General features: G+C 40.3%; 1 protein-coding gene across 1 annotated transcript; it reads left to right on the top strand.

Moving 5' to 3' along the window:
• Positions 1 to 29,347: 29,347 nt before the first annotated feature.
• LOC126281782 (myogenesis-regulating glycosidase-like) lies at positions 29,348 to 44,978 on the top strand. The gene is made up of 3 exons (XM_049980988.1): positions 29,348 to 29,471; positions 36,185 to 37,125; positions 44,535 to 44,978. Exons 1-3 carry the CDS (start codon positions 29,348 to 29,350, stop codon positions 44,976 to 44,978), a joined length of 1,509 nt encoding a protein of 502 aa, XP_049836945.1.
• The last annotated feature ends 27,111 nt before the right edge of the window (positions 44,979 to 72,089 follow it).

Raw genomic sequence — 72,089 nt, 5'->3', positions numbered from 1 at the left:
GAGCAGTGCTACACAGCGTTATGAATAATGAATTTAGGGTAACTGCAAATACTGAACCGTGGTTGGTGTGTGAGAAACGTACAGAATGATACGTTACAATGGCGAAGATGATATCAGTTAACAATTGACCGCCAAGCAGTTTAAGTGTGATGATCAGAACAAGGCAATTATAGAGACAAACATTATACATGCTCTCGTAGGAGGTATACCAAGTGGCTCAGTGGCCGATGCATGTGCGGTGGTAACTAGGCCTGCTATCTCTACGCGTTCATACAGGGTGTCCTATTTATCTGGAGACAATGAAATGCCACGAAAACTACACATCGGATTCACAAAATTTAAAATTGAAATTGGTTCGTCTTGAAGGAGGGCATACAATGATACACAATTCTACCCCCCAACCACACCCCACCCAACGTTTGTGCGTGGGGGAGGGGACGAGAGGGAGGAAAATTCTGAAACTTAGCTGGGAACCCAAATTTTTTATTGTAAGACAAAAAAACGCTAGTTTTGTCTGAAAAGTTTTTTTCGTTTTGCGACAGATGGCGCTGTAATCGGAAAAATCAGAATGGTTGGAAAATCGAATGTTTCCAATTGCTTTCCAAGGACACTTGAATTAACCCCCTCACCTGCACGGTGAGAGGGTAGGAGGGCAATTATTTCAGAACTTTTAACGGGGAACCCCATTTTCAACGTTGTGTTCCTCCGACAAAACGGAAAGGGTACTGCTCGACGAACCACTGTCAACGTCTAGCGAATGACGACGTATCATAGCAGGCACTGCAATACAATCAGAAGCAGAACTGAAAGCATCTCTAAACATTTCGTTACCCCAGTAGTTTTTATTGCCTGCACATCTACCTTTCATTTGCCGGCTGTTGTGGCCGAGCGGTTCTAGGCGCTTCAGTCTGGAACCGCGCGACCGCCACGGTCGCAGGTTCGAATCCTGCCTTGGGGACGGATGTGTGTGGTATCCTTAGGTTATTTAGGTTTAAGTAGTTCTAAGTTCTAGGGGACTGATGACATCATTTGTTAAGTCCCATAGTGGGCAGAGCTATTTGAACCATTTTTTTTAGTGTGAAATCAAAGGGAACAATCTTTTGGTCCTTATTTTATTTAATGCACTTTCACTTCAATAAAATATCTAAATTCTTTGTACGAGGAACTACCACTAGTAATTCTGGATGTTGCCTTGGACAATCGTCAAAGTATGTCGCATTACTCAATTCAAGCAAGGGAAGTATTACGCTATGTTTACAATGCTCGGTGGATTGGTAGAGATGCCCCTGTGAACTGACCTGCTAGGTTGCGTGATTTGATTTCGCAGGATCGCTTTCTGTGGAGTTATTTAAAAGATAAAGTTCATCAAGAAGTTCCAACAGAACGTGGAAACATGGCAGGACCCCTAAGAAACATTTGTACTCAAATTCCCGCAGGTATGTTTCTTTTCTGTGCATAGTCACTTGTTGACTGTACTGAAGTTGAAGGACAAACTTTTGAGCACTGTGTCAACACTCCGCTATATGAGAAGTAAAGGGACTCGTATTAACAAAGCACTCCAAAGTGAACAGAATACTATTAAGTCGATGTGGTCGTTCATGGGTAACGTTAATCGTAGAGTTTGACTGTAACGAATCAATGAACCTTTTTCTGATCGCACTGCACTGCCTGTTACGATAAGTCGTAGTTCGCTACACCTACCCTTTTCGTTTCGTCGAAAGAATGCAACACTGAGAATGAGAATTGCCATTAAGAGCTATGAAATAATTGCCTGTCCTACCCTCGCAGCGTGTCCTTGGATAGCATTTGAAACACACGATTTTCTACCCTTTCAGATTTTTCCGATGGAAGTGCCATTTGTCGCGAAACGAAAAAAAATCTTTCAGATAAAACATTTATTTTTGTGCGGAGAATTTTCAGTAAAAGTACGTGAGTTACCATTTAAGATTTCTAAGCCCTCCCTCACACATAAACACACACACGATGTAGGAGGTCGAGTTTGGTATCATGGGATATCCGCCTCCGAGACGAAAAAATTTTGATCATATTTTTTTTTAGATACGATGTATTGTTTCCGAGGTACAGTAAAAGCCCGACATACCGCGGTCCGATATATCGCGGAATCGCATATAACGTAGTATAATGTATGTCCCCCAAAATAAAATATCATTTATGAATTATTTTTGCACTCTCAGCTATTTCATGAACTTTTAGTAATCTTACTAGAGTCTGCGTGTAGCCTTTCAGCACTACAACTTACTGCTGCAACTTCCATGCCCTCTAAACAATAACTAAATTAATGAAACTCAAGCTTTGGTTTGTCCAATGATCAGTTTTATTGTTGGACAGAAGTTCTGAATACAGATCTTACGGCCGGCTGGTGTGGCCAAGCGGTTCTAGGCGCTTCAGTCTGGGACCGCGCAACCGCAACGGTCGCAGGTTCGAATCCTGCCTCGGGCATGGATGTGTGCGATGTCCTTAGGTTAGTTAGGTTTAAGTAGTTCTAAGTTCTAGGGGACTGATGACCAAGTCCCATAGTGCTCAGAGCCATTTAAACCATTTGAACCAGATCTTACGATTAACATTCTGACGCTGTCAAGAAAGTGGTTATGCAACATTGCATGGGATTAATCGAAATGAACACAAACATAATGTGGGTCATTGATTATTCATTTATTGTCTCTATTTCTGTGTGCTTACTACGATGTCACTCAAACGAAAAGCGTTTTCTGTGAGTGATAAGAAGGAAATTATTAATCGTGTGAGGAGTGCTGAAACTATATTAAGTTTATTTCGTGAGTGTGGTGTACGTGAAGGAACAATCAGAGGATACGCAAAAGAAGAGAATGTACTTAGAAGTTTTAGAAACGCAGTTTAAAGTGATGTGGGAATGGACAGAAAAAGGACTAAACTAGGCAAAGACAATGAAGTCGACGAATACCGTTACAGGTTGTTTTTTATAAAGAGACGTGACTGTGTGTCACTTACCGAGCCAATTATTGCATCCCAAGCTGAAAAATTAACTTTGATTCACATTGCAACAGAGATTTTAGATGATACTCAAGATGGAAATGTCACTGTGGAATTCGCCAAAGGACCACTGACGGGGAAGAAAGATCTTGTGATAGTGAGTCTGCTTCACAGTTTTCTGAAATTTTACACAAAATAATCGTATATGAAAATTTAAATGGTGATCAAGTGTATAATTACGATGAATCGGCGTTTTATTATCGACTGCTTCCAACCAGAACTATTGATACAAAAACATCAGGAAATTAGACAGAATAACCGTCCCGTCTGCTACAAATATATCGAGCAACTATAATCTGAATCCTCTTTGTAAACGCAAAAATAAAAGTTCGAGATGTTTCAAACTCTTAAACAAGTCATCTCCACAGTTCACTTACATGGATTTAAAGAATGCTTGGATGGCATCTGACATTTTCACTAGTTGGCTTCAATCTAGATTGTTCCGTCCACGAGAAAGCATCTACGGTCACTTAAACTGAGAGAAGTGGCTCTGCTTATCCTTGACCTCTGTCCAGTTCATCCACCTGCTGATGTGTTGCAGTCAGGATATGGAAAATTAAAAACTTCGTTTTTGTCAAAGAAAACATGACGGCATTATCTCAGCCGTTGGATGAGGCATCATATGAGCATTTAAGACTCACTATCGCCGTGAACTGCTCACTTCAACAGTTAATTCAGATGAGAAAATGGAAATGTTCTTGATGTATGTAAATCTTAAGAGTGTATTAATGCAATAGGCCTCGTGGGGCAAAGCATAGGTACGACTACTATTAGAAACTGCTTTAGCAAGTGTTCCATCGTATAAAACGCAAGAGCCGGCCGCGGTGGTCTCGCGGTTCTAGGCGCGCAGTCAGGAACCGTGCGACTGCTACGGTCGCAGGTTCGAATCCTGCCTCGGGCATGGATGTGTGTGATATCCTTAGGTTAGTTAGGTTTAAGTAGTTCTAAGTTCTAGGGGACTGATGACCACAGTAGTTAAGTCCCATAGTTCTCAGAGCCATTTGAACCATTTTTGAAGAAAGTATAGATGATGTTCCCAGTACACGAGAAATATGGGATACTATAAATAAACTGACAACGCGAACCAAACAAAACTTAGTTATTACACCTGATAAGCATGAAACAACACTGACTAAAGACACGAGCCGCCAAAAAAATACAATAGAAGACAACGGTGAACCATAGGAAATACTGCCAAGGGATAAAATTTAAGTTAATTAAATTTAAAACTGCACCGGCTTGTTACACGTCTGCACAAGGTAGTCAGTTAATGAAATAGAGTAATTGAGTCATAACTACTGACTCGTCACAACGTGATTAATTACAAAGATCATTGCTGAAGTGTGTGCAAGTCTTCAGCAAAAAGTATGGTATAATAAACACCTATCAATATCGTATGAACGTCCGCCTATAGCTACAACGCATATTCAATTCCACAGTCAAAGACAACAACAGTTAGCAACAAAATATAATAGATGTTTCAGTTGTAGGGAACTTTATTACAGATGGTAAACAGTCTCCCTTTGTACAACACGAAGCTTACTCCGCTCATATGATTAGCAATTTAATTGAAAGCACTTAATGGATACTAGTACATTCGCTGGCCTGAGTATGCAGGGAGGGATGTTGCTCTGAGAGAAACGTTAAGTCTCTGTTACCTGCATTCGCACAACAGGCATGATTACGTGAGTTACTTTATGACAGGAGATGACGTCACATGCAGCCATAACCAAGTAGAAGGCTATATTATTTTAAGAACACACCCCGTATAATCGCTTGTACACAAGAGAAATTGGAGCTATCAAGATTTGAGGAAATATTTTCATAAGCACTGAGTCTAAAATCTTTTATGTGTGAACCTTTTTTTGGATGTAATTTTGAAGGTAATTTCTAAATAGTTAAGTCATGACATTTGCAGAAAATTTCCTTTACAAGGCCAAGCGAGGGCCGTCCGGAGTGGCCGAGCGGTTCTAGGCACTACAGTCTGGAATCGAGCGACCGATACGGTCGCAGCTTCGAATACTGCTTCGGGCATGGATGTGTGTGGTGTCCTTAGGTTAGTTAGGTTTAATTAGTTCTAAGTTCTAGGCGACTGATGACCTCAGAAGTTAAGTCGCATAGTGCTCAGAGCCATTTGAACCGTTCTGAGCCAAGCGAGGTGACACTGTGGTTAGCACACTGGACTCGCATTAGGCAGGACGACTGTTCGTACTCGCGTCCGGCCATCCTGGTGTAGGTTTCTATTGTTTCCCTAAATCGCTTCAGACAAATGTTCCTTCCCCACCCTTCCTTAATCCGAGCTTGGGCTGCATCTCTAAGGACCTCGTTGGCGACTGGACGTTAAACACTAATCTCTTCCTCCTCCTCCTCCTTCACAGGAAGGACACTATTACAGGAATAAAAATAATATGTAAATACTTGAGGCAAAAGGAGGCATGAAGTAACAGATATTTATTTAGTTAAAACCAACCCAAGCATGCTAACTTCAAACTAGCAGAGAAACTTTGTACCGGGAACAAAGATGCCCTGATTATAAAAATATTTACTGATTTGTATATAAGTACGTACTTGGTAGAGATAAATGTAGTATAATTACATATTGGTCATTACTTCAAACATAAGGTAAAGAGAAAGGTGTAGTGGACCCAGTAATTGGTATATCTGCATAACATTATCAGAGCCACTCACGTCAAAATTTTGTACATACTACTATAAGAACTTAAGAAAGCTTTGAGTGAGTACTGCTCTTAGATTTCTCGCTACCATATGAGAATAACTTCTGCTCAGCTTCGGGCGATTGTTTAGTACGTTTCTGGCGATTGTTTAGTACGTTTCTGTTACTTTTTGTATTTTGTCCTATGTTAAGGTAACAGTCTATACAGAAATTGAATTTAACCTGTGATAGACTGCGTTGTCCTGTCCTGAGTACACATGACATTGTTTCGAATTAGGATTTGCTGAGAAGGCTATGTTCACTGGAGGAACTTCAGATGAGATTGTAAATATAGAAATTAATCGGAAGAAAAATGGTTATTTGAAGGGATGCACGTAATCAACTTGTCAATATGTTGTCTAGAAACATCATAATAGAAAACCTTAGAATCTGTGATTGTCGGTGCCTTTATTCGGCCTGCTTTCATTATTGCTTTAAGTTTTGTTGTAATTTTATAACAAAATGTAGCAAGATGGCTCAAATAACGCGTGGTAAGTTGTTAATAAAATTTTATTTTGACGTAACACTAGTGGAAATGTGAAACGGAAACAAAATCATGGTAAACTTAAGTACTGTCCACAAAAATGGTTCTGAGCACTATGGGACTTAACTTCTGAGGTCATCAGTCCCCCTAGAACTTAGAACTACTTAAACCTAACTAACCTAAGGACATCATACACATCCATGCGCTAGTCAGGATTCGAACCTGCTACCGTAGCGGTCACACGGCTCCAGACTCTAGCGCCTAGAACCGCACGGCCACTCCAGCGGCTACTCTAAAACCAACTGTGAAAATGTGTATAACTAACAAAATATATGATCAACATTTATATTTTCTAGTGCTAGAGAATCAATGTGACATAATTTTAAAAATAATCCTGAACGTCAATCACAGACAGAAGTACGTATGTTTTAGTCACGAATCACTAAACGAACACACATGATTATTAATTACTTCCTTAGCAGTTTAATGTACACTCCGTTCTGTTTATCATTAGGTAAACACCTTACATATATTTCTGCGTCATGCCAAACTACCACCCTAGCAGTCCGCCTGCTTAGCTGCGTGGTTACGTGCTTACCTCCTACGCAGCGCACGTAGGTTCGATTCCTGGCCGGGTTGGAAATTTTCTCCTCTTGTAGACTGGCTGTTGTGCTGTACTAATTATCGTTTCGTCATCACCGGCATGCAACTCGGCCAATGTGGCGCCGACTGAAATAAGACTCGCACTGGCCGAACTTCCCGGGGTGGTGCCTCCCGGCCAGCAGTGCCACACGACCATTTCACTTTTATCACCCTAATAGAATTTTTATGGCTACTCGTAGATAAATAAACGTTGTTCTGGCTGGGGGCGATACAGAATATCCTTTACACATACGTGGAGTATTTACGTTCGTCAGTTTCTTAAGCAAATGAGAGAAGTAAGCCTTCTTCATCTTCACCCTTTCTGCAGCTGGCATCCATTAACGTAAGACAAAAATATTTTTGCACTTACGTTAGTTGCTAATAATCATTCCACCATCACAGAAAATTAGTCTTAGAATATTATATCCACATATTCCGTTATAGCGATTATTCGTGTGCCAGTAATTTCTGTATCAGATTTAATTTTCCACTTTGAAACATAACTTCGGTAATAGGGAGACTACACGCCTTATGCGTACATTTACACTAATCATTACCTAATCTTAGAACCTGCACTGTTATCTGCTTTTATAGAAGATTTATTACTGTACACGACGATATATTTAGTCGCATTGTGCTATAATTTTGTGCGGTCGTCGACTTACTGCTGTCCAGCAGCGTATTCTGAGCATGCATGTACTAGTAAATCTTCAAACAGAACAGGTGAAACGCATAACCACAGAACCAGCTGTGAAGGGAGTAGGGTACAAACAAATATCTCTTTTTTTTAAAAGCTTTCATGAGCCGTTTTCACTAACCAAGTATTTCTGACAATTTGCTCCATAGCAAGGAAACTAACAATTACTTTTAACGTTTTGACTTATACAGACTACTGGACAAATTACAAGCTGTCTAGCTAAAACTATACAGATCACAAATGTTAATTTGCAGCTGACGACAAAGCACAAATTACGTTTATTGTACCACTCAACTTACGAAAATACACAGTACATCACTGATCATACACGAGTTTCAACACAATCAACACACAAAGCCCTTTTAAATTTTATGTGCAGTTCTTGGATTCATGTTTCCGAGAAGCATTATTTTAAACACTAGATTTGATTGGGCACAATGTAAATACCATACGTCCGTACTGCAAGCCTGGTTATATACCTAAATGTGAGTAAATTGACGTGCCATTAGTTGAGATTTTGTACTTAACTGATTTCCTGACGCGCTTTATACTTGTGTGGCGAGGATGAACAATGCGTCAGTATATAAAAATGACGTAAAATATGGAGCACAACAAAGCGGTTATTCCGTTTACAGCAACGAAAAATTTCATCAGTATGTCGAAGTATCACCATAAACAACAGGCGCTAAGTTTAATACGTTCCACACCAAATAATGCAGTGGGGAGTTTGTTTGGTTGTTTTATTTGTGTTCCGGAGTTTTTATTCTGTTTAGACATGGAAAAAAAACAATTTTGCATACAATAAATAATTGTAGATAGAAAACACGTAAATGCATATTTACCGAATTGAAAACTCAAGCAGTTCACTTTTTTCCCCAACAAATTTGTCACAAATAGAATTATAAGTAAGCTAGAAATAGTTATGTCATCAGTTCACATTGCTTATTAAATATAACACACTGACGCGAAAAATTGCAACATCAAGAAGAATTTCTGCGACATGAACGTAGGTAGATAGGTGTGATTCTACATCTGAAAGACGACGTGTATTCCTGTTTCACCCGAGCCGCGTAAGACTTGCGTTAGTAGCGCCAAAATGAGGATGCAAATGAGATTTGCTTTAAGTGCATGCTGTAACTGTCGTGAGCGTTAGTTACCGTCATGCCCTCTTTGCACGCTGTGTGGTTGTTTAGTGGATACAAGAGAGAGGAAAAGATGCGGTTTATGAACAGATAATCCAGACATTAATTTGTTTTACATCAAATATTAAATAGAAAAGTTAATAGATAACTTTGTTGCTGTAATTGCAGTGTGAGTTGCTAACACTAGCTTTGGATATTGAAGTATATACAGATACAAAATATTTATAAATCCGTCACTCATCAATACTGTGTCTATTTAATATATATCAAGTTCTGGCTACCATAAAAGTCTGTAAATTATTCAACTAGAAAACATAGAAAATAGGGCTCCGTGCATGTATTTTCGAACATAAGTACACTCGCCGCAGAAACTCCGGTGAATTGATGTCATTGGCAGCGGCAGAATCGTTCGTGGCAGTGTTATCCTGCAGCGGTGGCGACTGCAGGTAACTTGGCGGCAGAACTGGCAGCGCACATATTTCTAAGTGCCGACGGACGGATAGAGGCCGATACCACATATACATTTGAGAATGGAAGTAATGAGTTGATGTTATTGAAGAATGCCTTTAAGGCGACCAAGACTCCATTATCAACACCTCACTGAGTTTGAAGAGGTCATATAATAGGGGTACGAGATGCTGAATGTTCCTCCTGTGACACTGCAGACAGACTTGCCACGCATGTAGCAACTGCACATGACTGCTCGCAGCTGTGGTCACGAGAATATACGGACAATCGAAGACTGCGCACCGGCCACCTGCCAATACCGAGAACAATGACCGTCGCGTTCGGTACATGAGTCTGGCGCATCGCACCTCCGTGGTTATTCCACGAACCCCGACTGCAAAAACGTACGTCAGGCTCGTGATTAGACCTGTGGTGCTGCCGTTCATGAACAGCGTTCTATGGGCAGGACAGAACAACGCTGTGCCACATACCGCTCTTAAAACCCAACATGCTGTACAGACTGTCGACATGTTGCCTTGATCTCCTCGATCACCAGATCTGTCAACAATCAAGCATATACTAGATATCATCGGACGACACCTCAAATGTCACCCACAAACAGCACTAAACATCCCTGTATTGACCGAACAAGTGCAACAGGCATGGAACTTCATCCGGACATGCACGTTTGCAAACTTGCTCTTAATATTCTGATGGTTACAAAGGCTATATTAAAGCACCAGCACTTCAAATTTGGTATGGCTTATCTCGCGCCCACATTAATCTTTAATCTTGCAATATTAATCACATAAAAACGTCAGCTCGACTATCGTATCAGTGAAATTTTATTACTTTAAATTAATTATTATTTTGTGTTCCAATTTTTTTTACTGTGTAGTAAATGTTAAAGATAAATGGAAATACAAGTCCTGTGAAGTCTACAGAATTTTCTCAATGCTGTTGTGAAAATTGACACTCACTTACCAAGGAAAATGTCATCAGAAACCAAAAGAGAAGTCTCTGGTTGAGGGAGATATCAAAATATTCGGAAATTCCGATCTTTGACTGCCACATTTGGAACAGGAGAACAAGATTTGGTTTACATCAGCTTCTTACTCAGAACCACTCTCACGCACAGGGAAACCGTCTATGTTTCTTCTATACAGATGTACAGTAAACGAGGCATACTCAAGGCGGAGGCACAGCGTGGTGGAAACCGCAGATGGATCCAACTGCGTCCTTCTAAACCACGGCCTTGTAAGAACAGGGTTCTAGCGCCTCATAATGTCCATCTTTAATTTTTGGGGGGCAAACTCCATACACCTTGATACTGCTGTTTTCCTTGCTCTTGTCTTCATGTAAATGGTCTGTACATGGTAGTTTCAAACCTAGGCATCTCTATTAGGCCTTATCTTTTAACTTTTGTGAGCTGCTGTCTTCCCTATTTCATCTCTCAAAGCTGTCCATTAGTCGTCTATTATATTCCTTTCCCCTGGTTCAGCCCGATGTTGTCGAATGCTTTATCTCAAAATCTCAGCAAATTCTGGTTCATTCAGTTTATGCAGATTGCATCTCTTTAGTTTACTATCTTTCTGCTATTTCTGGTTTTAATCTGCAGTTCATAATGGATTAATTATGATCAGAGTCGATATCTATGCTGGAAATGACTTACTGTTTAAAATCTGACTTCGAAAACTTGGTCTCATACATTGCACTGACCCTGGGCATCTTCCACTTTCGCATTCAAGATTCTTAAACCAACTGTTAGCAGCGTTTAAATTCCGATCTTGAATCGTCCCCTTTGGAGAATTATGAAATATGAAATGTCCACTTTGAAAACTTATGAATTACTGTGCTGGTAAAACTTTTACGTTATTTGATTTTCAAACAGCTGAGCAAAACTCAACGTACTCAAACATATTTCTCTTTACTTATTCTGAACATCTCTCAACTGACACACAATATTTTTTGTGCAACGCAATCTGACTTTCAATAATCCCTAAAAAAGAACGGCCCTGACTAATAACCTATACCTACCATGAATCACTTACCTCACAAAAATCTTCGTTACTGGAACTACTGCAGTACAGCGAGCGCCAATACAGCCAGCTAAGTAAAAGATTCTAACTACTGAAGGCAAAAGATTCTAACTACTGAAGGCACTACCTACTGATAGTCATAGTTAGCGAATGAAAGATTTTGATAGAGAACAAACAATGTATTTACCTTTTATATATATATATATATATATATATATATATATATATATATATATATATATATATATATATATATATATATATATATATATATGACATCCATCTTTACAATTTGATTTTTCTGGCGGACACACGTCCAGATCGTCCGCTTATAGCAACCCCTCAATACTCTGGCATCTCTCTCCTTATCCACCACTGCTGGAAGCTCACCTCTAACTGCCCCAGGCTACGTGCTGTCAAAATCCAACTGCCGAACACTACACAAGCGAATATTCCAACAATAATTCCAACCAGCACAGTCAGTGATGTTCAATTTTCATACAGAGCGCTACTTGTCGTTACCAACATAAAAACCTAAACAGCCTACGTACATAGCCACCATGCTATCCACAAACAATTTTACAAATTGTTTTGGGCAGTGCCGAATACTGACTTGAAAAAAATTTTCATAATTATAACAAAGATATCAAATGCACACATTATTAATATAATGTTGGTCAAAGATTGTTATCACAGTCCAAAAGACAGTCCTCCTCATTCATCACAGTAGTGCAAAGTCTGAGCAAGAAAAGAAAAGGCACACGGACGTAGTCGATTTCCATGTAGTCTTGAAGTAGTGGTGTTGTTCTCCCAGTGGAAAGACAACGCTGACTCTTGACATGCAGATAAGTAATGGGCTACAACAGAGCAAAACCACAGCAGAGTCAGTCGAAGTTTTGAAGAATCTTGGTAGATCATCACAGAGCAGACTAACTGTAGTCCTCGTAGAGATAATTGTTTTGGTAGGCCACCAAAGGTGCATACCCACTGTAGTCCTTGTAGAGATAATGGTATTGGTGGGCCATCAAATGTGCACACCCAATGTAGTCCTTGTAGAGGTGATACTACTAGGGTGGCCACCAAAGATGCAGATCCATTGTAGTCCTTGTAGAGATGGCCAGCAGCCATCTGTTGCGACTGTGTGGGTGCACAGTCACCATCAAAGAGTATTGCAGACAATACAGCAAGTCCATAAAGTACCACTTGTGTAATCACAAAAGAATTTTTTGAAATGTCCTTAAAACCAGTAATCCTGTTAACCAAGCCCTTGCTGAATTATCAACACACTTGCGAGCACTAACAGTCCCTTTTTTATAACTTCTCACATATTGTGCATATACTATGACCAACAGAAGCGTGTGCAGTGAAATGAAACTTAAATCGAAGAACTAGTGTCTATAGAATTACAAATTTACAACATGAGAATACAATTACAAAGGAACAAAATACATCATTAAAGAACATAATAACACAAATAACATTTCTAGTAATACAGGCTTACCAAAAGAACAGAAATAAACATATACATCAGTGTTACAGGAATTATGACATAAGTAAGTAAATAAAATAATGAGATTGGTTTTCGAAACATTAACTTCACACATGAGCATTAAACAGAACAGAATAAATAATGTCTAAACATCTTTACGAAGTAAATAACATATCATTAATGCAAATTATATTTGAGGATAATTATATTCTTCATCATAGTGAATGTAGCTTAGTATTAGAAAATCTCTACAACATAACTCTTATCAGCTAAACACATAACGACAGGAAGAACACAAATACACAAGGTTATACGAACACATAGTGGAATAACACATAATAAAAGAACAGAGATTGTTTTCAGTATAAATATTTGGTACTGCAGTATTTATAGTAATTGATTTGCAAACAAAATTTTCTTTACTTCTCGGAGATCTCCCTTATTTCATCATTTGTTTTCCAGAAAATCTTACCTAAACCTGTTGTCCCTAAACCCTACTTTTTTTTGTTCATATCCTCTTTCAAAATAACTATCCTCCATTGTACACTACTTTTTTTGCCAAACCCTTTTCTTATAGCTTCTCAATGCATTTCTTCCAGTTCATCACAACTTACTCTCTTGTATAGCCTACCCCCTCTTAAGGTAACTGAAATCTATTGACCTCAGATATACATACTAGAGAACGAGGCAATGCAGCTGCACAAAATAATTAACACAAACAGAAATGACAAGAAATGCAAATTGGCAAAGCAATCAGCAGTATATCTAAATTAGCAAAGCAAATGCACATTACAACTAATTAAGGCAATGTGCAACAACAAGAAAAATAAATCAGTAGCAAAACTGGCTTAATACAATGTTAAATTCTGTAGGACAATGCCTGACAAACACCAGCAGCAAATGCAATTGCTTATACCTAAACATGACAAAGCTCAAGCAGAAAAAAATGTTACAGTAAAGATAGGAAATGTTTAATACCTATGTCACATTTTAACACTAGAGTGATGCATGATGATAACTTACTCTACCAAACAAGTTACCAAATCGTCAGAAAAATTAAGTATGCAATTCCTGTGAACGGAAATATCTATTTGTGCTCCCTTTTTTTAAAGAAACTAGTTCATAAAACTATTATTAGATTTTATTTTAACCAATGCTGCAGTGCAGCTAGAAACTAGATATTAAAAAAAAGAGAGAAATATATATATAAACCAAATCATGAAACATCGTTCACTAGACATATGTTATTTTAGCAAATATCAGAAATTATGAGCTCCAAAGTGTAATCATATGTATTCAAGTATGAGCATGTCGTATTTGCGATGCTTTCTACAAAGAAATGTCGATAGCAATGTTGATGGCATCTTTTTTCTCCACCTAATTTCTTTTTTCCAGGCGACTGTCACGCAGGTGAGCACCCACAATGCATTACGTCAAGGTCACTTACCTTTCGTACCGAAATATTTAGGAGAGCACTTTCTGCTACAGTGACAGTCTCATATAAAACTTTCACAGGTTAAAAATTTAGGTTTGAAATGTGTAGAAAAAAAAAATCCTATAAATATAACAGTGTCCAAATATTTTTGCCTTCTTTGTGATACATTCACACATGTACACACATTTCATAACTCTTAAAGTACGATTCTAGGTTTCCAACATTCACAAACAAGTGACCTAATGTCTTCTCATTATTCATATACATGTTGTAGTTGTTGTAGTCTTCAGTCCTGAGACTGGTTTGATGCAGCTGTCCATGCTACTCTATCCTGTGCAAGCTTCTTCATCTCCCAGTACCCACTGCAACTTGCATTCTTCCGAATCTGCTTAGTGTAGTCATCTCTTGGTCTCTCTCTACGATTTTTACCCTCCACGCTGCCCTCCAATACTAAATTGGTGATCCCTTGATGCCTCAGAACATGTCCTACCAACCGATCCCTTCTTCTAGTCAAGTTGTGCCACAAAATCCTCCCCAATTCTATTCAATACCTCCTCATAAGTTATGTGATCTACCCATCTAATCTTCAGCAGTCTTCTGTAGCACCACACTGCGAAAGCTTCTATTCTCTTATTGTCCAAACTATTTATCTTCCATGTTTCACTTCCATGAAGTCATCGGCGAACCTCAAAGTTTTTATTTCTTCTCTATGGATTTTAATACCTACTCCGAATTTTTCTTTTGTTTGCTTCACTGCTTGCTCAATATACAGATTGAATAGCATTCGGGGGGAGACTACAACCCTGTCTCACTCCCTTCCCAACCACTGCTTCCCTTTCATGTCCCTCGACTCTTATAACTGCCATCTTGTTTCTGTACAAATTGTAAATAGCCTTTCGCTCCCTGTATTTTACCCCTGCCACCTTCAGAATTTGAAAGAGAGTATTCCAGTCAACATTGTCAAAAGCTTTCTCTGACTCTACAAATGCAAGAAATGTAGGTTTGCCCTTCCTTAATCTAGCTTCTAAGATAAGTTGTCTCACGTGTTCCAGCATTTCTACGGAATCCAAACTGATCTTTCCTGAGGTCGGCTTCTACTAGTTTTTCCATTCGTCTGTAAAGAATTCTCGTTAGCATTTTGCAGTTGTGACTTATTAATCTGATAGTTCGGTAATTTTCACAACTGTCAACACCTGCTTTTTTTGGGATTGGAATTATTATATTCTTCTTGAGGTCTGAGGGTATTTCGCCTGTCTCATACATCTTGCTCACCAGATGTAGAGTTTTGTCAGGACTGGCTCTCCCAAGGCTGTCAGTAGTTCCAATGGAATGTTGTCTACTCTGGGGGCGTTGTTTCGACTCAGGTCTTTCAGTGCTCTGTCAAACTCTTCACGCAGTATCTTATCTCCCATTTCATCTTCATCTACATCCCCTTCCATTTCCATAATATTGTCCTCAAGTACATTGCCCTTGTATAGACCCTCTATATACTCCTTCTACCTTTTTTCTTTCCCTTCTTCGCTTAGAACTGGGTTTCCATCTGTGCTCTTGATGTTCATACAAGTGGTTCTCTTAACTTCAAAGGTCTCTTTAATTTTCCTGTAGGCACTATCTATCTTACCCCTAGTGAGATAAGCTTCTACATCCTTACATTTGTCTTCTATCCACCCCTGCTTACCCATTTTGCACTTCCTGTTGATCTCATTTTTGAGACGTCTGTATTCCTATTTGCCTGCTTCATTTACTGCATTTTTATATTTTCTCCTTTCATCAATTAAATTCAATATTTCTTCTGTTACCCAAGGATTTCTACTAGCCTTCGTCTTTTTACCTACTTGATCCTCTGCTGCCTTCACTACTTCATCCCTCAAAGCTACCCATTCTTTTTCAACAGTATTTCTTTCCCCCATTCCTGTCAATTGCTCTCTTATGCTCTCCCTGAAACTCTGTACAACCTCTGGTTCTTTTAGTTTATCCATGTTCCATCTCCTTAAATTCCTAACTTTTTGCAGTTTCTTCAGTTTTAATCTACAGGTCATAAGCAATAGATTGTGGTCAGAGTCCACATCTGCCCCTGGAATTGTCTTACAATTTAAATGCTGGTTCCTAAATCTCTGTCTTACCATCTGAAATCTGTCAGTATCTCCAGGCTTCTTCCATGTATACAGCCTTTTTTATGATTTTTTTATGATAAAGTTATGCTCTGTGCAAAATTCAACCAGGCGGCTTCCTCATTCATTTCTTTGCCCCAGTCCATATTCACCTACAACGTTTCCTTCTCTCCCTTTCCCTACTACCGAATTCCAGTCACCCATGACTATTAAATTTTCGTCACCCTCCACTATCTGAATAATTTCTTTTATTTGATCATACATTTCTTCGATTTCTTCGTCATCTGCAGATCTAGTTCGCATATAAACTTGTACTACTGTAGTAGGTGTGGGCTTCGTATCTATCTTGGCCACAATACTGCGTTCGCTATGCTGTTTGTAGTAGCTTATCCGCATTCCTATTTTCCTATTCATTATTAAACCTACTCCTGCATTACCCCTTTTTGATTTTGTGTTTATAGTCACCTGACCAGAAGTCTTGTTCCTCCTGCCACCGAACTTCACTAATTCCCATGTATACATATAAACATATAATCACATTTCTTGTATAGCATCATCTTATTGATCATATACATATCTAAACAGCATATACACATCATTATCGCAATAATAACATCATTACACCTCAGTCAAATCTTCAAAACGTCGTAGCTTCCTTCAATAACCTCAAAACCTTTAAAAAAGGCTCTCTGCTCCTTTTAGAAAAGTCATCTACCTCAAACGTCCTTCAAAAATCATGACCCCCATACCAAATACATCATCCAAAGCTCTCATATTATCACAATGGTTCCAAAAAATATGAACAGTTCACAAAGTACAGACAAAATACAGTTTCGTAAGCGTTAAGTGTAATTACGTATAGATGTGTCACTGATGTAGTAAAAAATAATGATTGTCTTTCTCTCTCAGTTAAACGATCAGATACCTGTGTAATTCTGTGTTAGAGAAATATGGTACCAAGGTGTAAAGTTGTAAAAGGAAATACTACATTAGCTAGGAATCCTAACGCTTACCACACGCTTAGTACACAAAGTAAACGTGTACCCCCTGAGTATTAATGTAATTATACCCTCAGGTGTTACAGATTGCAGCAATGGAATGAAATTTATCACTGAACACTTCTTTGTATCTTTGTAATTCAAAACTCTTTAAAAATATTTTAGTACAAAAATTAATCACTCAAATGTGTGTTCTGTAGCACTAAACTGTGTATCTTGCTGTAAGAAAATTTAAGTCATTATTTAACGGTAAAAATGTGCCAAGTGTCGTAGTTATCGTCGTCCATAAGCAAAGTTCTATAGAAGTCAATGCACTTACCTTGTCATAAATAATAGTGTAATGCCATGTGTATATATGTCTTAGTTATTATGTACATTACTGTGACCAAGAAAGTTCTGTATTGTAACCAAAAGTACCTATCTCATTGTAGCTCTACCACAAAAGTTACTACTAAAACATGTTTTACTTTCCAGAATGATACAGAAAAACTGTGCAGATATAAAACAGATACAGCGCAAAAGAAATCATATAAATTGTGGCACTCATTAGTAGCGTCATGATATAATCGTGCAGCTGTCAAATAAACTAACCACTGCGTCATCTGGTATCTCTCAGAAAGTACTTTAAATCCAGAATGTCTTTTCAAGTAAATCAAAATGATTCATTAAAGTCTCCAAATATGTAAGCCTAATAGTTGTTAAGTAATCGTGTAACAAACAAGCAAGAATGTACACACAATAACACTGCGTAATCTGTTCACTATAAAAATGCATTCGTAATTACTGTCAAAATAAGTTCCGTAGGTTCTTGCCTGGATTGTTAACTTCAAAACATGGTTGCATATTAACAGTTTCTAAGTGTGACAAAGCTTACTAGTAAAGTGAAGTGGAAAAATTTTATGCAAAGACTAAGTTAAAAAGCAGATTCTCTCTCAATAAACGGTTTTACATGTGAAATGTGGTGTAAACCTTTACTCTGCCTAATATGCAGAGCTTCAGTTTCTATGCAATTACCATGTGGTATACATAGGTAAAGAATGCTCAAATTTTCCAAAGGTTAGCGTCTATGTTATTTCCCTCTGAGCCATCTGGCGCACGTGGCTGCCTGCTGTGCGACTCATTGTCTACTGTCTCTTTGTTGGGGCGTCGTTATTGGGATCAGGAGACCCAACTTCAACAAAGTCACCTTGCCAAGAGGGTTTCTGTTCTGTTTGAATCCCGCCATTTATGATGAAATTCAGGTCTGTCGTTATGATTATATCGTCTGTTGTCATGTCGGTAGTTACCATAGTTTCTTTCTTGTCGGTCATGTGGTGGAGAATTTCTCCTGGAATCGTAAGTGCGCGGTGGACCGTTGCGACTGAAGTTATTCTGTCTCCCTATATAATAATAGTTCTGGTTCCCATATTGTCTGTTTCTATGATTGTCTCTGTCATGGTCATTACTGCAGAGAGGTGAGCTACTCTGCCAACAGATTCCATACGGTTGGTGTCTGTTTTGGTAACGGTTTGCGTTGTACGAATAGCCTTGTCATGTCCAGTTATTATTTATGTCATCGAGAAATTGTGACTACATGACGTGTAATGATTGTTTTCCTGTTTTCGCATCCTGCGACTGTCTGTGTCAGTGTCTAATTCTTGTAAAAGCCCCTGAAAACCTTTGATGTCGTCTTTGCAACGTCCTGCCAAAATAATATGTCTCAAATGTTCAGGCAATTTGATTAAGCAAATTCGAATAAATTCTGAGAGGCGGCAAGGGTCTGACAGATACTAATTCTTGTGCAACATGTCTTCAAAATATTTGACAAGACTGGAAAATTCAGATTGTTCAACATGATTCATCATTATGATGCTATGTTTTAAGCGATCTTGAGTAACTTGAGACCAGTATTGTGAGAGGAAGAAATGATAAAATTCTCCTTCACTCTGACAATCGTGAATGAATAATCGCATTTTTAAAGCTGGTTCATTCTCTATGTAGCCACACATAAATCCTAATCTCTGCTATAATGACCAGTTGGGAGGAAAACAATGAGAAAATTGATAAAACCATTCTTGTGGATGAATGTCGTTGCCGGAATCCTTAAATGTTTTGAATTTACGTGTAGTAATGAACAGCTTATAGTCAAAGGCATCATGACGCGAGTCGCATATCGGTCATTGTTGCGTCGTGTCAGCGCTTCCATCTCAAAATTCTGTGCACCTTGCCAATTTGTTTCATAATTTCCGAAATGCCCTGTCTTATTATTTGTGGGTTTTCCGTATTTCTATGACCCTCTTCCTGTATTGGAGCACGAGTCTCATTTGAAATAAGTAATTCTTGTATTACTTGTGCCAACTGATCCTGTACTTCCAGGATTTCTCTTTTGTGTTGCGTATTAATTTGATTCTGATTTTGTCTGAATTTTCTAATTTGTTCGTACTCTTCTGTGTCAGTGAAGGCTACCGGTCTTGTGTCATTCAGATCACCATCTACCTTTGTAGATAAATTAGTAAACTGAACCGAAAGTTCGGCTACTTTCTTCGATAATGAACTGATTTCCTCCGTGTGTTTTTCTGAACCAAGTTTTAGAGTATCTGAAATCCCTAAGACCTTGCAAGTTGCGTAACCGAGTCGGTAGATGCAACTGAGTCAATTTTAGCATGCAAGGTGTCGTGATTTCATGAACAATAGATTGCAGTTCTTTTATAGCTGCTTCGTGATTCTGTAATGCATTTTCATGGCGCGAAAAAATAGGTTGAAAATGTTCACAAGTTTATGTTTTTACGTCATTACAAACTTTTTGACATTTCCATTCGATTTTTAGTAACTCAGTAGTTAAACCTTCACGTGTTTGTTCAATCTTTTGCTCGATTGTGTTTATCTTATGTACCTGTGCTGTGTTCGTTCCTGATTTTTTTCCATTGCGTCTAACTTGTGAAGCCGTTGTCCCATTTGTTGCATTAATTGTAATATCAACGCACTGGTGTCTGATACAGGTTCCTTTGTAACTTTCGGCAGTGCATTTGCACCGGCAACATTCGCATTTTGAAAAGCAGAAAATGTGTCTTGACTTGATGGAGAAGCGGGTAATGACGTATAACCTGAATCTACGGAATTTGCAAGATTGCGTCCTGTCATTTCGGGTTCCTGGGGCGAGCTGTTGCCCGCCGATCGATCGACAATACTACCCTGTTCACTAATTGTTTCACTGTCTACACCATTATTTATTGCCTGGTCCATTCCCCTGTGCACAATTACCAAATTACTATGTTGAACATTAGTTAATTCGTTACACGGTGGCGCTAACACACTACCCTCGTCTTCACAGTCATTTCTCATTTTACTTTGGAGCCTAGTATTACGTTTTTCACAAGCCATAATTGTCACATATTTCACAAGATAACACAGAAAAAGCTCAATTTGAAAAGCAAAATGAGAAAACACATTAACATAGCGCTGAAAATAATATCCAATTAATTGCAAGAGCGGCTGCGAAATACTTGGTGCAAGTCTGCATGCATGCCACAAATGTTTTGCAGTACAACAATGAAAAACTTCAACTATAAAGGAAATTCTATCTACAATTACGCGCTAGCAATAAACAATAAGTACACTAATTACTCAAACTACAAGAAAAAATCAGAAGATTCCAGTGAGGTATCCTTGGCTAAGGGTTGACATATGAACCGTCCCCTTAGAAAAATTATGAAGTATGAAACGTCCCCTTAGAAAAATTATGAATTACTGTGCTGGTAAAAATCTTACGTTATTTGATTTTCAAACAACTGAGCAAAACTCAACGTATTCAAACATTTCTCTCTTTGCTTATTCTGATCATCACTTAACTGACACACAATATTTTTTGTGCAACGCAATCTGACTTTCAATAGTCCCTACAAAAGAATAGCCCTGACTAACAATAACATATACCTTTCATGAATCACTTCTCACAAAAAATCTTCGCTACTGAAAGTACTGCAATACAGCGAGAGCCAATACTGCCAGCTAAATAAAAGATTATGACTACTGAAGGCACTAACTACTGACAGGCATAGTTAGCAAAGGAAAGATTTTGATAGAGAACAAACAATTTATTTACCTTAATAATGTTCTAAAGTCATCATATATACATATCTATCAATTTATGACTTCCATCTTTACAAATTTCCTTTTTCTGGCGGAGACACGTCCAGATCTCCCGCTTATAGCAAGCTTTCAAAACTGGCATCTCTCTCCCCACATCCACCACTGCTGGCAGCTCACCTCCAACTGACCAACGCTACGCGCTGTTAAATTCCAACTGCCCAACACTACACAAGCGAATATTCCAACAATGAGTCCAACCACCCACAGACTGCACACAGCACAGTCAGTGATTTTCATACAGAGCGCTACGTGGCGTTACCAACATAAAAACCTGAATAGCCTACTCACACTCTGTGCGAAATTCTGCTAGGCGGCCTCCTCTCTCATTCGTTTCCTCCAGTCTACGTTCCTCTACCATAAGGAGTGATCAAAACGTTCCCGCCTGGAGGTATTGTTGGGGCGTATATGCAACGTAGCGAGTCTCTGGTGCGGGTATATGAGCACCGACGTATAGGCAAGGGATACATGTGACATTCGTGTTCTTCTGACATACGTAACGTAACTGCGGGAACGACTACAATGACAACTTGTTACCACAGGCATCTAAACAGGATCAACAGCGGTGTTCCTCTTTTTTTGGCTGCCGAAGGACAAACACGGAGAATGAAGAATGTGTGTGTCTGTCTACAACAACCGTTGTGGAATAGTGCATCAATTTCCGTGCTGCTGCTAAACGTTGATTCACATATCGCAAATGTCGTAACGCAGAAGTTACGTCAACTCAAAAGTGGGAGGCACTCGAGCAAACCCCCACACCCCATCATGGTCCAGATCTCTCCCCATGGGATTATCACACTTTCGGTCTCTTAAACAAACGCTTGAACGGTCCACAACCGCGGTCAGACGAGGCTGCGCAGCAGGCAGTTGAAGACTTCTACGCGCAGCAGGACGCAGTGTTTTGCCAAACGGCTGTCTTCAACGTGGTGCGTTGGTGATTGCCTCAATGCTCACGGCTGTTTTGCCTGATTGGCGTATAGATTCTGGACTGTACGTCTTTGAAACAGTATCAACCCCAACCTACTGAAAAAAAGACTCACCATGAAGGAATTATGCGAATGGAATGGAAATCGGTAGATGTGCTGTACATCTGGATGTATAGACAAACAAATGTTTACAATTTCAGAGCTTCACAATCTGAGCATGTCAGTAACGCATTTGTCCCCCTCGGGCCGTTATGCAAGCAACTGTTCGGATTGGAACTGATTGATACAGTTGTTGTTGGGATAGAATGCCAAATTCTGCCCAATTTGCGCATCAGATCATGAAAATCCCGAGCTGTGTGGAGGTGCCTACCTATAAATCTCCAAACGTTCTCAACTATGGAGAGATCAAGCGACCTCACACGCCAAGGTAGGGTTTAGCAAGTACGATGGTAAACAACAGGAAATCTCTCCATGTGAGATAAGGCATTATCTTGCTGAAATGAAAGTCGAGGGTGGACAGCCGTGAAGGGCGAGAAGATGGGGTGTAGATCATCATCGACGTACCGCTGTGTTGTAAGCATGTACCGGATGACAACCAACGGGATGCTGCTATATACATATATATATAAAAAAAAATGAGACCTCAGACCATCACTCCTGATTTTTGGTCTTGTGGCTGGCGACTTTCAGTTTGGTGTCCCATTGCTGTCTAGGGTGTCTAAGGAAACGTCTTCGCTGATAATCGGAACACAGATCGAAGCGGAACTCATCACTGAAGAAATTCTACTCCACTCAGTGAGATTCCAGGACGAAGATGTGGCTGGAGACGCCCCCGGCAGCGATGGGCTACCAACATGACTATCACCAGCCTTAAGGTCCGCCAACCAGGCGTGCTGGTCTCTTTGTTTTTTTTCCTACTATTTTTCTCCGTCTCTTTATTTTCATACTATCTAATTCTAGTCCTCCATCTTAACGAAATGTTCGTATTCCTTAACAATCTCAACAATTTCCTTTATCTCGTCACATGTTCTATCAATCGCTTCTTCGTCTGCGGAGCTAAACTGCCCACAAACGTGTTCTCAAACTTCGGGTTTTGGCAATCTCTCAGTCTCAAGAATAATTTGAGGCTGAGAACTTCCCTGGAGGGCAGGAGAATCGTAGAAACGTACCTTTGTATAACCATCGCACACAGTCCTGTAGGGATGGCACAATCTTAAGCATCCCTGGCGCAGAGAGACAACTGAAAGTGTTGAAAACTAGTACGTCGTCAGCTTCGAATGTAATCTCAGTTCGGTTCTACAAACACTGTCTGCGTCATGGGCCCCTTACTTAGTTTGGACTTGCGCTAATCTATTCGACCAGCGCAAAGTCCCAAACGACTGGAAGAAAGCGCAGGTGACTCATGCGTATAAGAAGAGTACAGCAAATAACCTTAACATCGGTTGGCTGCAGAATTCCAGAGCATATTCTGCGTTAGAAAATAAATAATTTAGTAGAGACCGAAAAGTTCATGTTCACGAATCAGTACTGTTTTAGAATGCATCGCTCGTGCGAAACTCAGCTTGCTCTTTCCTCACATGATATACTGCTAACGATGAATAAAGACCAACAGGCCTATTCCATATTTCCATATTTCTGAAAAGCATTCGACACTGTTCCCCAATGCAGACTGTCAACGAAGGTACGTGCGTATGGAATAGTATGTTGTCCTCGATGGCGAGTGTTCATCGGAGACAGGGGTAATATCAGGAGTGCCTCAGGGAAATGTGATAGAGCCGTTGCTATTTTCTATATGTACAAATGATCTGGCAAACAGGATGGGCAGCAATCTGCGGTTGTTGGCTGATGATGCCGTGGTGTACAGGAAGGTGTCGAAGATAAGTGGCTGTAGGTTGATACAAGATGACCTAGACAAAATTTCTAGTTGGCTTTATGAAAGGCGGCTGGTTCTTAATGTGAAAGATGTAGGTTACTGTGGGTGAGCAGGAAAAACAATCCCGTAATGTTCCGATACAACATTAGTCGTGTCCTGCTTCACACAGTCAAGTCGTTTAAATACCTGGGCGAAATGTTGCGAAGCGATATCAAATGAACTGGCATGTGAGGAATGTGGTTTGGAAGGCGAATTGTCGACTTCGGTTAATTGGGAGAATTTTAGGAAAGTGTTAAGGAGACCACATATAGGACGCTGGTGATACCTGTTCTTGAGTACTGCTCGCGTGTTTGAGGTACGGACCAGGTAGAATTGAAAGAAGCAATCGAAGCAGCTCAGAGGCGAGCTGCTGGATTTGCTACTGGTATGTTCGATCAGCATTCAAATTCTACTGATATGCTTCTGGAACTCAGGTGGGAATACCTGGAGGGAAGAAATCCATTTGGAAGAACACTACTGAGAAAGTTTATAGAAACGACATTTGAAGCTGACTCCACCCACAGCCGCCAACATTCATTTCACGTAGGGACTACGAAGGTAAGATACACGGAATTTAGGTTCAAACGAAGACATGTACAAACTCGTTTTTCCCCCACTCTGTCCGCGAGTGGAACAGGAAAGCGGACGACTAGACGAGGTACGGGGTACTCCCCGCTCTGTAAATGCCCTGTGGCGGGTTCTGGCTTCCTACCCAACGTCGCTATGATAATGTTTTAACCATGTTGCCCATAGTAGCTTACTTGCACTCATGATTTCTTATTCATTATCAGACATACTCCTGCTTTAGGTTACCTCTATTTAATGTAATGCTAGTAACCCTGTACTCACCTGATCAGAACTCCTTTTCTTCCTGCCACTGCACCTCAATAACTTCCACAAGAACCTCGACCAAACAAATAGCTTTTAACCAGTCTTGGTTTTCATGATGAGGACATCCTCCAAAGACGTCCCCTCCCCGAGTTCCGAATAGGGGACTACTTTTTCTCCGGAATGCTACAATAATCATATAAACTTACAGTAGAGCTCTGTGACGTTGGAAAAAGAAATCAAAGCCGTAGTTTCGCCTTGCTTTCAGACGTTTACAGCAGCGGCACAGGAACGCCACGTTGGCAAATGCCACGAAACAACGTTAGTTAGTTATCCAGACTGTTGGCCCTGCAAATACTGAATAAGCCGCTGTTAAGGTGCAGCACCCAAGGGTTAGTCAGGCCTCGTTGTGACTGAGCACACTGTGCTGCTATCTGTGTCACTGAGGCATGCAAGCGACCCCAGGTCCGCACGGTCCATAGTCTGTAGCTCAAGGCTAGAGACAAAGCAGATGATCTCTGTGATCCAGTTACCAACTGATCTAGGTAACATTTTATGTCAACTATAACAATTATACTGAACTTTGAATACTTTGCTGTCAATAACCTTTTTATCATACCATTAACAGACGATAATTACTTTGTTGTCGTGCTAAAAGTGTTTCACAGTAGTAATTAAAGAAGTTAACCGATTAGTTTTATCTACATATATAGAAGTCTGATGAGGTACCAGCACAGGCAGAGGACCTTCTACAGCTACCCTGTGTTACACAGCGACTGTCATCGTGCTTAGAGGTGAGGTATTACCTTTTGTGCATGACCCATACGTACAGTAGTGTAATTCATAACTGTTTGAGTTAGTTTGTTGTGGATCGTGCGCTTGTGTTGAGGCGAGTAACCATGTAAGCTACAAGAGTTGTGCAGTCTTTCAACTATAGCCACGACGGCAGGGAGGGAAATTTAATACTAAGCACTATGCATGTCAGTATCACAACGGACCATTAATAGCACAAATGGGACGCGGTGATACTCCCAGACGTAGGTTCTATTGCTTCCTTCTAATTTAAATTACTCTAATGACTTTATCAGTATACGGTAGTATAGAAATAGCGAATGCTGATTGGAAGTCTTCCTTAAGTGAAGTTTGCGGCCATTGCCCAGTTTCACCATATCCAATCGTTTTGTAGCTCTTAGCATGAAAGATTTTCGTACACCGGGAAAGTAGAAAACATCAAAGAATAAACGAAGAGTAATATTTCTGACTGACGTACGATAGGCGAAAAACCTCCGGAGATTGCCAGTGGTGTTTCCTCACTGTTACTGAACAGAAACAGAAAGAACAGGACACTGCATTCTAGTTGAGGTAAATATTCGAGGATGAAGGTCAAATATTCTTACATTAAGGGCTAGTGATGCATTTGGACCGAACTGGAAGTCATATTGTAGCGAGGAGAAAGGTGTGGCTTCCCTACGATGCAAAACACTTTGAGTTCAGTTTGAGGATTCATGAGTGATGATATTTGTCCTCGATGAGCGAGGATTCATCATGCCAGACAGAGGAGCATTTGAAAAAAGTGCCACCGCAGTTTACTGAGGTAGCTTCATTCAAAAACTGCTTAGAAATTCGGAACAAAATGCGATGTCTCGATGTCTCGTATGTCCTACGAACCGATCCATTCTTCTAGTCAAGTTATGCCACAAACGCCTCTTCTTCCCAATTCTATTCAACAGTTGTGTGATCTACCCATCTAATCTTCAGCATTCTTCTGTAGCACCACATTTCGAAAGCTTCTATTCTCTTTTTGTCCAAACTATTTATCGTCCATGTTTCTCTTCCATACATGGCTACACCCAATACAAATACTTTCAGAAACGTCTTCCTGGCACTTAAATCTATACTCGATGTTATCAAACGCTTTCCTTGCCTTTGCCAGTCTACATTTTATATCCTCTCTACTTCGACCATCATAAGTTATTTTGCTCCCCGAATAGCAAAACTCCTTTACTACTTTAAGCGTCTTATTTCCTAATCTAATTCCCTCAGCATCACCCGACTTAATTCGACTACATTCTATTATCCTCGTTTTGCTTTTGTTCATGTTCAGCATATATCCTCCTTTGAAGACACTGACCATTCCGCTCAACTGCTCTACCAAGTCCTTCGCTGTCTCTGACAGAATTGCAATCTCATCCGCGAACCTCAAAGTTTTAATTTCTTCTCCATGGAGTTTAATACCTATTCCGAATTTTTCTTTTGTTTCCTTCAATATACAGGCTGAATAACATCGGGGAGAGTCTACAACCCTGTCTCACTCCCTTCCCAACCACTGCTTGCCATATATGTCCCTCGACTCTTATAACTGCTATCTGGTTTCTGTACAAACTGTAAATAGCCTTTCGCTCCCTGTATTTTACTCCTGCCACCTTCTGAATCTGAAAGAGAGTATTCCAGTCAACATTGTCAAAAGGTTTCTCAAAGTCCAGGAATGATAGAAACGAAGGTTTGCCTTTCCTTAATATATTTTCTAAGATATGTCGTAGGATCAGTATTTCCTCATGTGTTCCAACATATCTACGGAATCCAAACTAATCTTCCCTGAGGTCGGCTTCTAACAGTTTTTCCATTCGTTTGTAAAGAATTTGCATTAGTGTTTTGCAGCCGTGACTTATTAAACTGATAGTTCGGTAATTTTCACATCTGTTAACACCTGCAGTCTCTGGTACTGGAATTATTATATTCTTCTTGAAATCTGACGGTATTTCGCCTGTCTCATACATCTTACTCACAAGATGGTAGAGTTTTGTCAAGTAACTTTATATCCCTTAACAAGACATGTACATTATTCACGAAATGACCATTATAATGAGCGGATGCCACATTAAAAAAATATTTGAAAACATTGCAGTCAACAGTTCCAAAGTTACATTTTACAACTAACTCTATGTTTTTAGACAAGGAATATCTTGGAAGCTGTTTTAGCGTGATAGTTATTAATTAGTAACTAAGAAAATAAAAGTGAATTAATCTTTCCAGCCTCTTCATTTCGAATAATATTCACGAGCTTTCGATGGCTCCCTCCGCCATCGAAACCTCGAGAATTTTATGTCTATTGGCGCTGCTTGAATAGATTTTTTTCAGACATGCCGCCGCGAAAGACTCCGAGGACAAATTACTTTATCTCCATTATTGTATAATCTTTTGTCATAAATTTTTCTGAGAAGTAATGAATCAAATTTAGATGTTGAATGCTAGACGCTCACTCCATTTTTGCATAAGAGACGGTTAGATTGTTCTAAATATTCTGTGGAAGTAACCGACGAATTTTAGATAGTGAGGGTGAAGCGGGAGATCTTAAAGTTGTGTAGATAACGAACATGACAGTCTTTGCATAGCTACAACAAACTGTTGCTTCCCATGTATAATGCTAAGTTACAAATGCTGTAGCTCTGAGACGGGACATTAAAATAATTGTTTGTCAACGATGAACAGCGTCGGAATGTTTTTCTGCATTTGTATGCATCACTTCTTATTTCCGATATTATGAGATGTAAAAAATTCAATACTGCTCAAACATTTGTATTAATAATATACATTTGACAAATCTCATAGCGTAGTCAAGTTTATCACTGAAGAATTCAATGAGCGAGACATTTGTTTCGATTATCTGCTGAGCTGTAAAATTCTGGAGTTCCACATTTTTGTGACACACTCTATATTCTCATTACAGTTTATTTTCTTCTTCCTTTGGGCCCTGATGAAGTGTGCCAACGTGCTGTAAAAATTAAAGATATTAAGGATATGATACTTGACTAGTATTTGCTAATTTGTTCTATACATGTACATAATGAACGCAGATGCAGTCACCATCCCATTCAAAACGATAATGCAGGCTCTCATGTTATCCGAGGTAAATTCCTTTGACATAGTCTGTACAGACGATTAGTTACTACTCCTTACGATAGCGTCTGATATCGATACGCTTCCGTGGTAAATAAGATTATCTTGGTATTAAAAGAAATTGCTGACAGGTCATCAGGCTATTCCAAGCGGAACATGAGCGGTTCCAAGCCAAAATATGAGGTTTTTAACGCGGTTTACTTAAATAGTTGAATCTGAAATCGCTGGAAAATTAATTTTGCAAATGAGAAAATCAACGTAATCGACGTGTCAGAGCACGTGACTGTTCCTCATTTGTCATAAATGTAATGCTCTGTTTATCCATGTGCTTGATCACTGTGTCGTATGTTGGGTGCCATCTGTTTTGTGGTCGTCACTTGGGGTGGTGCGTGACTATCAGTTAATTAGCCTGTATGCTTGTCTGCCTCAGCAATGTGGGCGACCCCGACGCTGCTGCTGCTGGGTGTTTTGCTGGTGGCGCCTGCCGCAACCGCTGCAGGCCTCGACACCCACTACGACGAGGCCATCGGACGGATCCTGATACTGACCGACACGGGTGAGTGCGTGGAGCGCCAACAGCTAGCTGTCTGGCCACCTGTTCAAAGTTGCCTCAGTGCTCACTGTTAGCTACCGACGTCTGCAACCATTTCTAGACAATATGTCCACAGTACCCGATCAGTGCTGTAATCCATCACTAGAAGAAGAGGCAAAAGGGGCATTGTGCATTTCTGGACCACAGCTAATTGTTTCATATAATTAAACCTGTTCTTCGAATTAATGTGTGTAATAACCAGCGTGAACAGATGTGAAATTTATGTTATTTATTCTCTTCCGAACAACAATCTGCTCGAATGGAGTAACCAAAGCCATGTCTTAAATAACCAAAATTCAAAATACAAAATATACGTATCAAAGTACTCACAAACTGATTGCTTCAGCAAAATTTTGTGAGAAGACACAATTTATTAATTATATTACCTTAAGCAGCTTTCAGTTAATCATGTTTTTCGAGTTTTTAGATTCCACACTGTTCTGCAGAATGTTTCAGTGTTAAAAACTTATGTACAAAACCAACCTGATATGTAAGTCTGACGTATAAGTACTATTTTCGTATACAGTGATAGTTGCAGTGGAACACGAAGAAAGAGGCACTATAGTGAATAGTTTCAGGAAGACATGACAACATTGTGTTGTAGGAGATCACAGTCATCTTATTTTATAATTTCGTGAGAACTTCGGCAGTCTAGGTCACATATTTCTATTCTAGTTACAAGATTCGGCCGAGTTAGATCATTTTGCTTTTCTCCATGAATCATGGACTTGACCCATGAGTTGAAATATTCTAAATTTTTAACCAAAACGTCTCGAATTTACTTCATCGTCTCTGGCGCTGAAATCCCTGCTCGTTTTTAAATTCTCGTTTCACATTTATTTCCCTTTGTTTCGATCACATTTGGCAATAAATTTTCAGACGAAATCATTAATGCCTAAGCAGTTTATCAAGGTTCTAATCCAACACCCACGTGCATCGCGAGCCAATACGTGTTTCATTGAATACTTTCGAGAACATTTTCCGGCATTCATCCTCAGAAACCACTGGATATATTCCGCCTGCAAGACAAAATATTTTTTCCACCGAAAATTGGACAGCAGAATATGATTTGTCGTTAGTGACACTTCTTCTCTGTCCAACATTCGATTCTAAATAAGTCAATTTTTTGCGAATTTCTCCTGTTACAGGGTTTTTGTTTCTTATAACGTTATGTTTTTATGGCATCACCAACTGTTTGCACATTTATTTTCACCCTTTCGGCTTATTGGACAAATTAGCCATTTAAAGTATCTGCTTTGTTATTCAGTTCGCTACTGGTGATTTTAGTTTAGTATCTCACTTCCTCGATTCTGCGTCCACAGTCAGTTTCTACTCTTCTTCCAAAATTATTTTTAACTTATACTATTCATGAATTTGGCGCTTCAATTTCTTCCTTCATCTTGTGAGCAACTACCGTGATCTTCTCATTTACCAAATCTATTCTTTTATTCGCCTTCTAATCTTCCTTTGAAACAGAAATATCAGTAGGCTACTTGTTGCCAGGACTCTCGCATCAACTGACTTAAAGTGTAATTTTGTTTCTTTTATTTTCCTGGTTCTATACGTCTTATAAAACTTCAAAACCCTACGCTAGTGCTACACCTCCAACAGATACGTCACTATCATATTCAGTTTCAACATCGTGCATACCTTGCAACCGAACTGTTTTTGTTGTTGTTGTTGTCGAGGTCTTCAGTACTAAGACTGGTTTGATGCAGCTCTTCATGGTAACCTATCCTGTGCAAACTTATTCAATTCCGAGAAACTACTGCAACTTACATCCTTCTGAATCTGGTTACTGTGTTCATCTCTCTGTCTCCCTCTTCAATTTTTACCTCCCATGCTTCCCTCCAATACAAAATTGATGATCCCTTGGTGCCTCAGAATGTGTACTACCTGCCGATCCTTTCTTCTAGTCAGGTTGTGCCACAAATTTCTCTTTTCCACATTTCTGTTCAGTGCCTCCTCATTAGTTACGTGATCTACCCATCTAATCTTCAGCGTACTTCTGTAGCACCACATTTCCAAAGCTCTTATTCTCTCTAAATTGTTTCTACGTCCATGTTTCTCATCCATGTTGGCTGCACTCCACATAAATAATTTCAGAAATGACCTCCAGTCAAACCTATATTCGAAGATAACAAATTTCTCTTCTTCTCTTTCTCTTGCCATTGCAAGTCTACATTTTATATTCTTGCTACTTCCGCCATTATTAGTTATTTTGTTGCTCAAACAGCAAAACTTGTGTACTACTACGACTTGGTTCCTAATCTAACTCCTTCAGACTCACCTGATTTAATTCAACTGCATTCGCTCATCCTTCCTTTGCTTACGTTGAGCTCATCTTGTATCCTCGTTTTAACACAATATCCATTCCTTTCAACTGCTCTTCCAAGTCCTTTGCTTTCTCTGACAGAATTACGTCATCGGAGAACTCCAGAGTTTTTATTTCTTCTCCCTGGACTTATCAGTATACAGACTGAGTAACCTCTGGGATGGGCTACAACACTCCCTCCTCAACTACTTTTTCGTTTTCACGCCTCTCAAATCTTAAAACTGCTGTCTGGCTTCTGTAAAAATTGCAAATAGCCTTCTGCTCCCTGTATTTTACCCCTGCCACCTTTAGAATTTGAAAGAGAGTATTCCAGTCGACACTGTCAAAAGCTTTCTCTAAGTCTACAAATGTTATAAACGTCGGTTTGCCATCCCTTAACCCATGAGAAGTCATACGATTGCCTTAAATGTTCCCACATTTCTCCGGAAACCAAACTGATCTTCCCTGAGGTCAGCTTCTACCACTTTTTCCATAATTCTGTAAAGAAGTCGTGTTGTTATTTTGTAACCGTGACTTATTAAACGGATAGTTCGGTAAATTTCACGTCTGTCAGCACATGCTTTCTTTGGAATTAGAATTATTACATTCTTCTTGAAGTCTGAGGATATTTCGCTTGTCTCATACATCTTGCTCTCCAGGTAGAAGAGTTTTGTCATGGCTGGCTCTCCCAAGGCTATCAGTAGCTCTAACGGATGTTGTTTACTCCGGGGGCCTTGTTTCGACTTGAGTCTATCAGTGCTTTATAAAATTCTTCACACTGTATCACATCTCCCATCTCACTTTCATCTACATCCACTTTCATTTCCATAATATTTCTCTGAGGTACATCTCCCTTGTATAGACACTCTATATACTTCTTCCACCTCTCTGCTTCCTTTTCTTTGCTTAGGACTGCTCTTCCAGCTGGGCTTTTGATATTGATACAGATGGTTCTCTTTTCTCCAAAGGTCTCTTTAATTGCCCTGTAGGCAGCATGTATCTTGTCCCTATTGATATATGCTTTTAGATCGTTACATTTGTCCTCCAGCCTGCTTAGCCATTCCTGCTTATCCATGATCAAGCACCATTACATATTTATTCCCTGTCCGTACTTATTGCGTTGTGGGGAAGGCGAGCCAGGACACTTAGAAGATGCAACAAGTCCACTAAAGATTACACTACACTCGTTCGTCCTCTGTTAGAATATTGCTGCTCGTTGTGGGATCCGTACCAGGTGAGATTGACGGAGGACATCGAAAGGGTGCAAAAAAGGGCAAGCATCTCGTTTTGTATTATCACGTAATAGGGGAGAGAGTGTGGCAAATATGATACGCTAGTTGGGATGGAAGTCATTAAAGCAAAGACGTTTTTCGTCGCGGCGAGATCTATTTACGAAATTTCAGTCACCAACTTTCTCTTCCAAATGCGATTATATTTTGTTGAGCCTAACCTACATAGGTAAGAATGATCATCAAAATAAAATAGGAGAAATCAGAGATCGAACAGAAAGGTTTAGGTGTTCGATTTTCCCGCGCGCTGTTCGGGAGTGGAATGATAGGGAGATAGTATGATTGTGGTTCGATAAACCCTCTGCCAAGCACTTAAATGTGAATTGCAGAGTAATCATGTAGATGTAGATGTAGATGTAGATATCAACAGGCATGTCACGAACCGAGTCAACGCTGATCCAGGCTCCTTTATCGTTGTGCCTGATTCCTGACATCTTAATTTACATTAAATATTTTGACTGGAATTTTAAGATCGACTGATTTTTTTGAAGGCCTTTGACAGTATGGAGAATTAAAACACTGCCCTGTCACTAATGGTGCTTCTATGAGCTAGGCATTTCTACATTTCTAAATTTCTTTTCTCTGTCTATTTGTGCATTGAAGTCGCCTAACAGTAGCATTGTAAAGTCATCTAATTTTGTTTCAGGATGAGTCAAGAGATGGTCTACTTGGGTTGCTACCTGTTGAAGGGCGGATTTCATAGTTTCTGTCGCAAATTTCAGTCAGTTTCTCTACAGGTTCAAGTCTGAGATCCCGTCAGTTATGATTTCTAGATCAGCTTGCCAGTCGTTGGCCACGTGACTAGCGTTCTCGGCTTTTAACAGCTCAGTTTTTTGACCTCGCCTGTTGTTTCCACAAGATGATGGGATAAGCCACTTTTTTGTTGGCTATACTCTCTACTTTTTGTAAAATCAACGTAGTAGGGTCTCTTATGACATTAAAAGGTTCAGCAATAGTTTCGTCCATGGCCGAAGACGTAAGTTCACTCTGTCATGTTCTTTAAATTTTCAGCTGCGAATACACCCTCTGGTACCCGATTAGACTGAGTCCCTGGATGTGAAGAAGCCGTTAATGTGAAGCGCTACCGGCCAATCACCACACTAACACGCAATGCGGCTTTTCGAGTCTAGTACTTACCGCAGTGAACTAATTGTACACTCGATTCACAGATGGCATTTACGCGCAGCTCATCATCACAGATAAGCAAATTTTCTTTCATTTTAAAATGAGCGCGGATCACTACGTCCAGCTCACGTTTACGTATTTCCTCCATCTTGTGACTCTTTTACAAAACGTAACAGTAATTACATAATAACTACAAAGTTTGCAAATGGCTAGGCTTCAATCAATTAAATTTTGCAACTGAAGAAAGCAGAACTAGGTGGAATGAGTGGTATATCGTCTTTCATCGTATTGTAGCCTCTAAAAATTACTTTCCAAGGTTTGATTAATTATATTATGTCCTTATGGTATATGCATTCAATTAATATCCTTGTACATTTCTTTGCATTATATGAAAAAGTAACAAACGGTCATGGAACATAGGTATTTTGAAATAAAATAACATATACTGCATAGTAGTGGTGTAATTCGATAGTCCTACGAGATGTTACCAGTTTAATTCTAGAGGAGAATCGTGACTGGCAAGAAAGATATGTTTCGCGAAAAACTGGCTTGGTTTCTTATTCTTCGCTATAGTGTCAGCTTTGAATCTCTCAAGTGTGTGAATATTGGTCTCAATATCAACTCGGACTTCGTAAATTATATAGCAAGCAGATCCCGGATAAGAACTACAGTTGGCATCTACCTCGGTGAAATGGCCGTAATGGCGGCTAAGAAAAAAATGCCCACAATGGGGTATTACCATTCATATAGCAAAACCCACCTACATTTCATTACAAAAACTGTTACCAACATAAGCGTGACATTAGTATAAAGGAAAGACCATGACACAATGTTTGGACAAAAAATAAGTGATTATTTTCACTTATATAAATTTACATTACTATATACTTCCTAACATTGCCAGGCCAGGAGGAAGAAAGATGAAGAGGGAAGTGACAGGTGAAGGATGTCAAACAAAAGACGAATATTGATTTTACAATGATCCTCCTATGACTCACTCTATACCTCCTACGTTTAACTGATACCATTTTTATGATTTTAGCTTGTAAATCCATAACTACTTTGATTATTGTACATAACATATTCGGTAGTCTAGTGTTACGTCTAATACAAAAATAAAAATAAATTTCATTTAAACGTCAAAGTAAAGGAAAAATTCTTATGTCTCTGTAAACTGCTAATACTTGCACAAAAGCTATAAGTGTTATTATCTCCATCGTTTCATCAGTGTTGTTTATACACAAATTGATAGGCAAGAAATGAATAAACCGTATGTCAGAACAATCGCTTGTTTAGATAGCGGAATTTCGTGGGTCTCCGTCATAGACAGTTTCTTCATCGTTGACCGTAGCTACAGAGTAGCCAACTTTGTGTCCTTTCTAAGATGCATCACTCTATTTTGCTATTTCGTTCTGTTCTGATTTCAGATAACAGCAACAATATTTTAAATAGACGGTACGGAGGTGTCTTTGATGTACCCTTTACTTGATGAGCAAGAGTACTGTTCAAATGATAGATATGGAAAAGTGGAAAATTATTACTGTCATATTCTGTCCAATTATATGATATGAAATGTTGCAAGGGTGTCACTCTCTCGAACAGTACTCTAAAGAAGCTTCATGCGTGATGCGTAATTATTTGTAGTTCCTCCGTATTATCTAAAGTTGCACCATAAATGAGAGGAATGTCAGCTTAGTTCATTATAGAGTCATTACTTGTACATAAAAGGCTGAAGTAGACATTTATGGTGATACTGAGAATATTATTGTTTCAACAATTTGTAGAATGTAGCACTTTCCGGTGTGTAGAAACTGCAGACCACTTTTTCGGTACCCTTTATGGTAAACATAAATTTGCACTCGAGTGTACTTCAGTATTTCATAATAGTTCTTTCATATTTAAGACTATAGCAAATTCACTCAAATGGGATAATTACTTGCGTGTTTTAGGCGGCCAGGAGGTGGAACTGGGATACATCGAGGTTCCCGGAGACGAGCTGCCTGCAGCTCCGCGCCACGAGAGACGTCTGGATGAGGAGTCCTTTGACTTTGGAAGCTCCAGGTTCGTCTTGCGGCGCCAAGACAGGGCGGGCCGTTGTTTTGAAGGCCGGCTGACGATTGACGTTCCGACTGTGCCCATCAGACTGTGTCAGCGCCACCTTTCGAGCCACATCTACGGAGGTATCGAATCGACCTACCAGAAGTGGCCAACGGAGCAGAACGTGTACGACCACTACGCATACGACACCAACAAGAGGGACCACGCCGCCATCGCCTCGCGCTACTGGCTCTTCTCCGACGGCAGAGCCGCCCGCGTACATGCAAACAGTCCTCTCTTCATCGACCAGAACACCGACGCGACCCTCAACAAACTGTGCTTCACTGCCGAGAACGAGTCTCCTTACCCAGAGGACCGAACCGACAACGTGCTGCAGTTCGAGCTGTGTTCGTACGAGGACCCGAGACAGGCGCACGAGCACGTCCTCCAGACGTACATGGGTAAGCCCGACGAGATCCCAGACGAACGCATGGCAACATATCCCATCTGGACAGTGGCGCCTCCAGAAGACAACGTGAGGGACAGGGTCGCCAATATAACTGAGCACGGGTTCGACTACAGCGTTATCGAGATATCTGACAAATGGGAAACGTGCTACGGCAGTATGACCGTCGACACGACCAAGTTCAGCGACATGCGTGCGCTCACGGATGACCTCCACGCTCTAGGGTTCTCCGTCGCGTTGTGGATGCACCCATTTGTAAACGAAAACTGCGAGCCGTATTTCTCTGAGGCGCTGGCCAACGGGTACCTCGTGCAGAACAGTAACGGCAGCACGGCCACTCGCTGGTGGAGGGGATATGGCGGCGTTGTCGACTTCACCAACCCAGACGCAGCAGCTTGGTAGACGGACAAACTTTCGGTGAGTAGCTTCGCTGGCGAATCTCGTATCTATGTGATAGGAATCAGCAACAAAGTATGCCTCTACTTAAATACAATCAATCGCTTGCAGAGCTTCTTGCGGTTCCTGTAATCCATATAAACAAATTATATTCATCTTTGACTGTTCAGAGGGAATTAGAAGTACATTGTGTAAAACGCTTAGAGATATTCTGTCCTGCAAACGAACATCTACTGAGAATATATGTTTTTGAAATAACTAGGTAGCCGACGTGGATATATCGTATGATGAGTAATTAGAATATCTTGCCTTTAATGTACGCTGCAAGCATGCAGTAATTTTGCCTGTAGCTCACCAAGGTCGTAACTTCACTCAAGAGCCTAATAAAAAAGCAGAACACTTGGGACAATTCTCAGTCAAGAGTGTTAGTAAGCTTTTCATTCACTTTCTTATATGCATTTTTCATCAGTTCATTAGACGTTAAATCAAGCCGAATAAATTTATCCGAATATAAATTTAATTATATGCAGCACTTGGTGCAGAATAAATTGTCTGGAAGCATCAAATTTCATTTTCCCTTTAAATCCATTTCTGCTGTTTCTCTGAAATGATATTTTTTTGCTTAACTTATGATTGTACATTTCGTCTTTTCAAATACCTACTATCGGTTGACATTGCAAGTAAGACTTCGGTGTCTTTTTCAAAGCGACGAGCAAATGAGGTACGTGGTGTATATCACAGAAATGAGAACTCAGAGACTGTTTGAATGCATTCTGATAAAAAAATGAAGATGATTGACAGAAACGAATATGTGTTAGAATTGTGTACATAGTTCCGGGTAGTCAGCGCGTACACAATTTTCCCACTAGAGGGCGCACCGCTATGCACAACAGCGCAGGCGCAGCACTCGTCCGTCTTAGAGACGGACCGAATTCTGTTTCCGCCGATCCGCGTATTAATATGTAATCCATCCCATGAGATTGCTGATAATGTAGAACCTTTTCTCCTCGCGGATCTTACTCGCGCAGTGATACCTGAACGTGCGAGGTATTATAACGAGTGTACAGAACTTCGATTAGTCAGTCTGAATTAGTCTGCATTTGTCTGTACCAGTCTATAGTCAAGTTTCAGTCTGCGCCTAATACGATTATCATATTCCTGTACACAGCCATGAAGATAAATGTATAGACACATTGTCAAGTATCAGAGATATGTGAGAATAAGGTTAACGTACCAAGACCAACCCCCCCCCCCCCCCCCCCCCCATGAACCATGGACCTTGCCGTTGGTGGGGAGGCTTGCGTGCCTCAGCGATACAGATGGCCGTACCGTAGGTGCAACCACAACGGAGGGGTATCTGTTGAGAGGCCAGACAAACGTGTGGTTCCTGAAGAGGGGCAGCAGCCTTTTCAGCAGTTGCAGGGGCAGCAGTCTGGATGATTGACTGATCTGGCCTTGCAACATTAACCAAAACGGCCTTGCTGTGCTGGTACTGCGAACGGCTGAAAGCAAGGGGAAACTACAGCCGTAATTTTTCCCGAGGACATGCAGCTTTACTGTATGATTAAATGATGATGGCATCCTCTTGGGTAAAATATTCCGGAGGTAAAATAGTCCCCCATTCGGATCTCCGGGCGGGGACTACTCAGGAGGATGTCGTTAGCAGGAGCAAGAAAACTGGCGTTCTACGGATCGGAGCGTGGAATGTCTGATCCCTTAATCGGGCAGGTAGGTTAGAAAATTTAAAAAGGGAAATGGATAGGTTAAAGTTAGATATAGTGGGAATTAGTGAAGTTCGGTGGCAGGAGGAACAAGACTTCTGGTCAGGTGACTACAGGGTTATAAACACAAAATCAAATAGGGGTAATGCAGGAGTAGGTTTAATAATGAATAGGAAAATAGGAATGCGGGTAAGCTACTACAAACAGCATAGTGAACGCATTATTGTGGCCAAGATAGATACGAAGCCCACACCTACTACAGTAGTACAAGTTTATATGCCAACTAGCTCTGCAGATGATGAAGAAATTGAAGAAATGTACGATGAAATAAAAGAAATTATTCAGATAGTGAAGGGAGACGAAAATTTAATAGTAATGGGTGACTGGAATTCGAGTGTAGGAAAAGGGAGAGAAGGAAACATAGTAGGTGAATATGGATTGGGGCTAAGAAATGAAAGAGGAAGCCGCCTAGTAGAATTTTGCACAGAGCACAACTTAATCGTAGCTAACACTTGGTTTAAGAATCATGAAAGAAGGTTGTATACGTGGAAGAACCCTGGAGATACTAAAAGGTATCAGATAGATTATATGATGGTAAGACAGAGATTTAGGAACCAGGTTTTAAGTTGTAAGACATTTCCAGGGGCAGATGTTGACTCCGACCACAATCTATTGGTTATGACCTGTAGATTAAAACAGAAGAAACTGCAAAAATGTGGGAAATTAAGGAGATGGGACCTGGATAAACTGAAAGAACCAGAGGTTGTACAGAGTTTCAGGGAGAGCATAAGGGAACAATTGACAGGAATAGGGGAAAGAAATACAGTAGAAGAAGAATGGGTAGCTCTGAGGGATGTAGTAGTGAAGGCAGCAGAGGATAAAGTAGGTACAAAGACGAGGGCTGCTAGAAATCCTTGGGTAACAGAAGAAATATTGAATTTAATTGATGAAAGGAGAAAATATAAAAATGCAGTAAATGAAGCAGGCAAAAAGGAATACAAACGTCTCAAAAATGAGATTGACAGGAAGTGCAAAATGGCTAAACAGGGATGGCTAGAGGACAAATGTAAGGATGTAGAAGCTTATCTCACTAGGGTAAGATAGATACTGCCTACAGGAAAATTAAAGAGACCTTTGGAGAGAAGAGAACCACGTGTATGAATATCAAGAGCTCAGATGGCAGCCCAGTTCTAAGCAAAGAAGGGAAGGCAGAAAGATGGAAGGAGTATATAGAAGGTTTATACAAGGGCGATGTACTTGAGAACAATATTATGGAAATGGAAGAGGATGTAGATGAAGACGAAATGGGAGATACGATACTGCGTGAAGAGTTTGACAGAGCACTGAAAGACCTGAGTCGAAACAAGGCCCCCGGAGTAGACAACATTCCATTAGAACTACTGACAGCCTTGGGACAACCAGTCCTGACAAAACTCTACCAGCTGGTGAGCAAGATGTATGAGACAGGCGAAATACCCTCATACTTCAAGAATATAATAATTCCAATCCCAAAGAAAGCAGGTGCTGACAGTTGTGAAAATTACCGAACTATCAGTTTAATAAGCCACGGCTGCAAAATACTAACGCGAATTCTTTACAGACGAATGGAAAAACTGGTAGATGCAGACCTCGGGGAGGATCAGTTTGGATTCCGTCGAAATGTTGGAACACGTGAGGCAATACTGACCTTACGACTTATCTTAGAAGAAAGATTAAGAAAAGGCAAACCTACGTTTCTAGCATTTGTAGACTTAGAGAAAGCTTTTGACAATGTTGACTGGAATACTCTTTTTCAAATTCTAAAGGTGGCAGGGGTAAGATACAGGGAGCGAAAGGCTATTTATAATTTGTACAGAAACCAGATGGCAGTCATAAGAGTCGAGGGGCATGAAAGGGAAGCAGTGGTTGGGAGAGGAGTGAGACAGGGTTGTAGCCTCTCCCCGATGTTATTCAATCTGTATATTGAGCAAGCAGTAAAGGAAACAAAAGAAAAATTTGGAGTAGGTATTAAAATTCATGGAGACGAAGTAAAAACTTTGAGGTTCGCCGATGACATTGTAATTCTGTCAGAGACGGCAAAGCACTTGGAAGTGCAGTTGAACGGAATGGACAGTGTCTCGAAAGGAGGATATAAGATGAACATTAACAAAAGCAAAACGAGGATAATGGAATGTAGTCAAATTAAATCGGGTGATGCTGAGGGAATTAGATTAGGAAATGAGACACTTAAAGTAGTAAAGGAGTTTTGCTATTTAGGAAGTAAAATAACTGATGATGGTCGAAGTAGAGAGGATATAAAATGTAGACTGGCAATGGCAAGGAAAGCGTTTCTGAAGAAGAGAAATTTGTTAACTTCGAATATAGATTTATGTATCAGGAAGTCGTTTCTGAAAGTATTTGTTTGGAGTGTAGCCATGTATGGAAGTGAAACATGGACGATAACTAGTTTGGACAAGAAGAGAATAGAAGCTTTCGAAATGTGGTGCTACAGAAGAATACTGAGGATAAGGTGGATAGATCACGTAACTAATGAGGAGGTATTGAATAGGATTTGGGAGAAGAGAAGTTTGTGGCACAACTTGACTAGAAGAAGGGATCGGTTGATAGGACATGTTTTGAGGCATCAAGGGATCACAAATTTACCATTGGAGGGCAGCGTGGAGGGTAAAAATCGTAGAGGGAGACCGAGAGATGAGTACACTAAGCAGATTCAGAAGGATGTAGGTTGCAGTAGGTACTGGGAGATGAAGCAGCTTGCACAGGATAGAGTAGCATGGAGAGCTGCATCAAACCAGTCTCAGGACTGAAGACAACAACAACAACCAAGACCAAAGGAACTTCAGATTGTCAATTGTAAACAGCATCCAGAATCAAGTTACGTAATGTCTATATTTCCTATTATTTTAATAAATGTGTGTGAAAATTAATAAAGTTCTGTTTAAAGTTGGTCACCGTCAATCTGCTACTCTAAGCGTGCAAGTAGTATTTCTATCGTCTGACCTAACGGCAGAAGATAAACACGCCACGATAAGACCACGAGACATACTGCTGACACTCGCCTGCTTCGTTAGAGCGACAAGTCAAATAATCTGATGGTGTGTGTACCGAAGATCTTACAGTACGCACACGACAGTTAGGGAACAATGTGCTGCCGTACCTGGGTGGTCTAAAACCTGAAGCTAGTTGTAAATAAACTAAATCATCCATTTAACGAAATATTTGTCACCTTGTTTCCGATTCTTCTCGTTTGTACACACATCTAGTCATAAAAACATGACTCGCTTGCGTAGTCCTCTAATAGAATTTTTTACCATTATTATTATTTTTAAGTCATCAATCTTATGCCTGCTTTGATGCGGACTGCCGCGAATTCTTCTCCTGTGACAACTTTTTTAATCACAGAGTAAAAGTCTGTAACCTACGTTCTCAATTATTTGTTGGATGTATTCCAATCTCTGGCGCAATGAAAGTTTTCTTTGATATCATAACACATGTCCTATCATTTTTTTCCGTTTTTCTTATTAGTATTTACCTTTCTTCGCTGAGAATCTCTGTATACATTGTCTTACAGTCCACGTAATTTTCAGCACCTTCCTACTGCAAAATATCTCACTCATCGATTCTCTTTTTCTCCTTTTTCTGTACACTCCACAATTCATTATCATACTGTGCTGTACTTCGTACGTACATTCTCCGTATCTGGTCCTCAAGTTGAGGCCTACCTTTGATACTAATAAAATTCTTTTAACAAAGAATGACCTCTTTCCTCGTGCTGATTTGCTTTTTACGATTTCCTTACTTCTTTTGTCATATTTTACTTTGTCTCCATGGTTGCTGAATTACTTAACTTTTCTACTTCGTGATTACCAATTTCTATGCTAAGGTTTCCGTTAATATCAATTCCGTCATTGCTCTATACTTCTGTCTTTCATTTATTTACAGTCAATCCATAGTGTGTACTCATTAGACTGTAAATTATAGTCAACATGTTGTGTAATTCTTCGCAACATTCACAGAGGATAACAGTGTCTTCAGCGAACCTTTTCACTGGTTTCTATTCACCGTCAATTCTAATTCCACTCTTGAAGCTTTGTTTTATTTCCGTCATTATTTCCTCGATGTACTGATTGGACGATACGGGCGGAGGATCGCATTCCTATCTTTAACTCTTTATAATTCGAGCACTTCGTTCAGCCCTCCCTTTCGTATCCTTCCCTCCTGGTTTTGTTACATAGTTAATTACAGAACCCTTTCCCAACAGCTTACTTATACTGTTCCCAGTATTTGGAACACCATACACAATTTTATACTGTGGAACACTTTTTCTAGTTCCACAAATCTTACGAAAGCTTCTTCAGTTTTAATCCACTACCCATTGCAACGTCAGAAGTTACTCCCAAGTGTCCCGTTTCAGAAAGACAAACTGATTGTTATCTAAACGGTCCTCAAATTTCTTTACCTTTCTTCTGTGAATTGTTCTTCTCAGGAACTTGGTTGCATGAGCTTTCAAGACGTTTGTGGGATCGTTCACGATTTTAGAAATTCCAAAGGAATGTTGTCTATGCCCTCGGCCTTTTTTGATCACCAGTCTTCTGAAGGTCTGCCAAAGTCTGACTCTAATAGCGGAATGTGTGAGCCTTCCATGTCGACTCCCGTTTTCTCTTCCGTCGCGTCATCGGACATTTACTCCTACCTTCAACATACTCTTTCCACATATCCGTTCTTACCTCTTCGTTTAACAGTAGGATTCCGTTTTGAGTCTGAAATTTGACGCCTTTGATTTTCATTGAAAAAAAAAGAAAAGATTTTCTCATTTCTATATCACTCATTCTGGAGACCATTCGTCTTTCGATTTCTGCACGTTTTCCTACAAACCATGTCGCCTGGGGTTTCACTACACTTCCTAGTTTTTTCTTTCTTAATTGCGACATATCTGTCTCAAACTGAGCATTTTTCAACTTCCTTCTTCCGCCGATCAACTGAAATTTTTCGTGTGTTACCCACAGTTCCTTCGCAGTTACCATACTAGTAGATACGCTAGTGTATTCGATTTGTGTGAGTGCCCTTTTCAGAGATTTCCATACCTCTTTAAGCGAACTGCCCGCTGTTGTGTTCAGTATTGCAGTAACTGCAGCCTTAGAGAGCATAGGACGCTTCTCATCATTCTTCAGTGCCCAACTTCATTTCGCATTGATTTTTCTGGAGAATCTTTTACACTTTAGCCTGCACTCCATCATTACACGATTGTGGTCCGAGACTGTACCTGTTTGTGGCTACGCCTCACAATCCAACAACTGATTTCGGACTCTCTCTCTCTGATTACGATGTCCATCCGAAATATCGGCGCGTCTCCCACCATTGCAACTTATAGCTCCCCCATCTTCCAATTTTGAAAATTTATTCGTAATTACTAATTAACCTTTATTGCACAACTTAGTTTGCTTTTCTGCCATCCTATTTCAACTACCAATCCTATACTCTTCAGGAACTCTTTTATTTCTTCCCCTATTACCGCACTACAATATCCCATGATGATTACATCATCACATTTCTTTACATAATTTATCAACCGTGGGGTATCCTCCCATACTTTCTCCCTGTCCCCTGTTCTGAGGTCTGCTTGTATGCAGAGGACATCATCTCTCACGGTACGCCACTGCGTTCTCAATCTCTTTCCAGGCACTCCGCAATGAGACAGGGGTGGACACGTTCAGGTTCGACTACGGCGAGTCCAGCTACCTGCCGCAGCCGGCGGACATCACGCCACTGGAGAAGAGCCCCGTGGTCTTCTCGGACGAGTACTCGAGGGCGGGCGGCCAGTTCGGGCCCATGGTGACGCTGCGCTCCGGCGTCGAGAGCCAGCAGCTGCCGCACTTCTTCCTCATGGACGTCGTCGACACCGCGTGGAGCGGCCAGAACGGCCTCAAGACGCTGGTGCCCAAGCTGCTGCAGCTCAGCATGGTCGGCCACCCCTTCGTGATGCCGGAGCAGGTGGGCGGCGCCGAGAACCACGGCGGCTACCCCACCTACGACCTGTACATCCGCTGGCTGCAGGCCACCACCTTCATGCCGGCTATCAGGTTCCACCTCACGCCCTGGGAGTTCGACAACGAGGTGAGTTGAGCGATTATGTGGTCACGAGGGTCGCTCATTATTTATACGAGCCACGTGTAAGGGAAATACCGCATCACAGTTTTGATGTGCTATGTGACGCACAAGAAGTTTCACATTGAGATAAAAAAGACTCTTATTTCGAAAATAAATTTAAATCTATTTATAACTACGGTCAGATAGATAGAAATAAGGCATGTTTTCGATAGAGTGGAGTAAATATCCTGGAAATTCGATTGATCAGGATCACGCGAAATGTTTGATAAACGATAAGTTTCAGAAACAAATAATTCTTGTCAGGTTTGGGTTTATCATGAGTCCAGTCGACAGGCAATGACAACTTTAAATTTTCTATTTACTTATGTTTTCAAGCTGCTTAGCTACTAATTGCGTAACAAAGAAACGAGATGAGTTGGTATTCGTCCTTTTTTACTTCCTTGTTTTTCCCCAGTTATGACGGTTGTATTAAACATATATAAAGGACTTATTTTAAAAGTAGTACAAGTCCATTACCTCCACTTTTCTGTCTACAATGCTTCTGAAATTAATGAGCCAAACAAACAGAAAGAGAGGTTCACCTCTAGCAAGAAGCCATATGCTTGAATATTTCTGGTATCTCAACTGCAGATTTTGCAGAGCACATTTAACTTTAGGACTCTGTATCTGAATATGAACAAAAATGGACTTGTACCACTATTGATATAAGCCCTTCATATGCAGGTCTTTGCGCCTCTACTCACAATATTATCACAGAAATATAGGAAGGGACCAACGAAATAGCGGTGAGAGTAATTTATTATACCGTGAATGAGTAAATAGCGTGCACAGCGCTTGTAGCGAGAGATCACCTGTGGAATATGTATCTTTGACAGCACATAGTCTTTTGATTTGGAACAGTCTATGTTGTGATGTTGTCACTGACGTGATTGTTAGTGAACTTGGTAACGGTAGTGGTATTATTAGTGATCGTCATTTTTCTTTTTCATTAGCCTGTTTATTCATTGATTCCTGCAGGATACAGCAATATTTATCTTTCTTCCCCCGAAGCTAATGCATCAACGGTTCATCAAATAACTACAACTTAAGGACACGTTATTAAAGTGCGTCCAACATTACAATCGTGTGGACAAAATGAGTGTTAATTATCAGTAGCTATACTCTGAACCCAATTCAGGGCTGAGAATTCTGCCATCAACCAGTTCATCCATTTGGCTTAACCGCATCAAAATCCTAATTGAAGTCGTTTCTTTTGAACCACTCTAAGTAATATAAAGTGTTTATGTCTCACCTGTTGCGAAATGACAACAAACAGGTTCATCCGTAAATTATGAGCAGGGAACGCAGTTTCGCTCAGCACGTGATATTTTATTTTGTTTCGATCAACATTCGACAAATTTTGTTTTCCTTCCTCCGGTGATGAAAATTCGTTGCTCAAAAGTCAGTGCGAGAGGATGACAGGAACGATAATCAACCTATGCTGAGATACACGTCGAGACAGAGGTTTCGTGTTACAAGAGATCTAAACTACAATTTGGAGAGCCCACATTCCGATATGGTTGAAGATAAGTAGTTTCATACTAACACTTTCTGCTTTTTACCAAATATATACCGCATCGTTATCCTGAGCGAGCTGTTTACTCATCCCTCAATACTGTAAAGAGTTTCACTTGAGCGGAGTAGCTGACTCCTGTAACACTGTAACTGCTGACCGCGATGCGGACCCTGGACATCTGCCGCAACCTGACGCAGCTGCACGCTCAGTACGGACCGCTGATCGTCGAGCTGATGAAGAAGGCTGCAGAGGACGGCACTCCCGTCAACAGGCCCGTCTGGTGGGTCGACCCAACGGACGCCACCACTCTCACCATCGACTCAGGTATGACCGGGAGCTTCCTATCACGTTCCTGTGTATACACTTATTAGGCACACTCTACCGTATTTTGTCGTTTTCTGTCTATATTCCAGTTTCGATTATCTTAGTCACGATTTGTCTTACCACTGGGCATCAACCTAAGCTCCTTGCAAGAACCAACACGTTCATGAAACAACATAAAATTTGAAAAGACGTGGATGATTCATTACGAACAGAGATCATACGTTAAATTTTCTCAGAAACGCCACACAGCTACTGACGACTTTCTTTGTGGAGACATTTCAAAGCTTCCGCAATTCTCAGGATACAGTAAAACGTAGGAGACCATTACTCACATTCTTGCGAGATGACACGGTTTTAACGCTGAAATCATATTTCGTGACTGCCTGCGATATTCGTCTTTCAGTTCAATTTCTGAGGAGATAGGCTTTGCTTTAAAGCCTTTACACCATGTTTAAGCAGTTATTTGGAGACAGTCGAGTTGATATTTATATTGGCTATATCCATAAAAACTGGAAATCGTATAATTAAGCACGTATTAAACTAGATTTATGATGCAATCCAATTGCATTACTATTCGTAGGTGATATAAGAAAGTGAAGACTACATCCAGTTAGCAGTACATAGACAAAGCTGAAGATATATGAATAGAATCTTAAAAATTTATTTCATTGGAAGAAAGTTATGACATTTCGAGCTAAATACTCAGTACAACCGAAAAGCGTAATTAACAGCAAAATAATTATACAGGATCATATTTTAAATATCTTATTATAATAAAGATACAGACGAAAAGGTGCACACCTTTCAACTATTTTGTGGAACAATAAACAAACCACTTACAGTGTTTAAAAAGTTCGCAAAACTACAAATGATAAATTTTATAATACTGTGGCGGTACAATTACTTGAATGATTTTTTTGGTAGTGTATGCAGTTGTACTTCGCATGTTCCTTTATAGGGAGTAGAATATCAATAGCTTAAAGTCAAAATAAAAGTTTACTTTCAGTTATATGTTTCCGTGCTCACTGTTCGTGATCACTATTTAAATAAAGAATAAGTACTGTGATGCTGACTAAATAGATCTAACTGAAACAAATGGAAGGTGATAAATGACAATTATAACAAAATATTATTGATTACTTTTGAATACATTATGGGAGTGACAGTGATCAATGTGTTACAAATATTTACTATTAAATTGATTGTCTAGTGATTCTCTAGCAGAAAGAGGTTCCTACTCAATGGTCTGAAGGTGACCACAGTAGTGGTCGAAACCGGTCACCTTAATAAATAAATCAAGACTGGTTATAATAGTAAAAATATTATTGTACTTACATACATCTGGAGCATCCATGTTCTTCCACATTTCATTCATCATATTCTTCACAAAGATATCTCGATTTTTGCACATTAACTATATAATTTTCAGAAAGGTAATTATTGCTACTTCCACGCTGTGCTTGTGATACAGAAGATGTCAATGACTTAATGCAGTCACAACATCTAACGTATTTACATAGGGAAACGGAGGTCATGATTAAAGCGCTTAGATTTAAGAGGTTCAGACTGTTACACATACAGAGATATAGCAGATATTACAGATTATGAAAATGAAATTATTACATGATTATGGACAAATAGCCAATGTTGCAACAAATCGGGTATTTACATACTTTCATATGACAATAGCCCACAGTTCTACATAGGCTACACGGAAAGATTGTTCACTATAAGATGCACAGAACACATGGATGCCTTCCAGGTAATTAACTTTGATAAATCCATTTTTTGAACAAATCTGAGACAACATGGCCACCTAGCCGCAACCATTAAAGACAGTCTGCAGATGGTGAACACAACTAGCAAAGGCACTCACATATTTATCTCCAGCTCACCACATCTCACAGACCTGACAGACAAGTCGTTTCCACTGGTCTTTAAAAAATAAACTGTAATTCATTGCCTCCTCACCGAAGCTGCGTTGAATGGCGCAATCTCTCAAAGTTACTTGCTGCCGCAACAATCCTGGCCACCAGGTCCTTCGGCGATGTAACAAGTTTTTCATACACAAGGCCCTTCATATATTCTCACAGGCAAACATAGATTATGGACAGAGCGGGTGATCGTGATGGCCAGGCGGCTGGCCCACCGCGAGCAGTGCAGTGGCTGGCAAAGGTTGCTCGCAGACGTGCCCTCGGTCAGCAGCTGAAATTCGCCGGGCTCCCTCGTGCTGAAATCGAATCCATCGACGGCCAGGCGCGAGAACATAATTCTGCATTTCCGAAAGAACCTCTTGCAGGAATACGAGATATGAACGTCCATGAAGGCGATCAGGGAGAAAGTTAATTAAACAGTCTCCCGTGATCCCATCCCACACATGCAACCGGCAGTTCCTATGCAATTACTTTGTTGTATGCCCTTTGTACCAAGTCAGGCTGAAAACGATTTTCTGAAAATTAGCCTATCTAATAGAAATGACAGTGTCGTTCAATAATCACATAACAACTTCATTTACATAGTGTAGAAACTTGTTTTGTTTCTGTATATGTAACATCTATGAACTTTTTAGATATAAGTTCTTTGGCCACATTTTTCCTATGTAAAGATATTAAATGATGTCAGTGCACGTGCTTCTGAAGTCATTGACATCCACTGTATCAAAGGTAGACTATGGAAGTACCAACAGTTAGCATGCTGAGTAATATACAGTTAATGTATAAAAAGTTGTGACTTTTTGTAAACAGTGTGATGAGTTAAGAAAGACGCAGATGTATGTAAGTAATGTAATATTCCGGAACACTTTTCGCTTAGCAGCGGCCAATTGTTTCAGTTGAGTCTGCTTAGTGATCATCACATTGCTTTTAAGTAAAGAGTGATCTCCGACGCTGATCATAGAAACATTCATTCGCAGGAACCTGAAGGTAGGCACGACGCTGGTAATGCATTAATTAAATAACCTTCTGTTCTACTGGAAGTGACTATTAACCAACACCCGTTACTATTACTGTTGTTTGGGAGCTAGTTTTGAATAAATAAACGGAGAGAAGACAGCGAAAATACAAGCAGCAAAGATGAGATCAAGAGCGTAAGAACAGAGTCTATGCGAGATGTTTACACCAGATAACCGGGATGCCCTGTATGGTGACGGTGTGTTTTCCCTGTGTACATACAGAGTACATGCTGGGCGACGACGTGCTGGTGGCGCCGGTGGTGTCGCACAAGGTGGTCAGCCGGAGGGCAGGTGGCGGGACGAGGTGGACCCCGAGCACCCCGTCATACAGGGACCCACCTGGCTGCACGGCTACGCAGCCCCCCTCAACACGCTGCCCTACTTCACCAGGGCCAGTGCCTAGCTCGCATTGGCTCAATGTGAGGGCAGTTCGTATGACGGCTGGTACAACCTTGTGTCAGTGCAGTGGTGGACCTGCGCTAATATGAACGTGTATGACCCCTGCTGCTAATAAACGTTTGGTTGGCACAACGCGCACAGCTTATTCACATAATATCCGCTTGCAACCCAGTTTCAGGCTGGTAATATCTGTATTCCTTTGATGTTGAACTTGGAGTGAATTGTTCTGTGAACTACGAGGGCGTGCTGAAAAGTGGTACCACCGAGTTTTTCATGTGAAAACTTAAGGTTTTTAAATCAAACACACGTTTCTAATATTCATTCTTCATAACTGCGTGTTTATTTCTCAACTTCACGATGATACATTTCTCCCAACGAGAGACTAGTTTGTTGATGCCGTCACTACAGGACGTTTGACGTCGTTGGTGGAGCCATAACCTTACCCCTGCTGGCACCTTCATCACTATATGAGGTCCTTGGGGGTGTCCTTTAAATTTTGGGGCCAAGTTGAGACTGTTGAGGAGGATGATCGAAGACAGTGAATCCAGAGCGTCGGATTATTGTAGACGTCGCAGCACTCGTCTGTGGCCTATCTTTGTCATGCTGGAGGAGACCAACTGTTCAAATTCGAATCCCGATTTCAGCACTGTTTTCCGCATTCACTGATATAATTACATCACCACCGACTTACACGCTGCAATTCAGAGACGTCTAACGTTATAGACCTCCAAATAAATAGATATTAAGAATAGATGTAAAACGTTAATAACGTATGTTTTATTGAAAAAGCTTTAAAAATATTCACGTGAAAATTAGGAAGCATTACTTTTCATCAAGTCATCGAGAAACTGCTGCATAGTGTCGGGATAAATTGATTTGAGTCAGATGATAATATGCTTCAACGTTTGTGTACAGTCAGAAACCAATTTTTTGACACATGAACATATACTAAAATGTCTTAGTATTATGATAGTGAAACGAGGGGTTACAGTTACTTGAAGATGCTTAAGTTTTCATCTATAGCACTCGACGCTTTGTCCGTTGAATCACAGACACGTATTTACCATAGGCTGCTCTGAGAATAATTAATTGTGCAGATGGTGTTGGGAAGTGTGGTGACACCTGGATGATAATGACTTACAAGTTCCTGGCGCTCTCCATCGCTGATGCTGGAATTCAGTATGGTGTTGGTCCAGCCTTATCCTCGATGACAGCTTCCACTCTCGCAGGCATACATTCAATCGTGTGCTGGAAGGTTTCTTGGGGACTGACGGAGTGCTGCATTTAGGAGAGGTTTGGATGGCACTAAGTCAGCAATCCAAAACATTCCAAACGTGTTCTATAGGATCAAGTCAGGACTCTGTGCAGGCCAGTCCATTACAGGGATGTTATGTAGTGTAACCACTCCGCCACAGGCCGTTCATTATGAACAGGTGCTCGATCGTGCTGAAAGATGCAGTCGCCATCCCCGAATTGCTCATCATCAGTGGGAAGCAAGTAGGTGCTTATAACATCAATGTGTGTGCTGCGGTAGTCCCATGTAAAACAACAAGGGGTGCAAGCCCCCTCCATGAAAAATACGACCACACCATAACACCACCGCCTCCAAATTTTACTGTTGGCACTACACACGCAGGCAGATGACGGCCACCGGGCATTCGCAACACCCACATCCTGCCATCGAATCGCCACACTTTGTACTGTGATTCGTCACTCCACACAACGTTTTTCCACTGTTGAGTCGTACAATGTTTATGTTCTTCACACCAAGCGAGGCGTCGTTTAGCATTTACCAGAGCGATGTGTGGCTTATGAGCAGCCGCTCGACCATGAAATCCAAGTTTCTACTCCTCCCGCCCAACCGTCATAGTACTTGCAGTGGATACTGTTGCAGTCTGGTATTCCTGTGTGATGTTGTGGATAGATATCTGCCTATTACACATTACAAACCTCTCCAACTGTCGGCCTGTAAGCTTTTGTGCTGTACGTGTCCCTTCAAGTTTTCACTTCCTTATCACATCAGAAACAGTGGACCTAGGGATGTTTAGGAGTGTGGAAATCTTGCGTACGGACAAAAGACACAAGTTACACCTAAACACCTGACGACGTTCGAAGTCTGTGAGTTCCGCGGAGCGACCCATTCTGCTCTCTCACGATGTCTAATGACTACTGAGGTCGCTGGTATGGAGTACCTGGCAGTAGGTGGCACCACAATACACTTAATATGAAAAACGTATGTTTTTGCGTGTGTTCGGATACTTTTGATTACATAGTGTATAATGTCTGCTATGAACCGCAACAACAGCGAAAGAGTTGCTGTTACGGAAGCACAAACATAAAAACAAATTAATGCTATATTAATCAGTAGTTCTCATGAAACATTTCAGATTCGTTTGGCCTAGACTCCATTTCATTATGCGTTACAAATGTTGGCAAGACAGCTAAGGACGCTTTTATTACTGCTAGAAAGCGACTTTTCTGCCTGATTGTGGTGCTCGCTAGCAGACTCATGTGGTGAGTCATGACGAAAACAGACGCCTCAGATGACTAGCAGACAGATGATTCCGCAAATCAACAATGAGGGCTAACAGACAGATAATGACAGAGATTCTAGCAAGCGCATCCGTTCTTGGTCGATTAACCTTGTAAGAGGTCCATAATTAAAGAATTTGTTGCTAACGCACTGGAGCTCATGTAATTTCGATGTATTGCTCACGCGCTGCCTGCGATATGTAAGCTAGAAGAGAATCTGAGACCAAAGAGCAGTACTGACTGCAGTAAGAACTGTGTGTTAGTAGGAGTAAGTTGTTGCTAGCGAGCTGTCGTGTCTGGTGTATCGTGTTGGCTAGGCCGATCGTGTGCAGCGATGGCGGTGCCTGAGCGTTGTAGGATAAGGTAAAAGCAGCCTCGCGCATATGTAGTATTGTTACATCAAGTCCCATGCAAATGTTTTTAAAAAAATCTGTTAATAATAATCTTTCTCATAAAAAGTAACTTTTGACATTCATCTCAATTTAAAGAATTGATAGTCAATTTAACCTGGTAAATTTTGGACGTCAGCAATGCTGCGTCATGGCCCTGATACATCATTCTGAATAAACTGAAAAATCTTACCTTAATTAGGTCGCCGGATAACACGTATATATCTGCTCCTATAACAAAATTTTCGAGGCGCAGCTAAGTGCAATGCTGGACGATAGATTTGTCTTATATAAAAAGAGAGAACTGATTTTTCTTTTCAATAATCGGGATGGCCAAGGATTGGAGAAATTTGTGAATTCTTTAAATTGAGATGAATATCAAAATTTTCTTTTTATGAGAAATTTTATTATTAACAGATTTTTTTAAAAAAACATTTACATGGGACTTGATGTAACAATACTACATATGCGTGAGGCTGCTTCTACCTTATCCTACAATGCTCAGGCTCCGCCATCGCTGCACACGACCGGCCTAGCGATCACGATACACCAGACACGACAGCTCGCTAGCAACAACTTACTCCTACTAACACACAGTTCTTACTGCAGTCAATACTGCTCTTTGGTCTCAGATTCTCTTCTAGCTTACATATCGCAGGCAGCGCGTGAGCAATACGTCGAAATTACATCAGTTCCAGTGCGCTAGCAACAAATTCTTTAATTATGGATTCTTACATAACCCTCCACTGGGGGGCGAAAATTTGGCAGTGATGGTGAGTCAATTGGTCTTGCATGAGCAACAAATTTTTCTATAATCTATTTAGTTTACTAAGGCTACAATCACATAGTATATACATCATTGATAAGTGCAGAACATATTAAGAAATTAAATAAAGTGCACACACACTGAGTACAAAACATATTCAGAAATGAGGAAGTATATACGCAATGAGTACAAAATATATTAACAAATGACATAAAGTGCACACGCACTGTATACGCGTTTAGCATTTTTACATGAACTGATCATATTAACAAATGAAATAAAGTGCCCAAGGACTGTATATGTCTATCATTTTACAAGAATTTAAATGCACCGTATATGTTTTTAACATTTTTTTTTACATGAACTGAAATCATTAAGAAATTAAATAAAGTGCAGAGTCACTGCATAAGTCTCTACAGTTTTACAAAAATTTAAACGCACTGTATAAGTCTTCATCATTTTATAAAAGCTACAAAAGAAATGGGAAGGATTGCATCATGGTTGTAGCACAGCAGGTTGCACGTAGCTGCACTGAAAGTCCATATCTTTCTACAGAAGCACAACACCAAGTGAGACAATTTGAAGTTCTCTTCCCTGAAGTATTTATCAGTGTAGCCAAGACACTGAAATGTTGTATTAATATTCAATGTTATCATTTTGGTAGGTACACCAAACAGTGGGACCATAACAACATCTCTATCGTTCAAGGTGGTGGACAGCTTGATATGTCAACACCATATTCTTGTAGAATCCATACTCTTACAGCAACGTAGAATTAGTGCAAAAACCAATATAGTGCTCCATGATCATGAGGATGGACAGGATAAACGGATATTGCAGTAATTACTGGTAATTTGGTCAGAAGGTCAAGGACACAGTAAGTCTTATGCTAGTCATCATAGAGTTACACTAGTGTATCAACCGATATGAACAATTATTGGCACTCATTGGCTAGTTACTAAAGATGTAGTAAGCATTGAGTATTACAAAGCACTATTCATAACTCATCTGATTGAATCAGTGGCATTCAATGGCCAGTTACGAAGTATTCATATAGTGTTAGAAAACATTATTCAGCGTTATTCACAAGTCATCATTTAAAACAGGAGCTATTGAATTATTGACATTCATTGGCTAGTTACAAAGTATTCATATAGTGTTAAAAAACATTATTCAGTGTTATTCACAAGTCATCATTTAAAACAGGAGCTATTAAGTGTAGCATCAAGCTACTGGTGTTTATATATGATATCACGTAAGTGACGTAAGACATATTTAAAATGTAAGACATCGGAACTATTACTCAAGGTCGGTAGTCCAATAATACATAGACATAATGGAATCAATACATAGAAAATTTGCATTATCTTTAGGACTAAAAATATATCTTAAACTGGTAGCATTATTTAGTTGTATATTGTTAATAGTTGGGACTCGTAATAATTTTTTTTTCGAGCAATGCATTGCACTGGGATCGGTAATTAATTGCTGGGGCATGAAAATATTTGCTTTTGACTTATTGCTGGAAATAAGGATTATTAACGTCATTTGTCATGAGTCAGCTGTAGCAAGGTTATGAAACAAGTACAGTATATGTAATCACATTCATAAATGATAGACACAACTGGGTAAAAAAAATGCAAGTACTAGAACAGGTTCCATAACTAACTACTTATAGCATGTTGTCACGAAAAGCTTCTCCTGGAAAAAATACAAAAAAGGATTATTGAGCTGAAAGAAGAAATGCATATTATGCTGAAAAATAGTGAACTTCGAATTAACAGGTAATGAAACGTGTACTTTATATGTATGTACTCTAGCTGTCTTTTCCAAAACATTCAGTCATTATACTATGCGACATAAGACATACTGTCAAAAGGAACTCAACAAATACTTAAATAACTATATAGCATTTCTTAACTAACAGTAAATATATAAACTTCATCATTATCATCATCTGCAAAGAAAAACTTCATTATTCATATTAGCATATTCTTCATATATAATAGTTAGTCAAGACTGCTATCGTACAATGTGTACAGTATATTCTGGTTAATGCTTGTTAATTCTGATCCATTTACTCTTCATGACAATATATTGCATTTTATTTCCTTCATTCTGATGGTAAAATTTCCATTTCATAGTAAACCACTGTGGTTGTTTAATTCATTTCTTTTACACAGCATTGCTCTCTGAAAAATGATGAATAAGGATTAATATCTTGCATTTAATACATATACCCATCAAATAAAAACTTGTTTCTAGTAAAATAATTAAGCATACAGCATAGCATGACAGAAAACATATTAGGTCAAAAACATAGATAGTTTTTAAGTGTAAAAATTTACACACAGTATCATAATGTAGTACCAAAAATGTAAAATAGTCAAGATGTTGAGATATCATAATGCAAAATGTCAATGTCAACTGGTGTTTGTTACATCTTAAACATTTCATAGTGCATACAGACAAAAATTCTACTTTCGATAGGAAAACAATCATACATACACAAAAAATCGAAAACGTGCACGGTCTGATATATAACGACAAGAAAAGCGACCTGCTAACCTTACCTTGCCGGGCACTTGCCAGGAAAAAATATGATAATCATCAGTAAGTGTTCATCTCAATAACTGGATAAGGCATTAAAATGTGATAAATCATTAAGTATGTTCACTCAATAAACGGTTTAATATTGGAGACACGGTGATTGCCTTTGCTTTTTCTGGTTCTCAAAGTTTCAAAATGTACCACATTGGGATGAGGAATGCTGCGAATTCTGTATGGACCTGCGTATAGAAGTTCAAACTTACTGCATCTACTCTTTCCTCTGTTGGATAAATAGTGTGTACGTACTAATATCTTTTGTCCAATGTGGAAGTCACGGCGTGTACAAACCTGTTTTTGCTGTTTTCTACGGCGCTCTGCGGCACGTTTGATGTTGTTGAGCGCAATCTCAATTATTTCATGGTGGCGTAGTCGACGAGATGTAGGAAAGGATACTAATTCTTAGATTTTGTTAGGTGGTTCAACATTTTTCAACATAACAGTCGGAGATAGCATAGTAGATTAATTTGGTATGGAGTTAATTACATCCTGGAATGAGAGTATGTGTGTATCACAATCAATATGTCTTTTATGGCAGTATATTCTACATAATTTACCAATTTCTTTCATCAGTCGTTCACAAGGGTTCGAAGAAGCGTGATACTTGGATATATAGATCGGAGAAATGTCTCTAGCTCGTAACATACGTGTCCATATCGCAGATCGAAATTGTGGTCCACTGTCGGAAATTACTTTCAATACATGGCCTACATGAAATAAAAAAGTTTTACAAATGCATTCGAAATAGATTTAGCAGTAGCTTTGCGCAACGGAGTGAAGGTAACAAATAACGAAGTGAATTCAACAGCGACAAAGATGTAGCAAAAACCTCCATTAGTTCTGGGAATCAGTCCAAAAATGTCTTCAGCGGCCATGTGTCTCAATTTAACAGGTACAGTGGGATGTAACGGAGGAATATGTGAAGTCGTGTCTGATTTAGCTTTCTGGTAGATTTTACATGACGCTAAAACTCGTCGAATACGTTTCTCCATGTTGGCAAAATAACAGTGTTGTCTCAGTATAAGAAAACATTTTCTGGCTCCTTAATGTGCGTAACTTAAATGAGTATACCAAATTAATTTGTTAACAAGTTCGTCAGGAATACATAATAATCAGTTGTTGCTGTCAGGGTGAGAGCGGCGAAACAGAATGTTATTGCGTACCTTGTAATGGTTTTTAATGGTAACGTTATTCTTATCTTGTCAAAGGTGTTTAATTTCTTTCTATACGTTGTCTTTACTCTTCTCTTGTGCTATATCTCGTAATGACGATGAAATGAAATTTTCAAATGCGACATGTTGAATATACATGACGCTAGAATTTGCTTGGCAGAAGTTGGTTGCTATGTCTTGCTGATTGTGGCAGAGAGAACGGGATAGTGCGTCTGCTACAATATTTTGTGTACCGGGAATGTGAACAATTGTAAAATTAAATTCCTGTAAATAAAGTTTCCTTCTGCTTAATCTGTCATGTGTAAATTTAGCGGAAAGTAAAAACTGGATAGCTCTGTGGTCTGTGTAAACGGTAGTATGTCTTCCATAAAGAAAATGCCTAAATCGGGTAAATGCCCATACAACACATAATGTTTCAGGTTCTGTAACAGAATAATTGCGTTCAGCAGGTGACAAAATGCGACTTGCAAAGGCGATGTTTTTAATTACTGTATTACCGTCTTCTTCAATTTCCTGAAAAAGTGTACGCCTAAAGCTGTGTTAGAACTGTCGGTGGCAATGGAAAAATTTCTAGTGAGATCTGGGTGTGATAAAAGTGGTGCGTTCAACAAAGCTTGTTTTAGATTGACAAATTCTGACTGCACTTGGCTATCCCAGGACCAAATAGTGTTTTTACCCGTCAGTTGGCACAATCTAGGGGTGTCTAAAGCACAGTAATGAATAAATTTACGGAAAAGGTTAATTAAACCCAGAAAGCTGCGTAGTTGTTTCTTCGTCGTTGGAACAGTAATGTCACGTAAAGCTTGAAGTTTTTCCGGGTCAGGCGCAATGCCTTCTGCTGAAATTACATGTCCCAGAAATTTTATAGAAGTTTTGCCAAAGTGTGATTTGCTAAGATTAATTTTCAGTCCCCGTGCACGAAAAGTTGGCAACAGTTGTTCCAGAATCAAATTGTGTTCAAACCAGTTAGGTTCTGCAATAAGAATGTCGTCTACATACGTTGTGATTCTGTCGGAAGTATACTATTCAAACCGCGAATAAATGCTGCTTAAGAAATTGTTAAACCCAACGGTAATTTGCAAAACTGATAGCAGTCACCAAAACAGAGAAATGCTGTGTACTTTCTGCAGTTCGGGTGGAGCTGAATTTGCCAAAATCCCGATCTCAAATCTAATGTGGAATAAACAGCAGTACCATGAAATTTCTGTAGAAGTTCTTCAAGTGTTTGAGGGCGATCTGTTTCATTAATAATAATGTCATTGGTGTGACGCGAATCAAGTACGAGCCGAAGTGATCCATCCTTTTTCTTAATAATATGGAGCGAGTTTATGTACGGACTAACTGCTGGTTCAATAATACCTTGGTCAAGCATAGCTTGCAATTCTTTCTTAACCTGTTCTCTGTGAATATGCGGAATGGGATAATGTTTAGCTTTAAATGTGTCATGCTGTATAACTTGAGATTCATACATGAAACAGGACATAGTACCAGAGATGTTGTCAAAAACTGGAGCTTGCTGTAAAAGAATTTTGCGTAGTTGCGTACGTTCGTCGTCTGTATTTGCACTGCTCTGTTTAACCTTATCCGAAATCATTTGTATAACGTTATAGTCGGCTTCGTCTGGTGTATTGTAGTTGTGAACATACGTATCTGTGAACAATGTGGAATGACAGTCTATGTTACGTGATGCAGAAATGACCTCTGTCCGATTGTTTGTTCTTCTGCAGATAAAGAGTGCTGAAAATCTAATGCCAGTTGTACATTTTCATCCTTTAACATTTAATAGGAATTTTGAAAGTCAATAACTGCGTCGTGTAGTACCAAAAAATTCGTACCTAAAATAAAGTCTGTTGTCAATAAGGGAACAATCCAAAAATTTGAGTGGAACGTATGACCTGCAATATAAAATGATAAGTGTGTCTGTAATTTTACATCTACTCCTTTACCAGATACTGCTCCTTTTACTTTAATTTTACCTAATGGTAACGTAGGATAAGTATTCTCTTCGTTACATTCATTGAAAGTTTCCTCATTTATAACTGACATAGGTGATCCAGAATCGATTACTGCTGAAAATGTGGATGATCCAATCTTTACTTCAATGACAGGGCGGGAAATGGTTTTTTGAATAACCGATTTTTCCTGCAAAAGAGTATCTCGGATGTCGTCAAAAGTAATAACACTCTCGTGAATAACATTCTGCGTGTCAAAAGTAGTGCTTACGTTGTTGGAAGATGCAACCTGTACTGTATCTAGTCAAATTCTTTCTGACGTGCTGTTATTTGCGGGAGGATGCTGTGGCATTTCAACTATTTGTACTATTCTGCTATTTCGTCCTGACGCATTAGGTTCGGGATGATACCTACTATCTGGTTCATTCATGATAATCTGTTGTTGCGGATGATTCTGCTGCTGGTAAGACCGACTGTTACGCTGAAAACTATGCTCATTACTTTTACGTCTGTTATAATAATCATTGCTATACGGCGCATTGCGATATGAGTTGAAATGGTGTGTTTTCTGTACATAGTGATTTCCTTGTTGCTGTGCGTTACTATTTGGTGGAGCCGACGCAATAGGCGGCGAAACATTAAAGCTTGGTTGACCTTGCAGACTACATTGTTGGTTAGGTATGCTAACCGGCTGCTTTTGATGCTGTTGCGGTGGAAACCCTCTATTGTTCCCAAAATGTGTTTGCGATAGCTGAAAATTTTGTACATACTGATGATTAAACTTTTCTCTGGTATTAAAGTTCTCGTGGTTGTCATTTCTGGAACGTATAATGATGACTGTCACTTTCAGGTAAAACTCGGGGTATCAGGTTGTCTTTACTCACTCTTAATCCTAGATAGATCGATAGTTGAAGAGCTGTTTTGATAGATATAAAGGATAATAAAAGAGAAGGCAGCATTGCAGAAAGCTTAAGATGAAATACACTCGTGGAAATGGAAAAAAGAACGCATTGACACCGGTGTGTCAGACCCACCATATTTGCTCCGGATACTGCGAGAGGGCTGTACAAGCAGTGATCACATTCACGGCACAGCGGACACACCAGGAACCGCGGTGTTGACCGTCGAATGGCGCTAGCTGCGCAGCATTTGTGCACCGCCGCCGTCAGTGTCAGCCAGTTTGCCGTGGCATACGGAGCTCCATCGCAGTCTTTAACACTGGTAGCATGCCGCGACAGCGTGGACGTGAACCCTATGTGCAGTTGACGGACTTTGAGCGAGGGCATATAGTGTGCATGCGGGAGGCCGGGTGGACGTACCGCCAAATTGCTCAACACGTGGGGCGTGAGGACTCCACAGTATATCGATGTTGTCGCCAGTGGTCGGCGGAAGGTGCACGTGCCCGTCGACCTGGGACCGGACAGCAGCGACGCACAGATGCACGCCAAGACCGTAGGATCCTACGCAGTGCCGTAGGGGACCGCACCGACACTTCCCAGCAAATTAGGGACACTGTTGCTCCTGGGGTATCGACGAGGACCATTCGCAACCGTCTCCATGAAGCTGGGCTACGGTCCCGCACACCGTTACGTCGTCTTCCGCTCACGCCCCAACATCGTGCAGCCCGCCTCCAGTGGTGTCGCGACAGGCGTGAATGGAGGGACGAATGGAGACGTGTCGTCTTCAGCGACGAGAGTCGCTTCTACCTTGGTGCCAATGATGGTCGTATGCGTGTTTGGCGCCGTGCAGGTGAGCGCCACAATCAGGACTGCATACGACCCAGGCACACAGGGCCAACACCCGGCATCATGGTGTGGGGAGCGATCTCCTACACTGGCCGTACACCTCTGGTGATCGTCGAGGGGACACTGAATAATGCACGGTTCATCCAAACCGTCATCGAACCCATCGTTCTACCATTCCTAGACCGGCAAGGGAACTTGCTGTTCCAACAGGACAATGCACGTCCGCATGTACCCCGTGCCACCCAACGTTCTCTAGAAGGTGTAAGTCAACTACCCTGGCCAGCAAGATCTCCGGATCTGTCCCCTATTGAGCATGTTTGGGACTGGATGAAGCGTCGTCTCACGCGGTCTGCACGTCCAGCACGAACGCTGGTCCAACTGAGGCGCCAGGTGGAAATGGAATGGCAAGCCGTTCCACAGGACTACATCCAGCATCTCTACGATAGTCTCCATGGGAGAATAGCAGCCTGCATTGCTGCGAAAGGTGGATATACACTGTATTAGTGCCGACATTGTGCATGCTCTGTTGCCTGTGTTTATGTGCCTGTGGTTCTGTCAGTGTGATAATGTGATGTATCTGACCCCAGGAATGTGTCAATAAAGTTTCCCCTTCCTGGGACAATGAATTCACGGTGTTCTTATTTCAATTTCCAGGAGTGTAGCACTACTACGGCTCGGGGCCCTGTGCACGCTACGGCACATATTCATTGAGGTGAGGTCTCTTACGCGCTGCAAATAAATTTTAGTTTCCGTATTACAGGTAATGTCGGTGAGAATTTAAATGCAAATTGTTGTATCCAGGCCAATTCTAGTTTCTGCATTACACGCCAAGCTGATGAAAATACAAAAGCAAATTGTCGTATCCAGTCCAAAGGATGTATTTTTGTTCTGTCATTTTTAAATACCTTAGATTTTTGCACGGATTAAAATTGCTTATAATCAACGTTATCGTCTCTGAATGTGTGAACTGGTTCAGGATTGTATGATAATCCGTTTATCTGTGTCTGCTCGGAATCCAAGTCACGTACTCTCTGTAAATTACCTAAATTACACTGGCTGTGTGAGTGTGGCAAATGTTCGGAATGTGGCGTATGCTGTGTCGTGTTTGAGGCTGTAACATTTTTCATCTCTGTCACTTCTTGCTGTAAAGATGACAATTTTCTACGTAATGTATTATTGGACGAACCTATCTCACTAATCGTCTGCTGTAAATTTTGGAATACGACTGGCGAATTCATCAAATTTTTCAGTCAATGCTTTAACCTGATCATCATTTTTAGTGTCACAAGCATTAATTTGTTTTTGGATTTTTCGGGTAGTTTTGTTCAATTTCTTAACGTCTGCTTTAATGGCATCGGGATCCTGCATTAATTCTAATTGTTCAATTCTGTTGGTCACTGTCTGAAAGTCTACTGTGTGTGTGTCTGTTTTTGTTTTCAGATCGGAGATTTCATCATGCAATTCGGTGTTCAACTGTTTGATTTCGTTTGATACTGTTGCAATATTGTTGTCTGCGTATGTTTTCGCCTTCGTAAACATTTTACGCTTATCTTCCTGTCTGTGCAATAATTGTATCCATGACTTGTTTCTTTACTTTGTTTTGTTCCTGTATGAATTTACGGTAACTCGTTTCACTGTTTTTTAGGTGGTGATTAAAACGTTCGTCAATTAGGCTGTTCTATTGTTCGAATTTTGTGTCTACTTTCGCATCCAGTGTGCGTGAAAGTTCTGATGACATTAATTTAAACTCGTCGCGTAACTGTGTTGCGTTTTCAGAACATTGTTTAGCGACTGCACTAATTTCATCTCTAAGTAATTTGGTTGTGGCTGCATGTGTATTACATATTTCTTGTGCAACGGATCTAATTTCTTCACTACTTTTCCTAGCACTAGCCTTAATTTCCTCACGTAGCTGTTTTTTAGTTTCATTACACTGCTCGGCAACGGCTGTAATCCGTTCAGTAAGCTGTTCAGTAGAGGTGTCAAGTTTTTCGTTAATCTGTTTGAGATTTTCATTAAATTGTTTGTAATTGTTGTCTTGTTTTTCATTCGACTGTGAGTTTTTCATCAAGTTGTACCAATACTGCCATAACTTGATCCATGCCAACAGTAGCGACTCTATTTTCTATGATGTGTGATGGTGTATCTGCATGTGACACGTTTTGAATAACCATTTGGTCATTGCCTGATTCACGAAAAGGTTCGCTAATCGGATGTGCACTGTTGGCCACTAGAGCGGAATCAAATAAATCCGACGTGTTTTGTGTCTGTTGTTCACCTTCGTTACAAACAATTATCTGTTCGCTACGTAAATTTTGCAAATCAGGCGTCTCAAACTGCACAGCGTTCATTGTAACGGAAAGTGCCGCGTCATCGATTGTCGTTAAATTTACATTGGACACAATTGAATTTGTTTGTTCATCATTTAGATTAGAATCATTACTGGTGGTCGGTACGCACTGATTGTCTGTAACTGGAGGATTATCATCGAGACACTGAGTGTCCCTAGTATTATCAGTCAAATTATTAAAGTCGGCTTTTTCACCCGTTACGACTCGCGATGTACTGTTAGCAGTTTTTCGCGGCATTTTCACAACTCAAAGTTAAGCACAAAATCAAACAAAGACAAAGCAAAAATGGAACAAATACAGTTACAACTAAGAGCAATAAATTGCCGATGACCTGTGAAAGAAAAAGTGACAAATTAGTAAATGCGTTGCACCAGATGCTAACTACTTTTAATATTAAGTAAATAAGAGCAGATATATAGCTGACTACTTCTCAGAAATTCACAAAAATACGATCCTGGCCGGTTGTCGACAAGTGTAACCTCCCCACAAAATAAAATAATATGAATAATATTCTCATTTAGTGTAACCTCAAAACAGAAAAATTCCTAAACCTCTCAACAGTAAAACAATATAATTATGTCGTTCACATTCAGTGTAACACCCCACAAAATAAATTGCGTAACCTATCAATAATAAACACGTGACTAATCTCTCAATAAAAAAAAAGTGGGTCACTTATAATCTTTCAATAACTGATAGTCAATTTAACCTGGTAAATTTTGGACGTCAGCAATGCTGCGTCATGGCCCTGATACATCATTCTCAATTAACTGAAAAATCTTATCTTAATTAGGTCGCCGGATAACGCGTATACATCTGCTCCTATAAGAAATTTTTCCTGGCGCAGCTAAGTGCAATGCTGGCCGATAGATTTGTCTTATATAAAAGAAAAGAACTGATTTTTCTTTTCAATAATCGGGATTGCCAAAGATTGGAGAAATTAGTGAATTCTTTAAATTGAGATGAATGTCAAAAGTAACTTTTTATGAGAAAGATTATTATTAACAGATTTTTTTAAAAACATTTACATGGGACTTGATGTAACAATACTACATATGCGCGAGGCTACTTTTACCTTATTCTACAACGCTCAGGCTCCGCATCGCTGCACACGACCAGCCTAGCGATCACGATACACCAGACACGACTGCTCGCTAGCAACAACTTACTCCTACTAACACACAGTTCTTACTGCAGTCAATACTGCTCTTTGGTCTCAGATTCTCTTCTAGCTTACATATCGCAGGCAGCGCGTGAGCAATACATCGAAATTACATCAGCTCCAGTGCGCTAGCAACAAATTCTTTAATTATGGACCTCGTACAACCTCTCCTGTGCTTCTAGGATTTACGTATAACAAGTCAGAAGTACTTCCTCCCATTTTATTGGTAGTTCTTCTCTGTGTACAGACCTTGGTATACTTAAAGAAATAGAAACTGTTCCCAGTTACCAAACACTTTCCTTCCTGTGCCTCAATCGATGTCCACAGAATGTGATATCTGCTCCTGGTAATCTCTGCTGTGCCGGGTTAAAGAATATAGTAGAATGTCGTTGGCTACAGCTGAAGCACAGATGGAAGGATTGTAGCATACGGTAGAACAACTATTCTGTGTGCTAAGAAATATAAACAATATCGAAAAACTAGGTAAGATATCGAATATACAATATTATTAAAATATTCACACTAAATTAAAAAAATACTTTTGTATAAAACGCTGTAGATTGGTATGTGTCGATAAAAGTTGAGAGGGATACTAAAGACCCATCATTCTTTAACCACTGTGGATTCGAGACCATGTGGAATATTACCACAGCTTCAAGAGTACAAAGGAAGCACGCTTATGAGACCGAAATGAGCTTAAAGAGAGCCACCGATTCGTTCAGAAGTTTTTAAAGTGAAATTCTATTCGCCGATCTGACAAAAATTTCCTTTGATGGATGACAAGTGTGCCAAAACGAACGGAAAATGGTAGAGAGAGAGTAACGAAACGCTAAGTTGTACCTTCCTAAACTGTTTCTCTGAGGTGGATGGTATGCTGTAGTTTCAGAATTATATTTGGGTGGCAGATCCTGATATAGTTTTAGCGTAAGAGGTGGCTGACATACCAGTATGTGCAGCTGTGACCAACACTGAAAGCGTGGTGGAAAGGACCACGCTGTTTATACAAGACATCCCATCAACCACCCAAATGCTGTCACCAAACTGAAGGGGCACAGCAGCGAAGCTGTTCATTTCGACACACATCAACATATATTCACCATCGCCCTCCAACAATAAACGTTGCTGGGGGATTTCTACTGCAGGTAATTCCACTTTTTGGCAATGTGACGGCGCTAGTTGTTTTAGGTGATTGACACTGACTGCGTCGTTCAAAGATGTAATCAAACCCCAATTTGAACTTCTCCGACGAGGTAAGAATTACAGTGTTACGACATGTGAAATAAATATCAATTAAATTTGACACCGTAAAGCTGTGCTAATGCACATGCTGCAAGCAGATTGGACGGGCTTCTATACACCAAGACCAATTACTCAAGAAGAGATCTGCATCCTTGTACTTCCGGACGACGCTGCTCATTATATCCAGAAAAAAACTCGTCGTACAAGCAGTAGATAGTGGGAGAGGTCGCAAAACGATTGAGGAACAGGTGATCCGGCTTTGGGAAAACTTCTCAAACTATTTAAGCGAATATGCCAATGAGGTAAGGTGGTGGGTGAAACTAGCCGAACCGAAGACAATCCACCTGCTGGAAACAAACGCTTTGGAGGCGGGGCCAATGTTCGAGGAAAACGAAAGAACTGTACTTCCTGCCGTTGAGGCAAATGCATAAACATCCCACGCCTTTAACTACATAGATTCAAATGGTCAAGGATACTCGTCGCAAGAAAGCCAAAGTGACATTCATCAAATGAAATGACGGTGTGATAGAAAGTCAGCTTAAGCCGATTCTCAACGCAAACGTGGCCAGAGCTGACATGTTTACGATTCTATTTTATGTTCGCTCAGACACTATACTGCACACTAAATATCAGCACTATGCGTTGCTCGAGAACCATCGAAACGGTTGTCCATTTCATACCCCTCACGAATTAATCGACAGCTTCAACAGTTATATTTCTCAGCTGTTGAAGAATAGCTGCCATACATCAGATAAAGACAGTGTACTTTATGTACCCACACATTAAAAATCCCAAGGTGCGAGGTCTGGTGACCTGGGAGTCAAAAGCAATGAACAAGATTTAGTTCTCCGCCCCTTCCAAACAAAAGTTGTGAGTGGTCGTTGTTGAGATAAAGCCTCACATCAAGTTGAAGTGAGGTAGGACACAGCCATGCTGTGTGGAAGCTTTGAAAATTCCTCAATCTACTGACATGCGCAATTTGTTCCTACCTTTTATAGCTTGTCTGTAATAAACAACTGAATTCCATTTTTTTTTAATCACAAGGCAGAATATGTGAAAGACCTACTCCTCGTACCAGATTGCTTGAGGAAATAAACGTATTAAGTGATTAGAAAAATTCTTCGATCATTCCCATTTTCATCAAGGGCCGTCTGACAGATGTGCACAGCCGGGGACCTTTGTCAGTAACGTCCATCTGTAGTAGAATTTCTGAAACTGTCTTATACACTCCGTTCTAGAGTTACAAAATCTTACCTCTAGGAATCCACAAGGATTCTGCAAACGAAACTCTCATGAAATCCACCTTGCAGTGGAGAGCTGCGGCCATGTTCATCGCCTACTGGAAGGTGCTTGATGTCGTTCCACAACGTCACACGGTGAACAAAATACAGAATACGAGGACTGGATTGAAAATTTTCTTGTAAAACAATTTTGAAAAGTAAACCGGTCAAATTTTGTGCGAAATAATTCGTTTGGAAGTAAGAAATAGATTGGAGAAGCATTTGACGCGTCCTTGAATAATGCACGAAGTCATACACGGCAGATAAGATGCTCATCCGTTAGTGACATGATGAGACCATTGACTGAAATACTGCCAGACGAATACTACCTCGTACCGCGCGGGATTAGCCGAGCGGTCTCAGCGCTGCAGTCACGGACTGTGCGGCTGGTCCCTGCGGAGGTTCGAGTCCTCCCTCGGGCATGGGTGTGTGTGCTTGTCATTAGGATAATTTAGATTAAGTAGTGTGTAAGCTTTGGGACTGATGACCTTAGTAGTTAAGTCCCATAAGATCTCACACACATATTTTTGAACAATTCTACCTCGTACTCTTTAAGATCCCAAGATTTTCACACGAACTTGAAACTCCCAGTCGACAAGATTTCGAGCACCATTCGAAGGTGAGTCAAATGTATCTGTAAACTACTTTCTTCCTTACTTTTAGACGTATTATCTCTCTACCTAACGACTTGCTTTTTATTTTAATTTTTTATTTTTATATGTAGATTTTTTTCAGAAAGCGTAAAATATACATTTAAATATTTGCTATGTTATTATTAAGAGATGGAGTGAAAGAGAAAGTAGAGTAGTTTCAACTTGACACTTCATAGGTAACAGTAGGTATTCTCGAAATATTTCAGTTTTCCCACGATCTCTAATTAAGTTTTTCTTAAGTTCCTGGGTCACTTTCAACCTATTAAGTATTGTTTTTACAAAACTGCACCTAAAGCTCTTCAACTTTTTACCCATTTTGGCCATTTCTTATTCTTCGTTATATTATGAAAATCTGGACAAAAATGTTTCCTCAAATCGCAAATTTTTTCCTATTACCGGAATTTTTTGCAAGCAGTTAAGAACTTTTTAGAGGAATAGACCTCCCGCTGGTCAGTTTCATACCACATTTGTCGATGTCCCACTCTTCGTTTGGGTCTAAAAATTCTGATATTTATCCTTCTCTTAAATTATAGGGACTCTAGTTTTCACTCTGCTGAAGAAAAGATTTTCATACGGATGACTGAAGACAGTGTACTGAACAACATTACATCAGTATTTACTTCATTTGCAGATTAATAATAATAGCTATTATGAGGAGCATGCTTTTAAGTTGGTTAGTACTTCCAAGTAGACGTGACACAAGTAAACCATTACTTTTTATTTTCCCTTGGGCAGCAGCTCAGATACTGAAGCGAGGACTCAAAACGGACTGTCTATAACAGTACATACTGACAGACGAAGTCCACTTACTTGTTAGACGCGCATCTACGTCAGGTAGCGTATAGGATAGTAAATTATGTGATGTTCTGCGAGAATACTGTTAGACGCAAAGAAAAAACAAGGTATGAAGCTACCAATGATAACAGTATTTGTACATAAACCCCTAGTACCGTAAGAATTTGTGCTAGGTAATTTTTCCACCGTTTGCAAGCTCTAGGAATTGATCGATGAGAGGATACGGAACAAAAAAAGGTCTAATGAACTTGTGTCTGGAAACACGTGGTTTTCGTTCTAAAGTCCATTTATTCAATCATACTTTGCTACAAAGACTGCGGTCTAATACGTGCTGTACCATGTTGCCACAGTTACTGTACGTGTTGAAAATGCTTCCTCAACGCATGCTTGTACGCGCCGTAGCATGTTCTGTCTCACACGTTCACATCGGCCAGACTGCGCCAAACAGTGTCAAAGGCAGCATGAATGCGGCGCTCCAGTGTCTCCACATCTGGAATGGGCTCTGCGTACACCATGGCCTCATAACCAGACATTGCACTGGTTGATATCCGCTGAACGAGCAGGCCATGCAACTGGACCTCCTCGTCCGATCCGTCGTCCAGGGGAGACACAGCTGAGATGCGTCCGGACGTTAATGGCGAAGTTGGCTAGAGCACCGTCATGTAGCAGCCACATAACCCTTCGAATCATCAACATGACAGTTTTTCCAGCAGGGTACGCAAAGTCATCCGCAAGCAACGCCGATAGCTCCGGCCTGCGAGGCGATGTGGAAGGAGGACTGGTCCCAAAATATGGTTGCCAATTATCCCGGCCCTCACACTTCGTCTGTACTCATACTGACGATTCTCTGTCACCATACCACAGGAGTTCTGCATACTATACTACAGATAACTGAATCAGTTAATGCAGAACAGGGAATCAGCGATCATAAAGCGGTTACTGCGTCGATGATTTCAGCCGTAAATAGAAATATTAAAAAAGGTAGGAAGATTTTTCTGTTTAGCAAAAGTGACAAAAAGCAGATTACAGAGTACCTGACGGCTCAACACAAAAGTTTTGTCTCAAGTGCAGATAGTGTTGAGGATCAGTGGACAAAGTTCAAAACCATGGTACAATATGCGTTAGATGAGTATGTGCCAAGCAAGATCGTAAGAGATGGAAAAGAGCCACCGTGGTACAACAACCGAGTTAGAAAACTGCTGCGGAAGCAAAGGGAACTTCACAGCAAACATAAACATAGCCAAAGCCTTGCAGACAAACAAAAATTACGCGAAGCGAAACGTAGTGTGAGGAGGTCTATGCGAGAGGCTTTCAATGAATTCGAAAGTAAAGTTCTATGTACTGACTTGGCAGAAAATCCTAAGAAATTTTGGTCCTATGTCAAAGCGGTAGGTGGATCAAAACAAAATGTCCAGACACTCTGTGACCAAAATGGTACTGAAACAGAGGATGACAGACTAAAGGCCGAATTACTAAATGTCTTCTTCCAAAGCTGTTTCACAGAGGAAGACTGCACTGTGCTTCCTTCTCTAGATTGTCGCACAGTTGACAAAATGGTAGATATCGAAGTAGACGACAGAGGGATAGAGAAACAATTAAAATCGCTCAAAAGAGGAAAGGCCGCTGGTCCTGATGGGATACCAGTTCGATTTTACACAGAGTACGCGAAGGAACTTGCCCCCCTTCTTGCAGCGGTGTACCGTAGGTCTCTAGAAGAGCGAAGCGTTCCAAAGGATTGGAAAAGGGCACAGGTCATCCCCGTTCTCAAGAAGGGACGTCGAACAGATGTGCAGAACTATAGACCTATATCTCTAACGTCGATCAGTTGTAGAATTTTGGAACACGTATTATGTTCGAGTATAATGTCTTTTCTGGAGACTAGAAATCTACTCTGTAGGAATCAGCATGGGTTTCGAAAAAGACGATCGTGTGAAACCCAGCTCGCGCTATTCGTCCACGAGACTCAGAGGGCCTTAGACACGGGTTCACAGGTGGATGCCGTGTATCTTGACTTCCGCAAGGCGTTTGACACAGTTCCCCACAGTCGTTTAATGAACAAAGTAAGAGCATACGGACTATCAGATCAATTGTGTGATTGGATTGAGGAGTTCCTAGATAACAGAACGCAGCACGTCATTCTCAATGGAGAGAAGTCTTCCGAAGTAAGAGTGATTTCAGGTGTGCCGCAGGGGAGTGTCATAGGACCGTTCCTGTTCACAATATACATAAATGACCTGGTGGATGACATCGGAAGTTCACTGAGGCTTTTTGCAGATGATGCTGTGGTGTATCGAGAGGTTGCAACAATGGAAAATTGTACTGAAATGCAGGAGGATCTGCAGCGAATTGACGCATGGCGCACGGAATGGCAATTGAATCTCAATGTAGCGAAGTGTAATGTGATGCGAATACATAGAAAGATAGGTCCCTTATCATTTAGCTACAAAATAGCAGGTCAGCAACTGGAAGCAGTTAATTCCATAAATTATCTGGGAGTACGCATTAGGAGTGATTTGAAATGGAATGATCATATAAAGTTGATCGTCGGTAAAGCAGATGCCAGACTGAGATTCATTGGAAGAATCCTAAGGAAATGCAATCCGACAACAAAGGAAGTAGGTTACAGTACACTTGTTCGCCCAATGCTTGAATACTGCTCAGCAGTGTGGGATCCGCACCAGGTAGGGTTGATAGAAGAGATAGAGAAGATCCAACGGAGAGCAGCGCGCTTCGTTACAGGATCATTTAGTAATTGCGAAAGCGTTACGGGGATGATAGATAAACTCCAGTGGAAGACTCTGCAGGAGAGACGCTCAGTAGCTCGGTACGGGCTTTTGTTAAAGTTTCGAGAACATACCTTCAACGAAGAGTCAAGCAGTATATTGCTCCCTCCTACGTAAATCTCGCGAAGAGACCATGAGGATAAAATCAGAGAGATTAGAGCCCACACAGAAGCATACCGACAATCCTTCTTTCCACGTACAATACGAGACTGGAATAGAAGGGAGAACCGATAGAGGTACTCAGGGTACCCTCCGCCACACACCGTCAGGTGGCTTGCGGAGTACGGATGTAGATGTAGATACGGAAGTTGAAGATACGACTTCGCGTAGAGTTAGCCTCACCTGTGAACAGGGTGGATGACACAATTCCCGAAATCGTGCCTGCCTGGTGAAGAAATCAATGGGAAAACTGCTCCCGATGTGGAAAGTCTGTCGCTAGTGGGCCCTGCACATGCTGTAAGTGATATAGGTA

Source organism: Schistocerca gregaria, chromosome 7 (genome assembly GCF_023897955.1).
Source record: "Schistocerca gregaria isolate iqSchGreg1 chromosome 7, iqSchGreg1.2, whole genome shotgun sequence".
NCBI classification, from domain to species: domain Eukaryota; kingdom Metazoa; phylum Arthropoda; class Insecta; order Orthoptera; family Acrididae; genus Schistocerca; species Schistocerca gregaria.
This window is presented reverse-complemented; position numbering and strand designations above follow the sequence as displayed.

Excerpts from the sequence above, each read along its gene's own strand:
- LOC126281782 (XM_049980988.1), top strand. The coding sequence starts at position 29,348 with ATGTGGGCGACCCCGACGCTGCTGCTGCTGGGTGTTTTGCTGGTGGCG. Across the intron at positions 29,472-36,184 it reads CCTGATACTGACCGACACGG|GCGGCCAGGAGGTGGAACTG; the intron begins GTGAGTGCGTGG and ends TGCGTGTTTTAG. Across the intron at positions 37,126-44,534 it reads TCGACTTCACCAACCCAGAC|GCACTCCGCAATGAGACAGG; the intron begins GCAGCAGCTTGG and ends ATCTCTTTCCAG.